The 72,089-nt window shown below is 34.4% G+C and overlaps 4 protein-coding genes across 4 annotated transcripts; 2 read left to right on the forward strand and 2 right to left on the reverse strand.

The window, feature by feature from the left end:
- Positions 1-6,379: 6,379 nt before the first annotated feature.
- Positions 6,380-7,267, reverse strand: LOC132057598 (uncharacterized). Its single transcript, XM_059450224.1, has 2 exons — positions 6,653-7,267; positions 6,380-6,568 (listed from the first exon to the last, which is right to left on the reverse strand). Exons 1-2 carry the CDS (start codon positions 7,265-7,267, stop codon positions 6,380-6,382), a joined length of 804 nt encoding a protein of 267 aa, XP_059306207.1.
- A 4,907-nt stretch (positions 7,268-12,174) lies between these two features.
- On the forward strand, positions 12,175-13,980 carry LOC132058247 (trans-resveratrol di-O-methyltransferase-like). Its single transcript, XM_059450799.1, has 2 exons — positions 12,175-13,044; positions 13,525-13,980. Exons 1-2 carry the CDS (start codon positions 12,262-12,264, stop codon positions 13,825-13,827), a joined length of 1,086 nt encoding a protein of 361 aa, XP_059306782.1. The 5' UTR covers positions 12,175-12,261; the 3' UTR covers positions 13,828-13,980.
- An 11,665-nt stretch (positions 13,981-25,645) lies between these two features.
- LOC132056207 (probable serine/threonine-protein kinase At1g54610) lies at positions 25,646-30,654 on the forward strand. The gene is made up of 7 exons (XM_059448299.1): positions 25,646-26,182; positions 27,094-27,378; positions 28,365-28,682; positions 28,817-29,044; positions 29,216-29,316; positions 29,382-29,505; positions 30,040-30,654. The coding sequence occupies exons 1-7, from the start codon at positions 25,901-25,903 to the stop codon at positions 30,397-30,399; spliced, it is 1,698 nt and encodes a 565-aa protein (XP_059304282.1). The 5' UTR covers positions 25,646-25,900; the 3' UTR covers positions 30,400-30,654.
- An 810-nt stretch (positions 30,655-31,464) lies between these two features.
- On the reverse strand, positions 31,465-39,276 carry LOC132056208 (pyruvate dehydrogenase E1 component subunit beta-1, mitochondrial). The gene is made up of 15 exons (XM_059448300.1): positions 39,174-39,276; positions 39,002-39,057; positions 38,843-38,911; positions 38,664-38,744; positions 38,551-38,577; positions 38,377-38,439; positions 38,190-38,276; positions 36,613-36,738; positions 33,605-33,738; positions 33,443-33,515; positions 33,255-33,320; positions 32,702-32,740; positions 32,450-32,574; positions 32,187-32,301; positions 31,465-31,931 (listed from the first exon to the last, which is right to left on the reverse strand). Exons 2-15 carry the CDS (start codon positions 39,044-39,046, stop codon positions 31,854-31,856), a joined length of 1,128 nt encoding a protein of 375 aa, XP_059304283.1. The 5' UTR covers positions 39,047-39,057; positions 39,174-39,276; the 3' UTR covers positions 31,465-31,853.
- Between the last annotated feature and the right edge of the window lie 32,813 nt (positions 39,277-72,089).

A 72,089-nucleotide genomic window follows, 5' to 3' on the forward strand; every position in this document is an offset into this window, starting at 1 on the left:
GTTATGAAATGGAGTGAATTCAACACTTAAATCTTACCTTAGTGATATCTATTATAGCAATGTTATATCGTACGTCCCATCTCTCAACCGAAGATCTTCCTTTAAAATTCTAATAAACCAAGTCCAATTGTGCTTGTTCTCAACCTCAACTACGCCGGAGCCGGTGGCATCATCGATTGTTTCCATCTTTACAAACGAGCAACAAGTAATTGCCCTTTGAGATTCCCTTTAAAAAAGCAACCATCCAAACCAATGCACTTATACCGCTTGACTAAGTATGACTTCTTCATTGCATCAAAACATATGTAGATAATCGTCTAAACATTTTCCACCTTCAAATGTCTCATCACTAAGCCTAACTACACATGTACTACCTGGATTTGATCTTAACAACTCATCCCTATAATCTAAAATCCTCCCCAAACTCCAAAACGTGTCACCCATCAACTCGGCTAAAACCTTGTTTCTTGCTCTTCTACACGATTCTACCAACATAAAGATCCAACTCGCTTCTAATGAAATTCTGCCCAAACTCAAAAAATCCTAATGTTTGGTTGTTCCTTTATTCTCTTATTATAGTGACTAGATAAGAATTTGGTATTGCAAAAGCTTGTTCCTATTATGGTAGGGTCACACTTGTGAATTGGATTATAGTTCTTTACCACAAAGTTGTTAGTCCTAGAGTCAAGACTAGCAAATAAAAGCCAAGGACAACCATCGACACACCTAACCCTTACCCTTGTAGGTTCATTAATACATTTTCAATGGGTAAAATGCTCGTGGTCGCATACTTGGTAACTGCAGTTCTAAATTCATTAACACTTTCAAATTGGGGCTTTGTTTCCCACACTATTTTCTTGGAGGTTTTATCAAACACAACTCTGTTTGTCACCTTCCTTCTTTTTGCTTTTACTCTATGTTCAACTACTCTTTCATCATCATTAGATATGTCATCAGATCGATCTCAAAAGTGGCGAAGCGACTTCGAGGGGTAATAAGGCTCATCACCAGCCAACTTACCTTCCATGGTGTCTCTATTAGCACCTCCAGATTCATCATACCCCACATCTGGCCCTTTTGGTCCTGAACCTAACTTAACATGTTCAGGGACAGGAGCTCTTTCACCCCTCTTCCTTCTTTTTCTTTTTCCAACTCTCTTTTCCTCCCTAAAACCCCTTAGCTCCTCTGTCACATCACTCTCACTATGTGCTTCTCTTTCATCAAACAATCCATCTAGGTATGAATCTAAATCACTACCGGTTTCGGAGAAAAATTAGGGATAGCCCTAGTTTGTGAAGATTCGACGGTAGTGAGGGCGAAAATAGATTCATTAGTAGTAGTAGGGGCGGGGATTTGATGCGGCGGTTGTAGTGCTAGGGGCGAGTTTGGTTCGATCGTGGTAGTATTAGGGGCAGGATTTGATGCAGCAACAGTAGTATTAGAAGCAAGATTTGATTCAGTATTATCAATAGTTGGAGGAGTACAAGGGATAGAACTTGGAGAGTTAAGTTGGAGAGGGGCAGTATTTTGAGTTGGTTCAAAAGGAAGTTTATTGAATGGCTCTAAATCAGCATCAAAGGCATCAAAAGATGGAACACCACTACCCCCAATGTCTTGACCCACTTTATCAAAAGAAACATCACTTTTCCCCCTCCACATGGTTACATATTCTAATAAGGGGGACCACTAGGGCCTCTTCAACCATGTGACACACAAAAGCCTCCAAAATATCCCCATCCCCCCAAACATACGCAAAGAACTCGGGTTGTATCCCTATCACATTTGATTTCTACCAATACCACACTATCGATAAATTTAACATAAATGGTGCATTTACCAGGTTCATACCCTAATTCTTTCACACAATCAAGCAATTCAAAGTAACAAAACCTATCTAAATCCATACATGTAAATTCAGTTACTTGTCCACCAACGTAGGGATTTTTGCCAGTCGTTAAATTCCCACCATGGTAAAATCGCAAAGTAATCAGTTCATAAGGCATATTTCGACACAAAAACGATAAAAATACTTCAATTTCATAGTGAATGAAATACACAACAACCAAATCAACATTTACATATTCAAGCATTTGCAGGTCATTTGTTTTGTAAATTTGCAGAAAAATTAAAGACGCAAAAAAACCCTAGTTCTAATTGCACAACACAAAAACAAAATGAGACAAGGGACTAACCTTTTAGTAACACAGCCGATGTTTGTCCTCCAAACGTCAACAAAAAAGCTAACTTCGAATCGTCCAAGTTCAAAAAATCACCAACACTTCGATTATAGGTTTAAGATGAAGAAAAACTAAAAAACTCTATGAAATCCGACAATATTAAGTAGGTAAAGTAAAAAAAATATATGATTTAGGACCAATATTGAACGATTTGTTGTTTGTGGTGTCGTTTGGTTTTCTTGAATTAGGATTTGGGCGTCTGATGTGGGTTTGGGTGATTTGAAACTAGGTTTGGGGTGTTAAAATGGGTATGGGGGTGTTAAAAATGGGTTTGGGTATTAAAATTGGTTTATTATGTTAAATATATTATAATGACGTGATTATAAAATAAATCAGTTCATTTAATACGTGGCTTCACCCAAGGGCGAGTGTCGCCCACGCCATTCACTAATTGGGGGTTTTGGTCTGTGGAGGGGTAATTTAATTCACTTTTAAGATGTTAAGGTATGTAATATGTTGACACCCAATTTTGTCCCTCCTTTATTTAATTTTATTTAATCGGGCTTCTAAATTTATTGATTAGCTAAAAACTTTATTTTCACTATTATTAACGTTCACTATTTCACTATCAACATTACTAGTATTACTTTATCACAAATTTTAAATAGTTCGTCATCGTTTCATTTTAGGATTTGTACTCGTTAAATTAGTTTTACTTTATTAAACCCTTTACTTTCTACGTACTAATTACTATATATATTATACTAGTTATTAAATTAGAAGCCCAAAATGGAGGAGGAAGACTATATTTTCAGCCAAACAATAGCCCAAATTTATCACCATACATAGCCCATTTTCCACCCGACCCGGCCAGCCCATTACTTTTTTTACCCTAATCTCTTTCTCTTTTCCCCTCTTCAGCCGCACTGCTACCTTCTCTCCTCTCTTCCTCTCTCGTCTCTCCTCCTCTCTCTCTCTAATCCCTCATCTTTCTTTCCTCTTCTAAGCCAAGAACCAAGCCCCTTTTAACCATGGCAGATGCCAACAGCACCATTTTCGTGCAATACACAGTGCCGCACAAGCTTTTCCTCTCACCTCTCCCCATTTTAGCAAAACCCTATTTCTCTTTAGTCATGGCAGTTCTTGTCTATCCATTTTCATGCCAAATTATCTTCACGCCTGCTCTGGCTGAGCTTTCTATCATTGACAGGAAGCATTCCTTTTCTTACTTCAAACGTACGTTCATCCTCAAAGACCGTAAATGGTCGAACCATTTATAGATAAAATCCGAATTCAGACTATTTTGAAATCTGTTTGAAGATACTTTCAATACTGAGATTCAAACGGATTCATTTCAATTCGTTTCGGGAAAACCCTAGTTCAACAGCCCGCCAATTTCAAAATCAAAAAAACCTATCTTGAGACTATAAATACAAGGCATGAGACCAGTTTGAGGGAGCTCTGGTCAGCCATTCAAATCATTCCTAATTATTTTTTACATTTTTACTCACTACACTTGGGAACACCCAGTTGAAAACTAAGTCGTATTACTCTTTCGACTTGTCACTTTAAGAACGAGAGTGGATTCGAGACTCCAGTCTCTGCTTCACTGCACCACAAACAGGTCGGTAAATATCTCTTCGTCATCTGTTTATTAGTAGTTTAAGTACTTTCCTGTTTGTTTCATATGTCGATGTGCTTCATTTGTGCGACAGTTAGCTGTTAGGTTGGTTGATATTTGTTAATATTAGTGGATGGTTGTACCGGTTACTTAGTTCGGTTTATCATTAATATAGTTTTAATTGAGGCATCCGTGTCTAGTGTAATATTTATGTCTGTTAGCTTGGCTTTCACGATCAGTTCGTTAGTTCGATTCTACTAATGTTGAATATGCGATTTGTCCGTAGAATAGTCGACTTTAACGGATGTTATGCGTTACGTATCGACCCAATCCTTTGATAAATGATTCAGTTTGAACATGATGCTTGACTCGAAATACTGTTTTAAGACTGCAACATAACCTTTTTAAACTTGTCTTCATCCAGCCTGATATAAAAACTGCCTGGGATTTGCCTAACACTGAGTAAAGAGATTCTTGTCCTTTAATGAATATTCCCTACTTTGTTTTCTTTGGGTAATCTGAAGTCTTAGGGTCTGTAGTGCATTCAGTGATGGTTTCGAAGTGTTTAGGTCGTTCTTATATGCTGATCAGAGTCACTCTTAGTCTATTAAGATAGTCCATAATTCATTTGGGAATAAGTATATTTCATCTATGATAGCAGCCAGTGGTCCTACTTAAAGTTTTCATTGCTGATATAACTCAATTCTATGGAAAGTCCAATAGACTTATTCAATCAAGTCGTAACTGCCTGAGAGTCTATTTTTGAATTGGGAAACTCTCCATTATATTGACTAAAATGATTTAAACAACGAGTAAGATTCTGGCATAAATGAAAATAGTCTCATTCTCATGCTATTTTGAAAAATTTGAGTGTGAAGATTTAGTGTAGAACCTTTCCTGACAAGCATCATCCCTTCCAGTTTGCTAATTGGTTTCTATGTTCGTCTAAAGATGCTTAGCATACTCCTGGTTTGCTTGATAGTAGTAGGCTGCCTGATATGTTTGACACCACTGTGTTATAAAATGAGGTTGATTGTGGAAACTTCTTATCATTCTTCATCAAGATTTCTCTTAGCCCGTCATGTACCTCGAAGAAGAGTCTGTCTGCCCATTTCTTCATGACATTACGTTGCAAATGTGTGGTAGTTTGATTATGTGTGTGTAAGCATGAATATATATAATGTGTATACAGGGGTCATTATCTAGAAAATTGAAATCGTCACGCTTGTTTGGGTCTACTTTCTTCACTTCCTTTTTGTTGTTTAAATACGCCATTGAGCTTGCATCTGTTTTCTTCCAACTTCTCCGTTGGGTATTGTTTGCCCGTTTATCTATTTTTATGTTATTAGTTTGGCTGCGAGTTTTAAGCTTTAATTTGGATGTTTATTCGCATATGAATATTAGTCTTCAAGTTTTCCATGTTTAATGATCATGCTCTAATTCTTTTCTTTTCCTTTCTTATGCATGACATCTCGCATACGAGTCCAAGCGACTCGTCGTCTTCCGCATTTGGTGTTGGGCCAAGGCCCAACGAGAACAAATTCTCCACTGCAGCTCTGTCCACTGCCCAAAAAATGTAAAACGATTCCGGGCCAAGCCCAATAAATAGCAAACAGCCGCAGCAGCAGTACAAAGGAATTTATTGGGCCTAAGCCCAATAAACGTGAACAGTTCAGCTGGGCCCTAATAAATGGGCCAAATCCATTTACCCTTTTTACTCTCTACTTTATTTTTATTGTTTTTATTTGCTTTGTATGATTAACATTTTATCTTTTTAGTAACTTAGATAAATTCTAGACATTAAGGGGGCTTTAGTTTAGTAATGGGTAGTTAAACCACTAATTAACTCTACAAGTTTTCTTTTTTTTTTTACATCAAAGTGATTTATAATACCTATAATATTTACTTCAAGAACAAATTGATTTTTAGCATGACTATATGTTTTAAAGCTAAAAGAATCAAGATTTACTCCTACTATCTTAGAATACTCGAAATACATATTTGTTAAAACATTAATATTAATCTTGCAATAACTTTACAAATACAATTTAATTCGCTAGTTGGTGTAATTCATATTCCAAATACCTATAAACATTACTCATTCCGTTTCTTTTGGTTTATTTACAACTAAACTCTTTTATGCAATCACTACTTTTTTTTTTACAAGTTTTATTTTAAACAAAATTTTACTTCTATCTATAACTTTAGCAATACTTTCAAGATATTTTCTTAAATATTTAAAATACTATATTCACACTTAGCCTAATTAAATTTAAGTCCGGTCGGATTAACCATTATTAACGGAACTTAGAGGATGCCTAATACCTTCCCTCTAGGTTAATTGAACCCTTACCTAGAATCTTAAGTTTCGCAGACCTTAAACAGAGTTAACTTTAGATAACTACTTTAATAAATTTTAGGTGTCCTAATTCACCGTAATTAATTAGGTGGCGACTCTTAACTTTAATTAACCCCGGAATTATCGGGATGTTATAAACTATTTTGACCCCGGTTAAAATAGGGTATGACATAATAGGTCGCTCGTATAGTTTAGGGGTGTTTTGATGTATTTTGCCTAACCCTAATAGCTGAACTTGGAATAGTGCAAGTCTATACAACCCTTCATATAATAGATGTGAACCCATTTAACCAAAAGGCAGTCCTTCTTTTCAAAGATTGTCCATAGCTGCTTAACAATGGCAGTTCTATTCCAGTTTTCCAGATTCATTACATTTTTTCCACCCACTGCTCTTGGTGAGCAATTCTTTTCCTAGGAAACCAGAGTTCTCTTAGAGATGATTGCATCCCCAGTCCACAAGAAGGATCTCTAGATGCTATTGATTAGTTTCATTACACTTTTAGGTAGAAGAAAAATTTGTGCCCAATAATTTTGAATGCCGAACACCACAGACTTAATCAATTGCAGTCTACCAGCATAAGAGAGTAATTTTGCTGACCAGCATTTGATTCTATCAGTAATTTTCTCCACAAGAGGCAAGCATTCAGCAATAGTTAATTTCTTTGAGGATAGGGGGACACCAAGATACTTGAAGGGCAGATGTCCCTCGCAGAACCCCAAGGTATTTAGAATTTCCAATTTAAGAGAATCATTTACCCCAAACATATAAATAGAACTTTTGTCAGTATTAGCTTGTAAACCAGAGGCAAGTGAGAACCTGTGAAAAGCTTCTTGGAGCAGCTTAATAGAATAAACGTCAGCTTTACATAATATTAACAGGTCATCAGCAAAGCATATGTGCATCACTCCTAGCTTTTTACATCTGGGATGGAATTTGAATTGTTTATCTATGGCTACTATATTGAGTTCTCTTTGCAAGTACTCTATTGCAATAACAAAGAAGTAGGGGGACATAGGGTCACCCAGCTTGATCTCTCTTCTACCCTGGAAAGGTTTAGTAAGACCCCGATTCAATACTAAAGAATAACAGACTGAGGTGATACACTCCATGACCCATTGGATGAATCTAAAAGGAAAACCAAGATCAACAAGCATACTTTTGAGAAAGCACCATTTAATGGAATCATAGGCCTTTCTCAAGTCTACTTTCATGACACACCTAAGGGATAAGCCTTTCCTTGTATACCATTTGAACAATACATGGCTAAACAGAATGTTGTCTATAATACTTCCACCCTCAATAAAGGCTGACTGGGATGGACTAACAATAGTGCTAATGACACTCTTAATTCTATTGGTAAGGACTTTGGTAATGATTTTATATATTGTGGTACAGCAAGCTATGGGTCTGTAGTCCTTTACCAAAGTAGGAGAAGGAGTTTTGGGGACCAGAGTGACAGCAGTGCAACTAACAGACCTAAGCAGCTTACCAGTTAGGAAAAATTCTTTAACTGCTTTGAGCATATCTTCTTTGACAGTTTCCCAATTTTTGAGTGAAAAATTCAATAGGGTACCTATCTACCCCTGGGGCCTTGTCATGTGGCATGTCCTTTTACGGCGTTGAGTATCTCTTTGGTGGGTGACGGTGCATTTCTGTTCATAGGATAGGCATGGACCCTTCTTAATAACTTCAGAGTTAGCACAAGGCATTTCTGCAGCTGCTGAGCCCATTAAGTTGGTGAAAAAAGAGATAAATTCCTATTCAACAAGCAAAGGGTTAGTAATTTTATTTTCAGCACAGTCATAGATAGAAGTAATGTTGTTCCTGCTAGCTCTGATTTTGCATTGAGCATGAAAATGTTTTGAGTTGGCATCTTCACATAAAATCCATCTTGCCTTTTATTTCTGCCTTAAAGCTTGTTCCTCAACACTACTCCACTTATGTATCTCTAGTATCAGTTTTTGTTCCTCCTCAATAAGAGCTTGATTTAGGGGCTAGTTTGATAGTTAGCCTTGAGTAATTTCCAGTTTTTGCCTAGCCTGTTGGAGCCTCTAAGTATAGGAAGCCATATAGGAGTGAAGGCTCCTTAGATTCTCCTTGAGGCATTTCAATTTCTGATTAAGCTGAAACATATAGGTGCCCCTATAAGCTTGCCTCCGTGAACATGTAAAGATATCTTTGAAATATGGATGGTTCATAACAGTCATGTACAACTTGAAAGGTTTTGGGTGTAAATTAGCTTGAGGTTTGTAATGGTTGAAGATAGGGGAGTGTTCTAATACACCTGATTTGAAAAATCAGCTTCAATATGCCCAATATGCTGAATCCAGTATGCATTCCCAAAAGCCCAATCAATTTTAGTATATACCCTATCATCATGTTGTTGTTTATTGCAAAAAGTGAAGTGCCAACCCTTAGACCTTAGAGGAGTGAGATGAAGATTATCAATGCAGTCTTTACATTCTTGAGTCTCAGCAGGTGTTACAGGGGTTCCAACTTTGTATTCACTAGATAGTAAATTGTTAAAATCACCAGCTAACAGCCAAGCACCTTGAATTTTATTTCCCAACTGCCTCAACTCACCCCATAGTATAGTTCTCTGTTGAATATCATTCTTTGCATACACAATTGTGAATTCAGTTTCAAATGAGGTAGTTGGATCAGCTAGATGACAATGAATAAACTACTCCTCAACCTTAATCACCTGTAATTGTAACTGAGCTTTTCAAAATAACCATATCCTCCCATTTTGTGCCATTGGATAGTTACAACAAGTAATTCACCCTTGTGCAATTTTCCTGAGTATCCCTTAGGATTTATGTTCCTGAACTCTAGTTTCTAGGCACCCAAATACATCTATTCTATGCTTTTTCAAAAAGAGGGTCACCTCTTTCTGCTTTAGGGGCTGCTTTAGCCCCCTAATGTTCAAGTAGAAATGATCATGGGGGGTTATGTGAGACCCAAGGGTCTCCAGTTTTTCCTATTTCAGCATTAATGGACTTGTCCTGGAGGGTAGCAAATCTATTTGCATTAGTACTAGTTGTATTGGATGGAGAGGCAGGCTGGTTCTTGTTACTAGGACCCTTGCTAGCAAGTTGTGTTTCCCATAACCATCCCTATTTGTTTGCATCCTAACATTATCTGCTACAGATTCACCAGGGTTCATACCAACATCTTCCCTTGCTACCCAATCTTGTCTAACCTGTCTTCTTCTTCTTCTTCTATTTCTCTTTTTTCTTTTTGGAGCCTCTTGTACCTCCTCTACACCACCAATCCAGCATTCTTCCACTGTGTGCCCAAACCTCATACAATTAGTACAAAACTTAGGTCTCCAATCATAGTTTATTGTTTGAGTGAAGACACCAAATGAAGTAGTGATTTCAATAGACTCAACCAAGGGTTGTGAGACATCAGTATCAACCAGAACCCTCACATAAGAAATTCGGTCCATATTAGTTGTATATTTATCAGTGTAAATTGGTCGACCCACTGTGCTGGCAATTTTACTTAGGGCTTCGATGGACCAATATCCAACTGGAAATCCAGGAAAATTTACCCAAAGGGGAATGGTTGTTAGACAATCCGGGTTGAATTCAAAATCAATTTCCCAATTCTGAACAATGAAAGGTTTGTTATGAAAAGAATAAGGTCCTCCCAACAACACTTGTTCAAAATCTTCAAGATTAGCAAAACGAAAAATAAAGGAGCCTGAGTCATGAGCAAGGACTTGTGGTTTTGTTATTCCAGGCCAAGCATGTAAGATATAAGCTTCCATTGTTTTCATCTATGGGGTATCTCCGACTACAAACCCTATCAATGCATTCTTCCAATACGCTATCTAAGATGTCGCATCCTCTTCCTCAATAGTAACACAGAGTTTCCCCTGTTTTGTAGATGGAGCAACATAGGATAGAGGTTTACCTATTGGAGCAAGTCTATTTTTGCGAAATCCTTCTTCTCCATCGGAGTAGGTTGTGTTGATGTCGCCGCTTTAGAGAATTGAAGTTTTCAAGCTACCGTATGGTCACCAGAGACACCAAAATCTTGTAGTCGAACTAACTTCTGCGATTCAGAATTGGATCCAAATCCCTCAACCTCCTCAGGAATAGATTGGGGAGGGAGAAAACTTCCAAACGTGAGTGACGGGAGTTTGTTAGTAGAATCATCTCCCAGAATCACTAGTTTCGCCGGAGAGTTTGAGTTGGAGCCGGTGCGGGTCGTAATTTCTAGCCCTAGGTGTACGTTAGTAGTCAGCGCTTAACGTACGCTGAGAGCATGAAAACATTCCCCTCCTCTCAGTGTAAGGTTCGCGAATCACCATCTGGGGAGTGTTTTCCTCAATTATATCCCTTAGGCTAAGATGTTTGTAAGTTAATTTAACCGAGACCTTTGATAATTTAAATAGAACAAGTGTGACCCATCCAAACATGCACTTGCGAAGACGGAGAAAAGGTCTAAAGAAGGGGAGCTAGTTCCTAGATCGAGATGGATACACTAGTAATTTCAGCGTTAATCTCTCTCCAAACTTGGGAACAAATATTATGTACTCTTTGAGATTGATTCAGGAAGCGAAAAACAAATTCAACATGCTTGATCAGGTGACCAGGGGAGGATCTACTAAGGCCCGAGGGGATGCCACGCCACCGGCAAGCTTCGGTGAAAACGCTATGTATATATGTATATATACATATGAAATCGTATAAATAGCTAGATTGCCACCCGGAGTAACAAGTGGCCTCATGGTGCCAGTGGCAAAGGGCGAAAGTTTTCCCCTGGTGACGAGGGTTCGAGCCTTGCTTACAGCATTTAATTGCATTTTTGGCTTGCTGCATTAATAGACAGCACAGCAACACACAATAAATTCTACAAATTGACTCCACAAATTTAGGAAACATTTATATCAGTTGTCTCTTTCCTTTTTGTTTTCCTTTTTGTTTTCCTTTTTGCATTTCCTTAATTCCTCTTTACTTGCTTTTAGTAATTAATATTAATTAACTCTTGACTTTTTCCCTCTCTTATTAGTTATTTGTTTAAATATAAAAAGTTAAATTATCATAAGTCTTACAGTCCAAAGGTCTACTCTTTGCGCCAAGTTGTTGTAATTATCATGTATTTTTGTTCTATCGTTTTGTCTAATATGAATGGAAAAGGCTAATAACCCGAACCGAAGCCCAACGTAATCCATCAAAAATTTATCTATTTGGATTAGAAAAAATGACATCCGGAGCCTCCAAATTCTGGATCCGCCTCTGCAGGTGACACCTAAAATATGCATCTAACTTATTTACTTTAATTTAGTATTAAATGTTTGAAGTCCATCCTCCATTTTTCAGCCACCTCTTTTTTTTTTTCTCAATTTGGATCCCTCCAAATATTTTGAAATGTGTTCGTGGGAGTTGGGGTGATATGTTGCACGTAAAGTTAAATTGTTTAGATGATTTAGGTAAAAATTCAGGAGCAACTTATGTATTTTTCCTTTTATTAATGATCTGGATGTAGCACGAATGCAAATTTGATACTCCCTCGGTCCCATATTAGTCGTCCTGTTTCGTTTTTCGAGAGTCGAGTTGATTAATTTTCGGAATTAAATTAGATTAGATCAATTCAATATTTTAAAATTATACTTTAGATATTCAAATACTATACGAAATAATAAGTTGCAATTCTTCTCATATTATTATGGTGAAAAAAATATACCTCAAAATGTTGGTCAAAATTTATATAGTTTGACTTTTAAAAAAGGAAAGTGGACAAGTAATATTGGACGGAGGGAGTAATTCTTAATCTTCTTTGTTCATGTAAAAGTAGGAAGATTAGATATAGTAATAAATGTTTTACAATTTTCGGACATAAATGTTTTGGTAAAATGTGAATGATATCAAGAAAAGTAATGTCTGATCCATTTCAAATTTGGAACAAAATCATTAAGTATAAATGATTTTCCAATAGATTCATCAGTATATATCTTAACAAGTCAAAGTTTACGGATGCTGAGAATCTCCTCATTCTTCTAAAGATGGTATCTCATTCATGACATGGCCTCTAAATTTTCTTATAAATTTAGCTTCACAACACTACACAGCTCAAAGAAAATCTCAGAAATATGGCATTGTCTCATAATATTGGAGACGAAACTAGTGAAGTCCTCGCTGCTCAGGCACACATAGCGAACCATGTATTCAATTACATCAACTCTATGTCACTCAAATGTGCAATTCAGCTTGGAATTCCAGATATCATCCATAGCCATGGCCGAGCCATGACCCTCTCCGATTTAGTGAATGCCCTCTCCATCAACAAATCCAAAGGTCAGGATTGTATTTACCGTCTCATGCGTATTCTAATCCACGCAGGTTTCTTTATACAAACCAAGAGTAACGAAGAACAAGATCAAGAAGAGGGCTATTTACTTACTCCGACTTCACGTCTCCTCCTTAAAAACGAGCCTTTGAGTCTAGTCCCATTTGTGCAAGCGCAACTGGATCCGATTTTAATGGACCCGTGGCACTCACTTGGCAAATGGTTCAAGAACGATGACTCTACCCCGTTTGCGACCGCACATGGGAAGCCGTTGTTTGAATATGCAGGGGATGAACCGAGGCTTAACCGTTTATTTAACGAGGCCATGGCTAGTGATGCCCGATTGATCATGAGTGTGCTGATTAAAAATGGTAAGGGAGTTTTTGAAGGGTTGACATCATTGGTGGACGTTGGAGGTGGCATTGGGACCGTGGCTAAAGCCATTTCCAATGCATTTCTAGAGTTAAAGTGCTTTGTTTTCGATCTCCCGCATGTGGTTGAAGGCTTGGAAGGGAGCAACAACTTGAGTTATGTCGGAGGAGATATGTTTAAGTCCATTCCTTCTGCTGACGCAATTTTGCTAAAGGTAAAAATAGTAACTTAACATACTTGTGTCTAGAGGTGAAAATGTGCGGGTAGGGTCAAAATAGGTCAAATCATTACATGTGTCTCGATTTAATTCGTCAGAAAATTGCTTAGGTTAAAATAGGTCTGATCAAGATGACTCAAATAACGTGTCATGACTCAACCCACCTTAGATGACCCAACATCCTATTCCTTTCTAACAAAAGCTATCAAAGCTAATCCCTCTGAAAATAGCTTGAGATTGGAACGCCATTTGACCCATCCGGTTATACTATTTGACGTGTTTGACCCTAAATTTTAATTGGTCATTTTAGGTTCAACCCATTGGGTTAAGTTAACAAACAGTGCAATAACACAAACTGTTTCAATTGGGAGTGGATTGAGTGCATTACTAAAAAATATGTTGATTTTACTACTTCTTCTTTTCCCTTTTCTTCAATTGTATAATAACAGAAATTATGCTTTGATGAATGACAAGCAGTGGATATTACATGATTGGAGCGATGATGATTGTGTTAAAATATTGAAGAAATGTAAAGAAGCAATTCCAAGCAAGGAGAATGGAGGAAAGGTGATCATCATTGATATTGTGGTTGATAACCAGAAAGGAGATAACAAATCATATGAAACTCAACTTTTCTCAGACGTGCTCATGATGGTTCATGTTTCTGGAAAAGAAAGAAATCGACAAGATTGGGCAAAACTCTTCTTTGATGCTGGTTTTAGCGACTACAAGATTAGTCCTATTTTGGGATTAAGGTCTGTTATTGAGGTTTACCCTTAATATAATCTTGTAATAAGAAGTCCAAATACACAAATAGAATGATGAGCTGAGTGAAGCATTTTGAACTTCTAGCATAAGGTAATATTAGAGAGCAAGAAATCTTGTGTGTTAACGGGTATTATGAATATTGTTTTTGTCTTATATGGTAACTAAGGAGCCTTTGTTATAGTTCATAAATTTGTTTTTCAGTGACATGAGAGAGAGATTTTATCATAATATCTTGCAAGCAAGTCCGGAACCATCAATATAATAGCAGGGTATAATTCATCATTCCAATATGTCTATAATATGATAAACTTTTCCATCTAACTTATGATTGCAACTTTTATGATTATTGATTATCGGTGCCCACCATTGGAACCAGACCACAACAACCTTGCAATTCAACTCTTCTTAATGGAGTTTGAAAATTTACAGAAATTTCTGTCAGGTTTTCCCTTTTTAGCATAGCTATTTAGTGAATAAACCTCTTTTTATTTTATTTTGCAATTTATGATCTTTTTGACTACGGTCTAAAGAATGTTTTTTTGAGCAAATTGAAAATTTTTTGAAAAAATGTTAGACTATGGTCTAAAATTGTAAGTTATTACGAACGTTAGACGACATTTTAATGTTTTATATGTAACATTGAGCAATATGTGAGTAAATATTGATTTGAGGCTAACATTGTCTGGAAAGAGAATTTTTAAGGACTATATTTGTACGATTTTTTAAACGGAAAAGGGTCAAAAATGCCCTTAAGCTATGTGCAATTGAATAAAAATGCCCTTAAGCTATGTGCAATTGAATAAAAATGCCCTCCATTCATAGTTTGGTCCAAAAATGCTCTTAAATTATACGAAATTGAACAAAAATGCCCCTATTGTTACTTAATTGGGTCAAAAATGTCATTTTCCTGATAAGCATATTGTTTCTTTTCTTTTTAAACGCATTATTTTTAAAGAAACATTTTCTTGTTTCTTTTCTTTTAAAATCCCTTTACCTAATAAAAAAAAGTGGGAGGTAATTTTTTTTTCTACTTAATCTCATTTTATCAATTAACATAAAATTACCACATGTACTTTTTTAACCGATAAGATATATCATATATATAAGATCGTAGTAACCCCATCATTAATTTTCAATTAGATAATGATAACCCCATCATTAATTTTCAATTAGATAATGATAAAATTCTTTTTCCTAATAAAAAAATTATTTTTTAATCTTTTCTATTGAAGTAGGATAATCGTTTGCGGATGTAATCCTTGGTTTTAAAGTTAAAATGATAAAGGGTCAACAATAACTCCATCGACGATATCTTAAAGATATTTTGTGATTTGAAGCAATGTAATAAATTTTCTTGTTTAATGGCATTATGATTGTTGTATCTGAACTTTAAAACCAAGGATTATATCATCAAATGTTTATCCTACTTCAATTCGGAAAAGATTAAGAAATAAAAATATTTTCTATTTTATTAGAAAAAAGAATTTTATCATTATCTAAATGAAAATCAATGATGGGTTACTATGATCTTATATATATAACCTATATTATCAGTTAAAATAGTATATGGGGTAATTTTATTTTAATTGATAAAACGAGATTAAGAAGAAAAGAAATTACTTCCCACTTTTTTATTAGTTAAAGGGATTTTTAAAAGAAATGAAGCAAGAAAAGGTTTCTTTAAAAATAATTATTTTATAAAAAAAAGTGTGTTTAAGAGAAAAGAAACAATATATTTATTAGGAAAAGGGCATTTTTGACCCAATTAAGTAACATTAAGGTCATTTTTGTTCAATTTAGCATAGTTTAAAGGCATTTTTTTAACCGAACTATGAACGGAGGCATTTTTGTTTATTTCGCATAGTTTAAGGCATTTTTTACCCTTTTTCCATTTTTTAAAATAGGAATAAAATCTAAATGGTGATAAGAAAACTAGGAAGGTACATAGATCAGCCAAAAATTTAGCAGATTCCAGTACTATAGAGTACATTTTTTTGCGCAGATTTCCCTTCAAAGGCATTGGTCTTTAATTTTTGGCCCTCAAATTGCTAGTCTTTAATTTTTGGCCTCCACCTTCGAACCCCGGCTCAGTAAAAAAAAAACGCACGGTAGAGTTTCGTAACAAAATTAGGCCTATTCGGGCAAGAATTAGGCCTTAAAGCAGACTTTTGCAAAATTCCCGCTGAGTTAAAAAAAAAAAAAATTGTCTTAAAGCAAACCTCTACCTTAATGCCTGAAGGCAAAACTCTGCCTTAAGTAGAGTTTGCAATCAAACTCTGCCTTGCGAATTTTTTTTAAAATTTTTGACTGAGCGAGGATACGAAGGCAAAAATTAAAGACCAAAGAATTTGAGGGACAAAAATTAAAGACCACCCCCGAATAAGGACAGCCGTGCAAATTGCCCTATAGAGTATAGACAAAGTCCAAGCGAGGCCCAAATCCAGTTGGCCATAAGGAAAATTCAAGCCTCGTGTTACGACTTTCCTCTACTTGGAAAATTGAAGCCAAGTTTGATTATAGTAATTATTGACTATTACTGAAAAAAAAAAAAGAATATCGACTATTACTCCTACTGGTCACTACTAGACAAAGATAAATCCACGAAATCCAATTATTCTTTCAGTACAAGAATTTTGTGGAAAGAACTTTTCTTTTGTAAGAGACTTCATGGTAGAATATTTCCAAACGCGAGTGTTCCCGTGACTCTTAATTTGAATTTTGACATTTAACTTTAACACTGTTTGCAGTTTCTCTAATTTCATAAAGAAGGATAATATACACAGATGTACTATTATGTATATTAGTTAGCGGATAGAAGTATTTTTGGCCGAGCGGCCAAACGTGTAAGTGCCCCCATCTTTAAATTCTACTCATTGCTATCATTTTTTATACATATTGGAATGATGATTGTAGTAAATCAATGAAAATACGCTTATATTTGGCATCGCTCATCAAGTTTTTTTTGAACTTTTGATTCATCAAACTGAGATCAGAAAAACCTACAGGATAAATCGTTTCTTTATTGTTCTAAAAGTATATTTCTGCACCCTTTTGTGCATTTTGACTAAAATATCTTTAATAGTAGGGAACGATAATATCTACTGAATTTACGATTTGAAGATGACATACAATCATTTCAAGTCCAAATCTGAATAGAAAATAATTTATTAATTTAGTCGCTATAACAACAAAATATCAAATTGGGAATTAACTCTGAACAATCTATCTTGTTTTTATTCATTTAATAAATCTTCTGAATTGACATGGTGATTGATGATGTGGAGATAGCCGTGTCACCTATTCGCAATCTCCTGCTCATTTAAATAAGTCTATTCTCTCTTCAACATTAATGCTTTCAATAAATTAACTTTTCTTAGCAACAAAAGAAGACTGATAATTATGCCTAGGTAAATATTTATTCGATCTTCATATTAAATTTATGCCAATTTAACATGGTTATTTGATTTAATAGGATGAAAATATACATCAAGTAATCATAATTAAGTGATAATAATATGTTAGCACGCATATGTTATGCATCTATTGAGATATTACAAACACCGGATCTTTATAAAATTTTACTCTTTTCTTCTCTTTCTCATTAACTCAATTATCATTAGTATTTGGGTGTTAGACGTACAATTCCAACCTAAGTTTTGCGAATTTGGTTGATGAGATAGCCTATAGGAATGACTAATTCTCACACGAAATTTCATATAAGATTATACAGTGTTAGTGGCCGTATAAGAAAGAATAATCATTACATAACAAAATGGAACGTTTTATTGATGGTATTAAATAATAAAAGCATCAAATTATGTGTGAATCTAACATTATTTTATACTGGAAGCAATGCTAGGATTTATAATATTTAAATACAAAATGGTTATTTTAAATTAAGTAATTTATATATAATAATCTCTTAATTTTTAAGTACCACATAACAATTCTTTCATTATAATCACCGTATAAATAATCCCAACTTTATAATACTCACAAAACTAACATGTGAACCAAACGGCCCCAATAATAATCTTACATTTTCTTTTACAATTTATAGGTCACATCATGCTTTTCCTTTTCAAATAATCCCAACTTATGACCATGATTGGAAGATTAGGCTATTAGTACAAGTAGTTCTTTGATAACCATTACTTTTTCTTTCATTCATCCCCACATACCCCCGATCTTTTAATTTTTCAGAGAAATTTCAAATAAATTATATTTACATTTTGAAAAACATACCACTTACTCTTCTGTTATGTTAGCATGTGCGTTGTACTTCTTAGGCAATTTCTATTCACAACAATCTATTTTCTCATTCTCCTTTCTTTTCTTTTTTTTTTCTTCCATAAGATTTAGAACTTGTAGGCAGTTTGGTTGCCAGTTTGACTTTGAAATATTGAGCAATGTGAGCTGAAGCAGAGCACTTGAATCTTTATGCCCAATTTAATCAACTGACGTGTGTCCTTTTATTGCTTAATATATACTCCATTAAAGTAGAGAACTGAAAAAGATGAAAGCAAATCAGAGAAAACAACCTGGATTTCAAAAGCGTCATGATTTTGCACCTTGTTTCTCTGTCCCTAACCTAAGGTTAATTATTAATCAATTGAACATCTTTCACTTTTCTGGTGACAATATTTGTTACCGAGCTATTAGTTGTTTAAAAAAGATTGTACTCCCTCCATTCATTTTTACTTGTCCTAGTGATTTGGCACATCCCTTAAGGAGTCATAAATAGAATGACAATTTTACTATATCACCCCTAATTATTATTAAGTCATCTAATGATTGAGATCAATCAAACATTCTCTAAAAGTTGTGCAGCCACTAAATTTTTTTTAAAGTTTCAACTCAATACTTATTAATAAGGGTAAAATAGGTATGAAATGGTAAAATATCTCGTAATTTTCCAAACTAGATAAGTAAAAGTGAACATCTATTGTTAATATACGGAACAAGTAAAAACGGTCAGTGGGAGTAAATAGTACTCTCAAAAGGAAGTGCTCAAATGGAAAAATGCCTCTGAATGATCATAATCGTCAAACAACCCAACCGTCGTCCACCATAGGCTCGGCAAGCTGTCCTCCTAGATTTCCTAAAGGTAATGCCAGGGCCTTTTCATGCTTGGTTAAAAAGCACTCGCTTTTTTCACTTCATAATGAGTTATTCTTTATTAAACTTGTAAAAAATTAGTAAAAGGGATTGGCTCGCGCTCCTGGAAAATTGATTGATAGGCAAAATTAGTGGATTTGCCTCTTTGGCCCTTGTGCGTGAGATTTCTGTGATTTTTCCAATAGCTACATGCCTACTTTCATCAAGTTGTAAAATATTTTGGTTTTTCTTTTGACATCCGATGTTTGAAACTCATTTGACCGATAAATTTGAAATCGTGCCGAGTAAACTTCTCTAAGAAGGTAAAACATTTATTTTTCACTTTTAAGGTTCAAACATGTAATCTCTAATTAAAAGTTGAAAAATTCCAGCCATCCCACGACATGTCTGAGTTGTTATTTTGATTTTAGTTAGAAACATATGTCTTCTTTCCTTCTAGTTTCTTTCACTTCCACCTATAAAACATTACCCCTGTACATAAACATACATTCATTGTCAGCATCTGTGTTCGCTTGTGATTCTGAACTCAATCAACAAGACTTTCATCCATTGGGAAGTTGATTTTCATAAATATTTACCCTTAATATAATATAAGTAACTCTGATTGTGTAACTAAAATTATCTTTTATGGTGTCGGTGCATATATAGAACTTCAACTCTATTTTTCTAAAATTTAAAATTAAATTGCTTATTCTTTCTACTGCATCACCAAAAATAAAGTTGACCACTTAATTATATTGTAGAGTAGTACACAGGGTCGGCCTAAGGGTAAGGCAAATGAAGCCTTTGCTTTAGGCCCCCAGATATTTAGGGCCCCAAAATTACTACAAATACTAGGTTTTATATTATTATATATAACACATATTTTGTGTATTATTATTAATATTAATAATTAAAAAAATTAAACTTTTATTTTAGTTTGATTGAAGTTGTACAAATGAGTGAGTAAATAACGGTAAAAAAAATCATTAAATTAAATAGTATATTAATATTCCTTGTTGATTCTAATTTTTTTTTCTCTATGTACACTCATTCTCTTTCACGTTTTTAATGATTTTATTTTCGATTTTTCTAAATTAGCTATTTCATTTTGTCATATTTGATCCATGCATCAAAAATTAAGTACATTTGTCATTTTTTAACTGAAAAATCACTAAAAGCAAGTGACACAAAGTTAGAAACTCGATGGATAATAGGCCTGTTTTTCTACCTTGCTACACTTAATTACCATGCTTTTGCCTGCAGTAAAGTTCGCAATTGTGATGTGCATGCTCTTACCGTCAGATCAAAAATTTGGGGATTCTTTTGTGTCTCATTATAAATTATATGAATTTTACTAAATAAATTTAGGGCCCTTTTGATATATTTTCGCTTTAGGCCACCAACATTATTGAGCCGCCTCTGGTAGTACGGAATATGTATTTTTGAAGCTCGTAGGACCTACAAGACACGTTTCTGCTGTTCCGTTAGCACTATTAATTAAGGAACTCTAACCTACCATAAGGAATTCTCGTTTTACACATTTTCTGGTTCAAAGTAGGAAAAAGATGTTTTTACCTGCAAAATGGCCTATGTTACTAGACCTTGTTAAAGCTGTTTAGGATATATTTATAAATCTTACACTAATAAATAGCCAAATAAAATAGCTGGGAAGCAAAAATAGTAATAAAATGAGAAGGTGAGATAAATTGGGTAATTTGAGAGGGTTTCACTTCTTTAATTGTAGTGACGACAGTGCATAGCTAGTTTACACAAGAAGTTAAATTGCCTATAACAAGACGTAACAATTCTAACAAGTTAGTACAATAGCATGGAAAACAGAGCAAATAATCAGCTATAGTAATGGGTTAAATTGTACTAGTAATACAATTTTAGAAGGGGGACATTGATATGGAACTTGAAAGAAACTATTCTTGCACTTAGAACCCAAGCTACGTATCTGACTTTTGCACCTGATTGAACATGTCATCTTTATTAAATTTCCTTAATGTTGTGGAAGTCTACAATTAGGCAGTATATGTGAGTTAAGATTTCATTGTTTAGCGGAAGGAGTAAAATGAGAATCAAGTTTGCTTGTTGAATAAAATGGTGCATGAATCAGGGTACATAACAAAATTGAAAAATATTACGTTTTTAGTTGTTAATCTTGATCTGTTTGCGGGAGCTCTAGAGGGGTTAAGTAGTACCTCAAGATGAGATCTTCAAGATTACTCACACGAGGAAGGAGAAGAACGCCGATGGTACAGACCGATGAGTTGAGCCAAGGGCTGAGCGAACTTAGGTAAGTCATTAGTTAACAATAATAACTACTTTTTTGTACTAAATTAGACCACTAACATTGTATCCTTCAACTTCAGAACGAATTTCAACAACACTTTGGGAAGTTTCAAGCCACTCAGCCAACTGGCAAGCTGATGATGTAGAGGGAATACAGCAACAGCGGATTGAGAAGGTTGCTCCCCCGACAAGGCGTGGGACAGTTTATGGGATGCACCCAACGTTGACCTTTTTGATTCGTGTACTTTTGGATTCTAATTCTGCTATGTCTAAATGGATGTGTATATGATGTTTAAGGGTTTGAATGTGTTTTAATTCGAATTAGAAGTACTTTTAAGTTTATGATGTTTAAGTGTTTGGATGTAGTTTTAATTTTAAGTACTTTGAGGTTGAATTTGATGTTTATAAGTGTTTGAATGAACAATGTTTAAGTGTTCCAAGTGTTTGAACATTGTTTATGGTTGTTATGTTGCATTGTTGATGAATTGGATGGTTGTTTTGGTTGATGAATTTGGTTGTTTGGAAATTGGCAAGTGGGCACTAAAAGCAGCCAAAGATATTTCTAACTTTCGACAACATGAGGTCAAAATTGTACCCAGAAAATACAATTTCGACCACATGTGGTCGAAATTTAGCAATATTGTTACCAGATTTCGACCACATGTAGTCGATATTCTTGGCAGAATTTAAAATTTCGACCACATGTGGTCGGAATCTGGCAACAATATTGCTAAACTGCGACCACACGTGGTCGAAATTGTGTAAATAAATTTCTTTTTATATTTAAATTTTTTTAGATTTCGACCACACGTGGTCGAAATATTTAAAGATAAATAATGTTTTCGACCACATCTCTTAATTTAGGTAGAAATTTGATTTCAACCACATGAAGTCGAAAAAAAAAATTCAACCTACGTATTAGCGATCTGTGCGTGTGGTCGAAATATTGACTTTTTCGACCACGTGTGATCGATATTTTTGGTCGAAAATCCCTGTTTTTTTTAGTAGTGAATAGCATCATACGTTTGAAGAATTAGCCAACGATTATTACTTGTAGAAGAGGATGCAGAATTAAGCTTGATTCTGTGAACTAGCACTGAGCTTCTTGTGTACTCAATTTATCAATCTACCAATTACATCATGCCACCCCCATCAAATGCCACATTGAATGTGGTGACTTTCATGATTCTCCCTCGTTACTTTTCTTAATATAATATACACTTACTTTAGAAGAATATAATCATGATTGAGATTTAAATCGCACTTGAGTGAACTTTGCCTATAGGATGAGAGTTCTATGATGAACCAACTCTTTTTTTCCCTTCCAAGATTATTTGTCTTTTCAACATTAGCTATGACATTTCATTGTGAAACACGTAATTTATTCTTTTTATTTTATTTTATTTAAAAGTATAATTTGATTGAGGTTCTTGTCAAATTTTCAACGAATCAAATTTGTATTCTCCTTTGAAATTATTATTATGATTCTGTTTCTTTATTTTCTAACTAAAAGTCGTAGTTAGACAATGAACTAGGACCGCCACACAATAAAATGGAAATCTACCTATACCTTGAGAAACTTTTTATTTATTCTTCTTGTGGTCCTCTATTCCCCCCCCCCCCCCCCTCAGTTAAACCTTCTTTTTCCTCATTTTTTATTTCTCAATTTTATGCTTTTCACCTATTGGTGTACTAAGTTCTGAAATTTCAGTCATTTTCAGTCGTTCCAGCGTCTTTCACATTTTATTCCTTTCAAACAACAAAGTTTCTCTTTTTTTCTTCAGATCAAACGACTTTTAGTTCATAATTTTGATCTAAATAGTCAACACAGCTTATTTTAAAGACCCTTCTACATTCATAAGAATAATTATTTTTTCCCTAGTATTACAGCATAGATATTAGGAAAGATTTGTATGAGAGAGAAAAATATTATATACACTGTAACTTTCTACACTAAACAATGAGCACTATATAATGCATGTCTTAAAATTGATTTCAGCATTATTTTGGGTCTGTGTTATAATTAAAATATATTTAGAATAAATTTGAAATTGAAGTGATTCCAGGTAAGGTATATACTTGTTGATACTTTCCATACAAATTTAGTAGTAAACCAATGAAAACTTATTCCCAGAATTTCAATTAATTTTTTCTATCCCAGAAAAATGAACCCCAAGTTTATTTCGACCTCACATTTTTGTGATAAAGAAAAATGAAAGTAATAATTGATAATTTAGAAAAAAGTCTGTGAAATATAAAAATGAGGGGGCCTATTTCAATGGGTAACCTCACCCAAAACACTGTTCGTAAATCGTAATAAATGCAAAAGATGCTATTTTTAAATACGTCCAGAGAGGTAGGTGGATTCCTGACCAATATATACACCATTTTCTCTTGCTGTGTTCATTCAATTTAATTACAAGAGTCCAGATTTTACTTTAGAAGCTGTGGCATATGGGATTTATTAATTTTTACTATATGTTCTACTATAATAAGTAATGTGGTATCAAGTACTATTTAATAAGCTTGACATTCTTAGTTCTTGTGATATTTGTCTTTGAAACTCTTCTCCTGACTAGTAAAGAATTTGTTTATTATATTGCTGTAAAAAATCCTAATTGTGGACAATTATTACACTAAGGAATCTTTTGATTAGAGCAAAGGATCAGTCTTGGACACGATACTTCATGTCAAATAACTTGTGCAGTTTCATTAACCCATTATGTGCGATGGGGAATGATGGAGTAGTAATTTTTTATTTATTTAACCGATTAAAACCAATGAGACATTAAAAATTGAAAATACTTTTAAATGTTAAAATTGATATTATTAGTAAGCAATTTTATATTTTGATAAAAATGTTAAAGCTTGATAATAAGTCATCCAACTTATAGCTTGTTTGGTCAAGCTTTTGGAAAGTCAAAAGAGTTTATTTTTTTAAAATAAAATGCTTATTTTAAAAAATTAAGGTGTTTGGCCAAGCTTTAAGGAAAAAGTAAGTAAGATCGTTTTACAGCTTCAAGCTGAAAAAAGTATAATTTTCCCAGGAACATTTTTGTAACCTTAGCAAAGCACAAATTGCTAGTCTAATTTTGACAAAAGTGTTAATTGATTAGTCAAATACAAAACAATACACTTTTAAAAATAAGCAGATTTTCAAAAAGTGCTTTGACAAACTACACTTTTAAAATAAACAGATTTTGAAATCTTGGTAAACAGGCTATTAATATTAATCTTTTGAACTAATTTAACAACTCTTTTTTTTTAAAGTAACTTTATAAATCTTTACACTTGTTCTTCTTCTTAACATGTAGCATAAAAGTCCCTAAACGAAATAATAAGTGTATTAGAAAGCATAAAGATGATATTACAAATAGATTACAATTTTTTTCCAACTACTACAAGTTGATTATAGCTAACGGTATGAGAAACTAATATCATGGTAATCTTAGAGTCAATATAAGCCATCTACATCATCAGTAGAATAACACTTAATCATTTACTTTTCTCATTTCGTTAAAAAGAAATTTAATTCCGTTATCTATCAGCATGTCATTAATTAGAGAAGAATGTTTGACAAATGATTTTTGAACTCGCCAAAAAAAAAAAAAAAAACATAAATAAACTGAAAGAAAGAGTCAAAAGTTCGCAAGTGAGTAGTAAAAGGTTGCATTTTTCTTTAGCATATCTTTCACAAACCAACCCACCGGTTTGACTTTTCAGTTCGTGACTACCAATGTTAACATCTTTATTTTTAATCAAACACCTTCCTAATTTTTGACGCAGACTAATCAGTAGTACTACACCACACTAAGAGCCCGTTTGGATTGGCTTATAAGTTGCTTATAAGTTTAACATAAGTTCGTTTTCACTAATTTTTTTTTGAGTGTTTGGGTACTAACTTAAAATCATTTTGTCTTAAAATAAATTTTCAAAAAAAATAATTAGTACGCATTTGACTTAAATTTTATTCAAAAGTTAAAATATGTGAAAATAGCTTATAAAAAAAAAATAAGTTAAAAAATAAGTTACCCCAACTTATTTTTTAAATTATAAATTCTGTAAAATGGTTTATAAGCGTAAGCCCATCCAAACAGGCTCTAAAGCATTACTCCCCCCATTTCAAATTATTTATGATTTTTTTGTTACATTAATTAGAAAGCACATTTAATTAACTTTATGCTTATTTATATTTAAGTTATAATCTCTTTCCATCGAATGTTTACTCTATTTACGTGTCACCTCCATTAATGACAAAATTCTATTAAGAATAATATAAAAAAAATAATTAATTATGTCTTTGAACTCCTAAAACATAAATAATTTGAGATATTGTTAATAGCTACTACAGATAATTTGAGACGGATGGAAGTAATACTAAAGCATTAGAAAAGGTAGAAAAACCCAAAGCCACCTCAACTGAAAAACTGACCCCCTTTTTCACTTCACAGTTCACAAAGCCCCAAGTGTTTTTCTCAAAAATCACATACAGTGGCATACCCACACCCCACTCCCATAAACCCAGCTATAATAGAGTACAGTGTGTTTGAAAATTCTCCATTTTGATCAAATCATAAATGCTGGCCAAAAAACCAATAGTTGTTTTCATCTGCCTGGTTTTGTCCACACCCCACTTAATTTAATGGCATTAAACTGAACCCCGCCTTCTTTTTTTCCCAGTTAACTGATTATGGGATGTGTTCTTGGAAAAATAGGTCGCCGGAATAGACACAATTCTAATGCTTCCAATGGTGTTGAGGTTTCCGAGAACACTCAATCACCACCGCCTGCGGCCGCAGCTGCAGCGGCGGGGGAGCGACGGAATACCACCGGAGAGTCAGTGTCGGAGTATTACGGTTTGAGGACACGTGGCAATCAACAAGGGTGGCCAGCGTGGCTTGTTGCTGTTGCTGGTGATGCTGTTAAAGATTGGACACCTCGTCGAGCGAATACTTTTGAGAAACTCGATAAGGCAATCATCTATATATGCTCTATTATTAATGTGGCTTTATTTCTTTTGTCTTGTATAGGTACAACTGCTTTAGCGCAATGTACTGCGTTTTCATGCATTGCTTTTGGGGTTCGGAGATTTTATTTACGTGTGTGTAGTAATGTTCCTTAATTGTATCGAAATAATGCATTCTTAGATACAAAAAGTACTCCTTCTGTGTCAATTTATGTAGCACACTTTCCTTTTTAATCTGTTTTAAAAAAAAAATGTCACATTTCTATATTTAGAAATAATTCAACTTTATGTTATGATTTACTGTCACATAAATATCTAAGAATTGTTTTGTACCACAAGTTTCAAAAGTCTTCTTTTCTTTCTTAAACTCTGTGCCTAGTCAAATGTGCCACATAAATTGGGACGGAGGAAGCACAAAGTAATAATGTAAAATGCAGTACTTTTGGGGTTCGGAGATGTTAATTAGTTACGTGTGTGTAGTAATGATGTTCCTTAACTGTATCGCAATAATGAATTTTTGGATTGGAAGTAATAGTGTTAGGGGAAGGTACAACTTCACATGCATGAGGTATAAAGGGTTGTTTGGTTCACGGACTAAATTATAGTCCGGGGATTATAAACCTTGGACTAATCTAGGTGGGATAAAATAATCCTCAAGTTAGATGGGATAAGGTGTATCCAGGATTAAATTTATACTGTGTTTGGGTGACGCCGTATAAATTTAATGCCAGGCTTAATCTTGGGATATCACACCTTATCCCGCATACCAAATGAATCCTAAAATCTTAAAGCTGCTCTTTTTTAGTGCATTCTTGTCCAATTTCTAGGGTCTAGGGGTGAGCTTGAAGGAATTGATACAATAGGCTTATGTAGTTGTACTTTTGTTGTTCAATTTGGGTGTTTGTGTGTGGATGCAGATTGGGCAAGGAACATATAGCAATGTATATAAAGCAAGGGATTTGATAACAGGGAAGATTGTTGCATTAAAGAAAGTTAGGTTTGATACATTGGAGCCAGAGAGTGTGAAGTTTATGGCAAGAGAAATACTTGTGTTGAAAAAACTGAACCATCCCAATGTCATTAAACTTGAAGGTTTAGTTACTTCAAGAATGTCTTCTAGTTTGTACCTTATTTTTGAGTACATGGAGCATGATCTTGCTGGCCTAGCTGCTGTTCAAAAGGTTAAATTCACTGAAGAACAGGTATTACTACTGTCTTTTTTCACCTTCAGAAAAGGTTGTTGGTTGATGTAGTTTTAACTTCATATATTCACTTGTGTGTTTGTATGCTATCTTGGTGTGTTCTTGGCTTTTGTCTAATGTGTTAGTCACACTTGATAGTTGGTTTCCTAAAAAACAGTGCAGTGATCAGCTCATATTATGTAGTGTCATTTGTCTTCTAGCTTTCATTCTTGTGTTTTCTGATGTTACTGCTGGTCTTTTCTTAGGCCATTAGGCCCGATCATGGTAGTTTGGGAATCCAATGCTGAGTTGGTTCCAGAGATTGTATTTTAGTACTGCCTTTGAGGCGAAATAATGGTGCCTTGGATGTATCGAAGATTTTCATCAACACACTCAGCAAAGGATATTATCTCACAATTTCTTTTTCATCTTCCTGTAAAAATTGCTTTCTAATTGTTGGTTCCGTTCAAGTAGAATTATATTCAGAAAACATATTAAGTTTGGGCAGTTTCATGCATTGAAAAGACATGAAAATTTCTTTTACATGCTCTTCTTGATCTCCTTAAAGTCATTTAAATGGGTATATTTTACTTGAACTATCTGCTATGCAAAATGGTGTGAGCTGAAAATCCTGTTTAGTCTCCAAATTTCTCAGGTATGTGGCCTTGAAACAGTAAAACATTGTTATTTAAGCTTTCTGGTTGAGGATGGATTCATCAATTTTTGCCCACTGGTTTGGGATTGAGACACAGTAGTTATATTATCTGATTAATGAGGTGCTTACACTAATTGTACTCCATGATTGATACCGCCAAACAAAGATACTATAATGCAGGAGAGTAGATCAATTGTAGAAAACCATGTAACGGTATTTATCCAACTACAAGAATAACATAATTGATAGCTAAGCAATTATCTGTGGTCATGAAAGAGACTGCCCTATTTCTTCAACCTTGTTGGCTGGTATTAGTGACTAGCTGAGTTGTCTAGCTTATATCTTATTGCAGGTAAAATGCTACATGAAACAGTTACTCTCTGGTCTAGAGCATTGTCACAATAACGGGGTCCTCCATCGTGATGTAAAAGGTTCCAATTTGCTGATTGATAATGAAGGGATTCTGAAAATAGCTGATTTTGGGTTAGCTGCATTTTATAATCCTGAAAACAAGCAGCCTATGACTAGTCGTGTTGTGACTCTCTGGTACCGTCCACCTGAACTTCTGCTTGGAGCTACTCATTATGGTGTTGGTGTTGACTTGTGGAGTGCCGGATGCATTTTGGCTGAGTTACTCGTGGGGAAGCCAATAATGCCAGGGCGAACGGAGGTACAACACAACAATTAGATTTGTTTTTTTTAATCTGAAGCAAAAATTAGGTTTATTTAGTTAATTGTTTCTTTTTTCCTTGAGGCATAGAGGTCAAGTAAAGTGACTGACTTGGACATTTTCTGTCTGCTCAGGTTGAGCAACTCCATAAAATATTTAAGTTGTGTGGCTCTCCATCCGAGGAATATTGGAAGAAATTCAAGTTACCCAATGCTACTCTTTTTAAACCACAGCAACCTTATAAACGCTGCATTACCGATACATTCAAGGATTTTCCACCCTATTCATATCCTCTGATTGAAACACTTCTTGCTATCGATCCCGACGAAAGAGGCACAGCAACTGCAGCTTTGAACAGCGATGTAAGTTATCCGATAAATTGAATATTTCTTAAAAATGAAATCAATGCTGTAACAGCTTAGAGGTTGCTTAGTTGATGTCTGATTCTCTACTCGTTAGCTGTTTTTTATTTCTTAAGTTGTCCAAGACCTTTGCTGTATTTTATTTCTGATATGAGCACATCTGATGTACAGTTCTTTACAACTGAACCATATCCGTGTGAGCCTTCAAGCTTGCCAAAGTATCCTCCTAGCAAGGAAATGGATGTAAAACTGAGAGATGAAGCAGTCAGGAGGTATGTTTTAATAACGTTGAAATTATTTTAACATGGCTTGCATTTACTGAGACCATCCTTTATAGGCAAAGAGATTTGCACGGAAAAGCTCACGCTGGTGATGGCACCAGGAAAGTGAGAATTCGTGAGAGAGTTAGTCGTGCAATTCCAGCTCCAGAGGCAAATGCAGAGCTCCAACCAAACTTAGATGTAAGTGAATTTTATTTTCTTTATTGTCCAGCTTTTCTCTTACTAAAATGCAGTGCTAACCAGTGACGGATCCAAGGGGTGCACAGGCAGAGATAGCCCCCCCTCCGATTTCCATATTTTGAAATCCTTTTAAAGTATACTCTTTAGCCCCATTTTTTTCCGTAAAATTATCGTTTTTCTCCTTATTCTGCACGTTGTTCCTTTCTATAAATACTGTCCTATCATGCCATTAGTGAATGGGACTGACAAAGACATTGAGCAAAAAAGTTATGTATCATCTGACATGTTTATTGCAATTTTAAGGAGATTGAGCAAAAACTCTGATATGGAGAGAGTTTGCTGTTGTTTGATGCTTTTACATAGTGTGAACATCACCTTTTTTCTTCCTAAATCTCTTGAATTAAGGATTGCTAGACCTAATATCAACTCATTTGCCTTCATCAAGGCTACCTTTTTTGCCTAGTACTCTTTTCTCTGTCAAATTCCTGCTCTTTTCTTTCAATCCTCATACTCATCCCACTTATTTTTCTCCAGAGGTGGAGAGTGATGACACAGGCTACTGCTAAGAGCAAGAGTGAAAAATTTCCTCCACCACATCAAGATGGAGCAGTCGGACACCCTCTTGATGCATCGCATAACGGGCCTGCATCATTCGGTGTAGCTGATGCTTCTTTTAATTCATCAAGTTTCGATCCAAAGTTGCAATCTTTGAGAAGCACCACATCAACTACAGCTGGGACATCGGGGCAGAGGAGAAACAAGAAAGAAGAGCCTCACATGGCTCCCTCCCGTAAGCTTATCCATGCATTCCTTCCATCTTCTGTTAGACTATCTATAGATCTGAGACTGAGGGGTAGAGCTTCTGTTTCAGAGACATTTAGTCACCATAGATAAAGAGAAAGATTCCCAAAGCAATAATTTTGTGGCTTCAAGAGGTTTTCTTTCCTGTTTTTGGTTTCTGGCTTCAAGGCTCCCTCCTTTTTGCTTGTTATTGTATTCCATTTTCAAGCTTGTAATTATTCAACAGTTTTGTGTATCCATATGGATTTGGGGTTATAATTTACACCCGACATCCATTGTACAGTTGCAAGTCATAATCTGATTGAAGCCTTTTAGGTATTTAGTATTTGGTTTCTCATTTTCTTTCAAGTCTTACTTTCATACATTTTTAAGCGTTGGGTTTTCTTATGCTTAGCTTTTCCATCGCCTGGTTGTTGCTTAAATTAAGCTCAACTTGTTTTTTTTCTAAATATAGAAGTTACAAACTTATTTCAATTATTGTGTGTAATAAGTAATGCTCAGTAGAGCTGCCCCCAGGGCTTTGGGTTAGTGGTAGGAGCAAATCACATGATGTACGGTCTAGTTATAAGGGCACAACACGTCGTGTAGGAAATTAATTACACGCACATAAGGGTTCGAACTCAGCAGCAGAGAAAAGGCTGGTATCTAAGTGGAGTAATGGATCCATTAGCCGTTGAGTTTCGAACTGTGCATCACTGGACCTCAAAAATTTCTCCATGAGATAAAAAACAGTAATGCTCAGTAGAGTTTAGATCGTTTAGTTTTTGCAACACTCATTCTGGGACTAGTGTAGACTTCTTTGCCCTCGGAGTTCAGATTATTCACACGTTATAATTGTGTTGTGCTATTAGAGTATCCTGCTCCTTCACAACGAAAAAAGAGGGAATTTATGTGAAGTTCCTGAAACTATCCAATGTACTCTATAGAAGAGTGAGAGCATTTCAAGTTAACTATGGATCTATTAAGTTAAACAAATTTTTCACACCAACCGTGTAAATCGTCTAATTTCATAGTAGAATAATCTTGGATTATTCAATACAGATTTACCAAATTGCACCAAGGACGGTATGTTATCGCAAGCCTAACTCTCTTTGAAAACTGGACGGGTGTCACTTGATATCAACTCGTCAGGACTTCCCTGATTTTGTGACTAGCCAATAATACAACGAGACTAGATGATATTACGCATATCGGCATAGAGTTTGTTCTCGTGAACCATTTAGTACGAACACAGTTCAAACTCAGCAAAGTAGCAAGGGGATGCTTTTCCACCAGTAAGCATATGTTTGTCTTACAAAACATTTGGCAACACATCAGCTAAAAGAGGGCAAAATACGACAAAATTTATTTTCTTCAAGTTTTATTTCGGATATCACTCACTATTTTAGTTTCACCATAGCTTCTTCTTTCTTTTTCATGGTCAAACTAAACTTCTCAGGGATGGTAAATAAAGAAGCATCCACCCACAGGTGGATAAAAAATCATTATCCACAAAAGAGGAAATAAAATGCCTAAAACCGGGTTGGTAGGCTGTGTTGCTACCAAGCTTAAGCAGCTGCAGCCATTGGAACTGATTTTTCTGCTCTGTAACATGCCCTTTTTGCTGCGCGAACAATATCTTCAACCTGTACAGGCAGATTCAATTTTTTCTCAGGCAAGACAACCAGTGATGTCAATTGTTATCAGCAATTCACACAGTTTAACAGCTTATCATGTCTTCTTTACGCCCTCCACACCCACACCCTTTTGGGTTGATAAAGCACCCTCATCCACCCAGTTAATGGTCATATTTACCAATTTTACTACAAAAGCCATAACCAAGATCAAATGAAAGCTGCTCCTATTTACCGGTAAGGGAGAAAAAGAAGTCAAGTACTAACCTGTGGAACAGCCATTCTTTCCAGATTTGCTGCATATGGCATAGGCACATCAGCCCCAGATATCCTCTCGACTGGTGCATCAAGATACTCAAAACTTTCCTCAACCACAGATGCACTGATGTAAAAGGAAAATATAGTCTAGTAAGCTTGGTCGACTTAAAACAGGTATGAAATAAAGCTCTTTTCTGCTTTCTTTCTTTGGGGTATAGGGGTGGTTGTTACACAAATGGCAATAGAATTAGGGGAGGAAGTCTGTGGCAAACCAGATCTCAGCTCCAACGCCGTGTTGTGGGAACCCTTCTTCAAGGGTTACAAGTCTGTTAGTTTTCCTCACAGAAGCATTAATGGTGGGTCTATCAAGTGGCCGGATAGAGCGTAAATTTATGACCTGTTGATCCGAATAAAATAGGAAGACAAAGGAAGAGAAGAGACATGAAGCTGGAAACTTTTCTGCACATTAACATTTTAAAATTTAAAGGCAAAAATGGACTATGAATTCCTGGAGTCTCACATACCTCAGCACTAATTCCTTCTTTTGCAAGAATTTCAGCGGCCTTCAAAAATTCAAATGTGATTTAGTTCATGCGGAAATGAATAATTATAGCTAGAAACAGTGTCATGCTTTATATTTTCTATGCAGTATCTAATATGGAATACTAAATCAAAGCCATATTTAGTTTCTGATGAAATTCAGCAAAAACAAGCGGATCGTGAGTTGCAGAACATGATTAATCTAAGCATTGAGGGCATGTTACATAGCAAAAATTTAAAACTTCATCTAAGATGAGAAATAAACACTATTTAACCTAGCACAATTCATGACAAGAGAAACAAATAGAAGCTGTTGCTGAAAACCCTTTGTCTTCGACCCAGTGTCAAGATTCCTTATAACAGTATAACACAAAATATTATATCCACATCTAAAAGAAGATGCAGTTAATAATCACCATCCACTAATTACGTAGTATCCAAAAAAGCATAAGATTCATCTGGTGGAGAAACCATTACGATTTCATGTTGAGGCCTCTGAAAAATTCAAACACTGATACAAAAGGAGTACAGACGAACCTGAAGAGCATAACCGACCATCTTTGAGAAAGCAGTAATTGTGACATCCTTTCCTTCACGTTCTATCTGCCAATGTTTGTGAAGTGAGGACAGCAGCAAAGTATAAAATATGCCAATGTTTGTGAAGGGAGGACAGCAGCAAAGTCTAAAATATACATGTAGAAACAATGACAGAAAGCAGAGCTTGCCTTAGCTTTTCCAATTGGAAGAGAGAAACTAGAATCAAGAGCTTCAGCCGAAACAGGAAAAGACTCACCATATCTGCATCATTCAAGTCACATGATGATGATGATAGATATTAGGAGAAAAATGTAACGCACTTGAATAATTAAATCGGCAACGCAACTCACAGCAGTTCATTTTCCAGAAAAACAACAGGATCTGGATCCCTGATAGCAGCTTTTAGCAGGCCGCGAGCATCTTCGGAAGAGTATGGAGCTAGCACCTTCAATCCAGGACATGCAGCAAACCATGCAGCATAGCACTGGAAAAATAACAAACGGAAGAAATGTTGAACTTATAGTATTTTCGATGCATATGAACACAAACATGCACACCTCGATGATGGGGTTTGTCAATTTAAGTAAATAACTCACATGCATGTCAACTTGCTTAAATAACACAATAAAACAGAAATGCAGCGGAATGATCATGCGAAGAAATTGAGAGTTCAGGACATGCGTCTACTGACACTATCTCATTTTTCCTGTTCCTTCAGCATCCTCTTTTGCTTCCAGTAACAGTAGAAAACAGTGTTTTTAAAAGCAAGAGGCTTAAAAAAGTGACAAGGTCCATGGGACTTGAAGCAAAAAGCAAGATGACAAGGTCCATGGGACTTGAAGCAAAAAGCAAGAAATGAATCGGACACTTCTTTGAAGTGAAGCACACAGTTTATGGAAAATTAAAATCTATCCAATGTATATGAGTTTAGTACTATGAAAGTGCAATTGAAAATCATGCTCTTAAAGCTAAATGTTTGCTTAATTTATTTAGTTGGCTAAATCAGGCCCTTGTATCTAGCTGTGAATTTTTTCTAGATTGTGTTTGCTCCTTAGTTGTTGAGTAAGTTTTTGTATATGAGCAGACACTTTCTTTTATTGTAATCTTTTGCTATGGTCTTCTTAATGCCTTTAAATTAAATTCTCTTACCTCATCAAAACAAAAAATTGCAACTAAAATACTTCATTCCGACATCTATGTACAATAATACCAATATTATTCCAACTCGCAGTTGAGAGTCAGAGAACCGATTGCTTCTCGTCGGGATCACTTTGCTCGTCATTGTTCGAAGCGCACACTTCTTTGAAGCGCATGGCTTCACCCATGTAGCGATAACCTCTCGCTTCCCATAGCTTCATCGCTTTAAGCGATGAAGATACGACTTTTGGTAACACTGGTAGAAAACACAAAATACCTCAATTGCCAAAGCTGCAGCTACTTCCCTTTTGATCAATGCTATGTCTCCACATCAGCAGAGAAATAATATGCCTAGGAACCAATGAAATGGATGCATAAGATGCAACTCCTTCATTTTAATAAATCATATTGCATTTCTCACCAAAGGTGGCAAACCTGCAGGATTATTTTTTTTGCCAGTCTTCAGTCAGAAATATACCACAACACTAGATGACCTCTTATATTTTGCTGATTCATCTTCAATGCATATATCTTCCGATAATTCAATTCACATCTTAAAAAATATACTCAGTAACTCCTTAGCATTACCAAAATTCATACATCTTCTATCTTCAAACCACTTCACCCGACATCTCATTACATTGCAAACTGAAGACCCTTTTAACTTTTTAATTCTTTCCAAGAAACAATTCCCTTGAGTCAAGCATTAGAATACTTTGAAGGAACACTTCCCGCATAAAGAATAATTGTGCAGGAAATAGTTGTTTGCTGATTGATGTCTTTTCAAGTTGCCAGAGAGATGCTAGACACCTAAGACTTTCCCATATACTAATATCTTTCATAAATGTAGTTGAGTACAAGGATTTTAAGAAGGCTGTGCAAGCACATGGTCGATACTGCACCCCGAGCACTGGCTTGACCATAACCAAGCTGTATGTTGATCTAGCATTAATGACAGAATGATTTAACCATTGAGAGAGATTGTTCTTGATGCAATAAGATGTTTGAAGGCTTCTCATACGTTGGCAAATATATTTTCCAAATTGGGGAAAATATTTTGAAGGTTCAAATGCATAGATTAAGGACTCATTATGCCATGTACACAGCACATATACCACATCAACTGAGAATGAACCATCTGCCCTGTCAAGACCTAGATATGTTGCTGACCAGTGGCATTCCTTGGACTTGTAGTTTTCCTGAGCTCCCTAATTAGAGGGTGTTTGGATTGGCTTATTTTAAGTGCTTATTGGCTTTTAAGCTCTTTTCTACTTTATTTTTTGGTGTTTGGGAAAGATAAAAAGTGCTTTTAAACACTTACCATTAGGCCAAAAAGTACAAAAATAAGCCAAAAGTTGGGTATTCCCAACTTATGGCTTTTAGCTTTTAGCTTATCTACTTTTAAAAAGCCAATCCAAACACCCTCTTAATCATCTGTACTGTGTGTCAAAGACCGCATATTCTTTTCTTTTCTTTGGGCTTTAACTTATCTTACCCATTGCATTTCCATCCAGCAAAACTCACACTCTGAATAACTACTTTGTAATTTCCTCACCTTTTCAAAATAACCCAAAGTCTTCTTATCAATTCGTCTCTAAAGATGTACTCTCACCCTTTCTAGTTCATGCGTATCAATAGGTTCGAGGCAAAGATCAGAAAAGATGGGACGTTCTTAGAGAAACAAATGTAACAATGTAAAAGTGACAATTTTAACATCCTATCACCCAGATGTTAATCTCAAAACAACTTCAACTTGAAGTAGGATTGTACTCAGATTAATGTATAACACTGTTTCACAAGTTGTTGGAATGTTGCCTACTTAAGCCTTCAAACCACGTAACATATAACTTGCAGTTCACCAGGCAGTTCTTAAACCATGTCACTGTCTACTCATTACTGGAATGAGTAGCACCAAATACCACATGTTATGTGTAGAAGATTTAACTGAAGGCAACAAGTTTTTACACATCCAATAGAAACCACGAAAACAGTATAAAACATCATTACATCAATATTAACATTGTCCTATAATTCATTCAATTTATCCGCCGATCCATTATTGACACACAATAACCTTCAGTCTCAAACAAGTACCAAATATTCACTGCAGCACCTTTTAACAGTATACTCGTGATGCTTAGCTTGGTTTAACCTAACTTAGAGGAACTCCAAGAGCAGCGTTAGGAAACACGACAACCTGCATTTCAGTTTACTAACATACCTGAGAATGTTGGGCACCAACTCCAGCTGCAGCGCCATTAGGACCCCTGAAGACGATGGGGACTGATATCTGACCAGCAGACATGTAATTTGATTTTGCAGCAGAATTGATAATATGGTCAATTGCCTGCATGAGTTCCAGAAAGATTATTCCTACAGTCAGCGTTCAAAGGGACAAAAATGATACCAAACTTCACTAAAATCCCTTAACTGAAATGCTAGTCACATGCCGGAACTAAAATGTCATGATCCGATATTCTATTGTTTATTCAAAAAGGAAGATCAAGATGCAGCAAGAAAATTTGGCAGGAGAAAGTAATAACAATACCCATTCCTCCTAATAGAACAGTTGGAGGAAGCTGTTCCTTCCAATTGGAAGGAAACAAGCCCCATAAAGTTATATACCATTTGGCCAACAATTACTTGATTGTATAACCTGTGTGCCACCCCAGCTACTCACGACTAAGCTACAGAAGCTTAGTGTCATGCATCTTAGAGCTATGAATTACCACAAGAGACTCAGACTCTTGTGTCCATAATGATTGAACAGAGTTCAATATAAACAAGGAACTTGTAGTAACTTCCTAGTTTTCAGTTCAACATAAACAAGGACCTAGTATTAACTTCCTAGTTTACATTGGGGACTGTTGACACTAATTCAGAAACAAAGCAATTGTGGTACCACCCTATGTTATATTCAGTTCAGACCGTAGTTCCTCTCCTTTTTTTTTTTTTTTTTTTTTTTTTTAATGACAAGGGAACCTGCAGCCGCTACCCTTCGGGTGCGCACAGGGTAAACCCCGCTCCTATGCAATAGCCCGCAAACCACACAGGAGAAATAACCCGCACTAGGCAAGCCCCATGCGACAATTCGACCCAGAAGGCAAATCCCCTGCTTTTGTAGGCAGGGGTTTTTGAACCTGAGACCTCCATAGTGGAAACCCCATGCTCAACCAATTGGGCCACCCTTGCGGGTCAGACCGTAGTTCCTCTTACAAACTTAACTTAATAATATTCTAATTCTGTCGGTAAGGTAATGCATTCTTGTTTGCAAGCTTTTAATAATTGAAGTAATGATGGGCATCCACTGCCCCTGAGGAAACACAAGCAGAAGTAGAGAAAGCAGAAGAAAAGTTCAATAATGCAGCCTAACTCCAAGGCTCAAAGTCAAAAGTACCAAAATCACCTTTTGTCCTCAAAGACTACAACCTAATTTCCCCTCCCCCTTTCACATTTTGTTTGCATTTCTTTTCACCAAACTTAATACGATCCGCACAAGACAGAAAATACAGAAACGACAGGCACTGCCATCTCAAACTATTAATCCAACTCCAAATTAATCATGCCATAATCCAACCTCTTGCAAGTTATGCTTGAAATCAAATATAACATGCAACATCTGAACAAGCTAAACGTCATTAACGACAGCAGATAACCGATACAGACAGCTACCACATGTGGGCCTCTGTCAATGATATTGGTGGATGGTTTTTACATATTGATGTTCGAGGTAATAACAAACAAATATTAATAAAAGAAATCAAAATAACATAGTATCCTAGAGAACAGAAGTCCAACCTGCATTGAAAAGTTGAAAGTCATGAATTCTATAACTGGCTTCAAACCATGGTAAGCAGCACCAACTCCAATCCCCGTGAATCCAGCCTAGAAAACAACATAAAATGTTAATAAATTGTAACTTATCATATAAATTCAACCACAAAAGCAGCTAATTAGTAATCGAACCCCAAGAATCAACATCAACCTCAGTAATCGGTGTATCAAGAACTCTATCCGGACCATATTTATCCAACAACCCTTTGGTAATCTGAAGACCAAAAAAAAAAAAAAAAAGTCAAGTACAAAGAAACTCATATAAAAAGAATAAATATGTAATGAATACAGGGTTACAGAGCATTAAAAGAAAAGAAAATCTAACCTTATAGGCTCCTTGGTATTCACCAACCTAAGTGACACAAAATTTTGAACAGTATTAATATTACATGTATTTGCCTTATAATAAATTGGAAAAAAAAAAACACATTTTTATACCTCTTCACCCATTACAAAAACCTTTGGATCAGCAGACATTTCTTCATCCAAAGCAGAATTTAAAGCATCACGTACAGTCATCTACACAGGTTTTAAATAATAATCACTTTTTTTATCAACATAACTAAACATATTAAAGTCCAAAATAAAAATTTTTTTTAAAAAAAAAAAAAAAACACCTCTTTAGCTGATGAAGAAAAAGTTCTTGATGCAAATACCCTGCTTCCCAACAGCAACTGATTCATATTCTAAAACCCAAAAATAAAAATAAAAAATCAACCCATTTTTCCATTATTCGAAAATCAATTAAAAAGAATGAAAACTTGTTGAGTTCTCACCAAAATGCCTTTGGTGGCCATTTTTCGACCTATAATTCCAGACATATTGAAATACCCTATAATGATAACAAAAAAAACAGATTATTCAAATCTAATGGATCTTACAAATATACTGAAACATTAATCAGACAACACAAGAAGAATATATGTTAAAGAATGATGTAATAAATACCGATAAAAAGAAATTGAAGGAAATCAAAGTTGGATCTGTTTGGTGGAGACGAACACAAGAGAGTTAGTAATGTTAGAGAGAGAGGAACGTTTAAGTGCGGCCTCTTCCTTTTTTTTTTTTTAATTATTATTATTTTATTGCCAGTAAAAATATTCTCCCATTGGCGGCCTGGCGTTGAAGGAAAAAAAAAAGCTTGATATAAATATTCTTGTTTTAAGTATGTTATTGAAATATGTATATATTATGCATTTATTGTTTTTGATGCATATAAATAAATATTTCCCTAGATTAAGTGTGTGTTGTCAATGATACTACTACTGTAGTATTTTCTTAAATAGGCACCTTATAGCCTACTTTACAGAATTACAGTTATAACATACTACTCCCTCCGTCCTAAAAAGATTGGCACTTTTTATTTTTCGAGAGTCAAACGAGTTATTTTTTCACCGTAATTTTTTCATACGTCTTTTAAATATTTTAAATTATTAATTATGGTGACTTATAGTACTTTTTTCTTAGTTTTCAAATATGTAAATTTTATTTTGAAAAAATAAAAAATTTTATGTTAAATCACACAGTCAAAATTAAAAAATTTGACTCTCAAAAAGTAAAATGTGTCAATTTTTTTGAGACAGAGGGAGCACTAATACTCAAATTTGGCCAAACATCATCATTAGTTTTGAAAAAGAAAATTTAGACATTTCCCTACCCACTTACTTATTATTTAGTTAATAATAATGATGTGCGGAGTCAGTATTTAAAATTTATAAATTTTGAATTTTAATTATTTAACTTATACATATTAAATAATTTTAAAATATATATAAATTTAAATGAAACTACTAAATTTTGCCCAACTCCACTCTACCCTCAAATTCCGCCACTGGTCTCATTGGCGGCCTGGGCTTAAAGTAGAGTAGGTGGAGGATTAGTGGAGATGACAAATATTGACAACCAAACTAGTACAGCATTTTTGACTCACCTCTCCTCTTTGAAAAAATGTATCACTATATATTATTGCACCATCTTTGAATTTTCAATCATATATGTAGGTGGATTAGTGTAGATCAGTGCTTTCTTTTCCCCGTGTTTTGTTGTTTCTTCTTTTGGGTCCAGTTCTATTTTTCTTTTTCTTTTTTAACTTTGCTCTTCTTTTATTTTGCTTCTATCCTTCTTGCTTCGCTACGAATTTTTAGCTTCCATTTGAAAAGTAATAAAAAAAATAGGAGTATATTTTAATGCAAAAAGAAAATTTGAAAAAAAAAAAAAGGAAGAATTAATAAAGGTATGAACCTAATAATCGTTTCTTGGTTTAAACTTCTAAAGGTTTAAACCCTCGTTCACTTGATTTGAAACTTGAGGAAATTTTTTAATTGATGAATGGTTTATGGGGTTCGAAACTTTATATCTCATAAATTGTCATTTTATAAAAAAAAAAAAAATCAAAATAGTCAAAGTGGTCTTGTAATCTCCAATATAGATTTTAATGAAAATAAAAAGCAATTGTCTCGAACTTTAAATGGAGGGCAAAATTATCTCATTTTGAATAATTCAAGGGCAAAGTTGGTCCATTTCCTCTTGTGTTAGAGCCGTAGTTAGTAGGAAGAGTATTTTTAGGCTATTTGGATAGTTGTAGGGCATTTTGAGCCAAAACATCACGGTGAGAATATTTTTAAGCCAAAAACGTAACGGAAGGTAAATTTAATGTATTTTGAATAGTTCGAGACTTCTAAGGATATCTATTTGGGAGATTGACATATATATACATAAGAATAGAGTATATTTACAAAATATAACGATACTTTCGCTCAATGCTTAAAATTTTCGCTCAAAATTTTGTGAATGAAATATGTATATCTCGCTCAAGGCTTAAAAGATTTGCTCAATATTTTGTGTATGAAATATGTATATCTCGCTCAAAGCTTAGAATTCTCGCATTTTTCGTGTATGAAAACTGTATAAAAATGGTATAAAATATGCATATAAATGTATTAAAGTTGTATAAAGTTCATATTAGATTTTTGAAAATTTAATACAATCACAACAATATTATATACAACTTTCATATAATATTCATACTAATTTAATACAAATACGACATAAAAAAATTAAGATACAATTTTTTTGTAACAAATCACAGTTCTACCATTATTCATACAATTCACTGCCTAATCTCCTAATTCTAACACCTAGAGATCTAAAATTCACGGGAGTTCGGGTTGGTCCTTTTTCTCTTTTTTCCTGTTTTCTCTTCGCCTCCCTCTTCCGATCCACAGTAGATCAAATTGCTCATTTTCACCATTTTTACCAAGTGAAATCGAGAAGGAAAACACCCTTGTTTCTCCAATATTAATAGATTTGAGATTGAAGAAAAACTCAAATCGAAGATATTATGGGAGGTAAAATAACGACGCCATAAAGAAGAGTTGCTACAAGATTCATTAGGTTCAAGGGTCGAAGGAGATTGAATTGCAAACAGATCTGGCGAATGAGCAGAAAATGGAGGAGTTGCTCCATAAACAGAGAACGGGGAGAAGGGGAAGGAAAAGGTAGGCCGGCTGATGAAACAGAGAATGGGAATAGGGGGAGGGAAGGGTGGGCTTTTAATTTCTACCAGATCGGGTATGTTTTGTAATTAAGTTGTTATATTTTATAAATAAGAAAAGATATCCTTGTAGCGGATCTAGAATTTAAAGGAGGTGGGTGCCACAATTTTCTTCAATGTATATCTTGTTAGGAATGTATATTTGGGTCGGATTCATCTCTTTTTAGTTTATTCGGGTCAACTTAATAGGCTTTTTTTTTATTTGCAAATATGAAAATTACATCTCAAAAGTCAAGAAACGAACATAATTAGCATCTTAAACAAGGAATCACACTCATTAACACCCATTAACAACAAAAGTAAAATCAACATTTTCACAAGGGGCTTGCATCTCTTATGCATATTAAAAAATGAATTTGCACAAGTAAAATAACATCTTCAATAAGGGAATTACACCAATCAAAATAAGAAAAATAATAGAAAAACTCTTCAATAGGTAAATACACCCCATAAATAAATGTAGAATTAGATAAACTACAAGTTCTCAAAAATAAATCATAAATTTCATGTTTTTTCTAAGCAGTGTTACGAAATTTCCATCACAATTTAAGTAGTAAAGTGATTTAAATTGAATTTAACAAGCATAAATTTTTATAATACACTCCCTTCTTCCATTTTTATTTGTCCGTTATACTAAAAATATATGTCTACTTTTACTTGTAAGTTATATAGTTTGAAAAATCAAGACATAATTTACCATTTTATACCTATTTTACCTTATTATTAAGTACTCCAATTCATTTCTCATTTTATTTATTATTTATTAAGAGTGTTCCAAGTCAAATAAAGACAAGTAAACATGGACGGAGGGAGTAATAAACAAAAGAAATTATAAAAAATAAAATAAAAAAACAAATTGAATTTTGATCTCAATCCAAAATTGCCATTGAGACCTAAGTTTTTCGATTTTAATACTCACAGATTTAAGATTAAGAGAAATGCTTAATTTAAGGGATTTTGAAGTTTCTATTTGTGTGTTCTCGCTCGAAATCACAGATAAAATAATAGAAAAGAGGAAAGGCAATATAAATAATAAAAAGATAAATAGAAAATTGGGAGGGCCGAAAAGAGAATTACTGGTACAAAGGAAGTAAAAAGCGCAAAGAAAAACGGGAGTCAAAAAATGTTCAAGATAGATTCAAACTTGTGTCTACCAGCCGTGGCATCTTTATCTAATCTAAGACTGGGGGTGTCAGGATCAAATATTTAACCCAATTTAAGCAAATTACAACATAAGTATATAAAAAATTTATTAATCGAGGGGGTGCCATGCCACCCCCACCCTAAAGGGTGGATCCGCCCCGATCCTTATATTTTGTAATATAATATTTTAAGTAGTATTATTAGGTTATTTTCCCTATTTTTGATCCTTTTCCTTAAAAATGACTATGTACCCGCTTCGTCCGTTACTTCTTCAATTGGGTTCTTGGGCTTCAGAAGGGCGATTAATCGACGTGACCACACGGTTTGGCCTTTAAATGTACTGATCTTTAATTCTTTCCCTTCAAATGGGTTGGTCTATAATTTTGGAAAAAGATCACGCATGCCTTCTCAAACTAAAATAATTATTTGACCATACCTCCATTACTTTTGTAACCTCAGAAAAAATAAAAAATATTTATTCGAGATGCCCCTCATTTATGATACCAAAATGGTATATAAATATACTGAGATGGTATAATGGAAGATGTTTCGATCCTTCTCTTAGTCCTCCATGATACCATCATGGTAAATAAATATATTGAGATGGTATCATGGAAGATGCTTCAGTCCTTCTCTTAGCCCTCCATGATCCATGATACCATCATGGTATATAAATATACTGAGATGATATTATGGATGATCATGTTCATTTATTCAAAAAGACACTTTTCTCGAAAAAAAATATCTATGATACCATCGTCTTATATACATATACCGTGATGGTATCATGAAGGACTGCTTCAGTCCTTCAACGAGATACTCTTCAGGACCATGGTACCATCATGGAGGACTATATCAGTCCTTCTCTTAGTCCTCTATGATACCATCGTGATATATAAATATACTGCGATAGTATCACGGAAGAAGAAGTTTGGCCGAGGGGTATGTCGGGTAAATATTTCTAGCCGATTGGGGTATGTGCGAAATTACTTTAGAAGGGGCATGGGGCGGATAAATAGTTTATATTTTAGGGGTATTCAGTGATGTTTTCCCTATAATTTTTATCCTTTAAAATTGAATTTATGCCTAGTGAGATACAAATTCTTTAAGGATTCTGGCATAACTTGTGGATTATAATGTGTAACTTATACCCCTCTAGGCATAAATTCGATTTTGAAGGACAAAAATTAAAGATCATCCCATTTGAAGGGTAAAAATTAAAGACCAACACAAAATAGGGATAAAAGTGCAAATGACCCCTTTATTTTTGGGAAAACTACATATATATACATGTTAAGGAGAAATATTTACAAAAGGTGACGATAGTTTTCCTTATTTACAAAACATAACGATATATTTCGCACATACATACACATTTCATAAATTTTATGTTTTTAAAATTTATTTATTTATTTTTTTGCTCAAAGGCTTAAAAAATTACCTCAATTTTTTTTGTATGAAAGCTGTATGAAAAACATATGAAATGTGTATGTATGAGCGAAATTTTTAAAATAATTTTCATACACAAAATTGTGAGCGAAAACTTTAAGCCTTGAATATTGTATGAAAGTTGTTATAATGTTGTTGTAGTTGTATTAATTTTCCAGAAACCTAATATGAACATTATATACAAAAAATGTGAATGAAATTTTAAGTTTTGAGCGAGATATACACATTTCATACCATTCTCATGCATAAAATTTTGAGCGTAATGTTTAAGCCTTGATCGAGATATACACACTTCATACATTCTTCATACATAAAATTTGAGCGAATTTTTTAAGCCTTGAGTGAGATATACACATTTCATACACAAAAATTTGAGCGATTATTTTAAGTCTTGAATATTGTATCAAAGTTGTATACAATGTTGTTGTAGTTGTATTAATTTTACAGAAATCTAACATGAACTTTATACACAAAAATGTGAGCGAAATTTTAAGACTTGAGTGAGATACAAATTTCATACTGTTTTCATACACACAATTTTGAGCGAATTTTTAAAGCCTTGAATGAGATATACACATTTTATATATTTTTCATACCATTTTCATACACTAAATTTTGAGTGAACTTTTTAAGCCTTGAGCTAGATATACACATTTCATACATAAAATTTTGAGCGAAAAAAATATAAAAAAATATAAAAATATTTTATAAAATAAAATAAAATAAAAAATATATATTTTTTAAAATAAAAAAATAATTTTTTATTTTTTTATTTTAAAAAAGCATGTTTTGTATAGGGTTTGTAATGTTATGTTTTGTAAATATAAAACTATCATCACGTTTCGTAAATATTTCTCTTTAAAATGTATATATATATAGTTGTCCCTTTATTTTTCTTATGTTTTCTTTAAGTACCGGGAAAATTTCTAGAGATATTTTACTCTCTGAGGCCCCAGCTATTGTTGGATGCGCTATCGCAGAAATCATACACTATAATTTTTAAGATTCTTTTATTTTTCTCTTCAAATTTGCTTATGAACATGGGAAAATCACTTAACTTGCCAATGCTTCTCGAGTTTGTTATATTGGGCTTCCCTAAAAGGCTGCACAACTTATCTCAAATTTAATGTCAAACCGATAAACCCAAGTGATTAGGGATACAGGTAAACGATAATGTCAACGATAATACAGGCCCCAGATTCAAAATGGATCAATCAATCCCCATATATTGTAGGCAAACTTACTCGAATGACTACCTTATTGTAATTTCCTACCATTTGTAGCTATCTTTTTAAATATTACCATTTGTAGCTACATTTTCAAAAATAACAGATGTTTTCGCGTGTATTTGTTGCCAACAAATACATGAGAACAAGGTAAAAAAAAAAAACATGATCCTTGATTTTAGCCTTTAATGGTGGAGCTATTAATATTTTTTTTTTGATGTATTTTAGTGATTTTTTTTTTATGTATTTCAGTGTTTTTTTTTTTTTTTTTGCCATAATGTATTTCCGTGTCTTTTTTTTTTTATGTATTTCAGTGATTTTTTTTTAATGTATTTTACTGATTTTTTTTTTTTGAAGTATTTCAGTGGCTTTTTTTGATGTATTTCAAATACATTATGTACATTCCAACTACTATGAAGACAAATATATTCAAATTTTCGTGAATTTGAATGGATTTTAACATATACATTCAACTACAAGACCAAAAAATTCAAATACATAACAAATGCATTCAAAAAAACAATGTGTTTGGCTATTAACAAAATACACTAAAAAATGCACTCAAAAAATACAAAGACAAATACATTAAAAAACAGTGTATTTGTGAGATGTAGATTTTTGAATGTATTTGTATTTGGCTTTTAACAAATACACATGGCCAGAACTGAGACACTACCACGACCAAAAAATCCTAATCTCTCCAACACTACCAAAATCCTAATCTGAGACACCACCATCACCAAAAACCCAAATCTGAGACACCACCACCACCAAAAAACCCTAATCTTTCCATCACCAACAAAACCCTAATCTCTCCACCTCTACGTCATCTTCTCCACCGCCATCTCAAAATCAGTCCATCACCGCCGCCACCAACAATGCACACGGCCAGATCTGCGCCATCGCCTCACCGGATAGAGTGAAAAGAGAGAGAGAGAGAGGGGTGAGCACAGAGGGAGACGGAGAAGAGAGAGAGGGGCGGCGGAGAGAGAGAGGGGTGAGCACAGAGGGAGAGGGAGAAGAGAGAAGGGGGCGGTGCGGCCATGGTGATGGTGGTTGAGAGAAGGGGAGAGAGATTTTTTAGGGTTTTGAGAAATGAAAAATCTGAAATGGGTAGTGAATGGGAAAAAAGAAAGATATATGTGTTTGGGTTTATATTTTTTGATATAGCTACCATTTGTAATTTAGAAAAGTTAATTAGCTACTAAATATAATTAAATAAAAAGGTAGTTAACATTAATAATTAGGTCTTAAAAGAAGCTAGAATGAGTAAAAATTCCTATATTGTACTGGCACATAAGTTGGAAATTTCACCCATAAGATTATGAACAAAATTGTTGAGAGATTGCGCTTCGAGCTAGAATATGACTCCTTTCGTTCACTTTTACTTGTCCATTTTTTACTTTGCACGCCTGTTAAGAATTAATAAACAAAGTATGTATGTTACCATAATCCCATATTAATTGGTATATCGTCTCAAAATAGACTTGTAAAAGGATTTGAAAATGAGTAATTAATATTAAGGGTAAAACAAGCAAAAAAAAAAAAGTTTGTCTTTCTCTTGATATGCTAAAGTGAACAACTAAAAGTGAAAATTTATTTTTAGTATAGTGAACAAGTAAAAGTGGACGGAGAGAGTAATTACACCCTGTAATTTACAGGGTTACTTTTTATTTTTTTTTAATTTTTTTTATTTCTATTATTTTAATTTATTTTTTATTTTTACATTTTAAATTATTATTATTTTTCAAAATATTTTATTTATTTATCTTTCATTTTTTTTTCTTCTCATTTCTCAACCTTTACTTCTTGTGATTCTATGTAATTGCTCATATTTTTTTTAATTTTTTTTCTTATTTTCTTCATTTAGCGTAATTATGTTATTATTCTAGTTTTTAAAATTACACTTCCTTATATTAGAAAGGAGTAGTCTTAGTGTACGCGCTTTGCGCGTACCTAATTTGACAAGAAACACTACAGAAAAAAATTGAGGAACGAATCATCGCTAAATTGCTTGTAACTAAGAAATTCTTTTGATAATTCGTAGTTAAAAAGGATTAGCGACGAATTTTAATATTTAGCTTTTCGTCGATAATTCAGGTTTATTATGTAGTGAAATAACTTAATATATAAAAGAATATTGAGAGTTTTCATTTGTTAGTTAAAATAAGTGTAACAAAAAATAAAATGACGATTCATTTAGAATATATATTATTTTCTACTATTTCATCCTTATTACTTTAAATTTGTATTTTGTCAATTTAACATTATATTATAACTGCTTGATTTCTAGTTTCTTTCGCCATTAATATTTTTCTTATTTAACAAATTTATATACTTAAGAGCTTTGTCAATTTGAAAAATAAATTTACTAATGTGAGGAATTTGAGAAAGAATAAAATTGGATTCATTGCTAATAGTTAATTCACAGTTTTAATTATTTGTATGCCACATCAAAGGAAATAATTTATAATATATTTTTATAAAACTCAGTTAAATATTTTCTGTTGTTTAATCGTGCAACAAAATCATACTGCATGTCCTAATTCAAGAATAACATTCTAGTGTACCTTTTTTGAGGGAAAATATAGATGAAGAAGATAATCTCAACTTCTTCTAATTCCTATCAAAGTGCATTTTATGTTTTGTAACTAAGAGCAAGTTAATTATTAGTAGTTTTTTTTAATTATTATTATTATTATTATTATTATTATTTTTAAGTGCATTTTATGATGTATAAACTTGCTAGGACATGACTTTAGCAAAGTGCATAAATTCTATAGTGGAAAGGAATTGAAGAATCAAAGTCCAAAATATTAAGAAAATATTTATATGATTATTCCAGAATATTAGGAAAATAATTAAATGACTATTCCTAAATGTTAGAAAAATAATTGCATTACTATTTTGTCCAATGTGACCACTATTTAAAAAAGGCAAAAAAAACATTTCGCTAAGGGGTATACCCCCGTCAGTTGTTATAAAACATAAACCAGGATAGTACATTTGTAATTGCATGTAGTGAGCTGGTACTTAGATACAAAATAATTAGCTCTTGTTTGAACCTTCAAATTAAAGACGTTTAGTTAAATTATATAAGTTAGGCTATTGTTGTTTTTGCTCTTAACTTTCAAAATAATTTTTTAATTGTGTGATCTTACACCGCAAAACACAGTTTCTTTTTGATCTCTATCAATATTTAATTTTTGAGATGGTTTAAAAGTATAATGAATGAAAGAGCAGTCAGATCAGTGTAGGCCAACAAATCTTTTTTTGTTTTTTGCTTGTTTGACTAATTTTATTGAATTTGCTTAATAAATTAATCAAAAAATGAAAATGTTGATATACTTCTTTCCCTATTGTTCTCAGTGATATAGTAATTGTTAGAATTTTAAGTCTTATTAATTGTCTTCTAAGGTACAAAGTTATAAAAGAAACCACGATCCCTAACTATTGAGTTATAGGCTTGTTTATGCATTAGCTGTTTTGAGTTTTACACTTTTATTTTTTATGTTCACCTAAATAATTGATTGTAATGATTTCTTGTAGCATGATGATAAGGACAACTATCTATTAAGATAGTAATATTATCTTATGTCAATTTTTTACTTCTCTCACAAGACAAAATTAAGCAACTATTTGTGATTATGGTGCCAACATTTAGTTTCACAATAAACCATTCACTTAATACCATGTCAAATGAATAACTCATCATCCTATTCAGGATATAGTCTAATATTAACTTCACAATAATTACGTCAATCTCCTACTTCTCCCACAATTACACATTATTATTATTTTTGAAATTAGAAGTTCTAACTTTCTCAAAGGCTCCAATGAGTCTAAGGTATTACATTTGTTCAAGTACTTCAAATAAAATAAAAGATTCTAACACAAATTCTATCTTCTCCCAATTAGGACGTGAATCAAACGATTTAGGAGTTCATTGCTTAAACAATTACGGAATTATTAGAAATAGGAGAATAAAGTCACTTTTTTTTTTTTGTGTGTGTATGTCACTTATAAAATATGTACAACCATATATCAATATCATAACACGCTCCAATTCGATCCTTTTTGTCCCCCACCGCGTCATTTTTAACCATGTATATTCATCCATCAACTCTAAACCGACTTCTTTCGTCAAAAGATACAGCTCGGCTATTCATGATTGACTCTGCCTTCTCAACAGTCACACACATAACTTACCCTTTGCCACCACAAGATTACCACCCGGTATATTCACTTCTACACCACCTCACAACTACCATATTGTCGTTACAAATAGGCTAAATACATAAATAATCACCTATACTTATAAAAAAATTATTTAAACAACTTATCTTTTAGACCTATTAAACACCTAATATTAGTTAAAAATGTACGTACTAAATACAAGTTGTGGATATGGTAATACTTGTGTGAGGCACTTCTTTACTTACAAATGGACAATTGGGTCCCACTGTCAAATACTTCTTCTCTCCTATGCCAGACTCCCCTAATACCTTCTTTTCTCTTCTTCCAGTAAAGATCCATTCATTCTAACTCCTATTCCACCCCTCCTCCCTCTTTTTTTTTTTTTGTTTTTTTTTAAAATCTTCGTCCTGGCTACATTCAACCATTAATTTCGTTTTTTTTTCCTCTTTCAGATTATTTTCTTTCTCTATTTTGTTCAATTTATTCATCCATATTGAAGGAAATACCCTTTAGTTGTTTTTTCTTTTTCTAGTGAATTAGGGCACTGATGGAGGATCTTTTTATTGGGGGATCTGGGTGTTGAAAGGAGAGGAGGATGAAACTTTGGGTTGAAGGTAGTCCTTAAATTGGTATTTCAGATAGTAGTATGTATGAACTACAAAATGTTGTGGAAGAGAAATGAGAACATACTAATGGAGGAATGGGAGGAAAAGGATAAAAGGGGAAGTTTGGTAGAGGAGAGAGGAAGTCTTTGAAAGTAGGACCTAAATTTGTCCATTTGTCAAGTAAAGAAGTGCCTATGAGTTGGCATGTGAGACACATAGTAAAATTTTTGGTTAGTGTGCATTAACATCTCTTGAAAGAGTGGAAAATGGACTTATAGCCCGTAGAAATCACCGCCTTACTCCACTACCGTCGTCTTTTAACCATACGAATGCGCATTGATTCAACAATTTTATATTACATTCTGTTTACCCCGAAATCGGATAAGTCAATTGAATTTGTAAGCGGGTATAGGATATGTGCTTGGGTCTTGATATATACGGAATAAAGAAAATGTATATGCGAGGGTTCTTCGATGAAGTGGCTAGTGATGGCGATTCGTTTGAGAATATGAGTGTTTATGAGCAATGTAGAACAATTGGTAGATAGAATGCAATATAAACTTGAAATGACGGCCTTGGCGAATCGTACTTTAAGAGAAAGATTGTATATATAAGCTATTCTATTACAGTGTTCTTAGAAAGCATGAAGGAGCCAACCCCCCGCGAAAGGAGGGATGCCCCATATTTATAGTGTTGCCTCCGTACGGGCTTCGTACAACGTGAACTAATAAAATAATAATAAGACAAAAACTGACTACGGACGGGTTTGGTGGGATTAGGCCCCGACGGCGCCGTCCGACACACGCACGGTTGGTGGTTGACCATGGCGGACGCCATCGACGCGTGGCTCACGTGCAATTCGGCTATTCGGACCAACGGTCGCTCGGGACAATGTTTATACGGACAACGGCCACGGACGTTCGAGCGAAACGACTTGTCGTTTCGATAACGGAGAAGAGAGGCTCGTTTTACTCCGATACGTACCCTTCCCGAAAGGACCGGTAACATCCGTATATCCCTACTCCTTCTCTATCTCCGGTTTGGACCATATCCGGTTTTTAACCGTATGCGATAGCCCCTCACTTTCGTCATGCCGATCCATCGGAATAACGGGGAGTGAATAACTTTTGAAACCGGTGATTCGGCCAAATTTCTCGTTCTTATTTCCGCATTTTGGCGGGAACCAATACGTAACGCCTCCCTTTATTGGCCACGTGTCTTTCCTCGAATGGTCGCTCCGTCAACCGCCTGCCGCCGTTTCGAGTCGCTCTCATTAATAACGGGCACGTGGCGAAATCTCGATTGGTCGTCCTCGTGAATCGTTCCTCTTCCATGCCTATATAAGGCCCTTTACCCGTTCATTCTACCACTTTTACACTTCGTTCTTCTTCAACTCCTCCTTATTTCTGCGTTCTTTCGTCTTCCCCATAAACAATCGTCTTCTCATTTGACTTGCTGTTCAATCCACCGCTTCATATTTTGTAAAAAAAAGAATCGATTTTGCCATCATTTTCTCAAGCGTTTTGGTTCGAGCGTCGCTGTTTCGCCGTCCCTGACTCGCCACCTTTCTTTCCTCAAGTTCTATTTTCGAATCCCCTTTCTTTCATACTTCCAAGATGTCCGAATCTACTTCCCACGATGCTCCACCGACGTCACCGGCTCCGGACCGTTTCCCCGCTAGAATCGAGCTCACGGCTTCGGATATTATACCGCCAAGTTCGGTTTTTAACAAGGATCTCGAGGTCGACAAGCCGTCCTCTCGTTTCGGACGGGGATACGATGTGAGGCGATACCCTTCATCGATTACCGAGGAGAAACTCGATGTAGTCCGGCCAACCGCGACGGGATACCCGCCGTGTGCGGTTTTTGCACCGGCTCGGACGAATGTCATCACCGATCACCGAGAAGCGGTTCTTGTTCGTATATACCTACCCTTTTACCCTCAAAACCGATCCCCCGATTGATCCTGGTCATTCTTGATATGTGCTTGGACCTATGGTGTGACTTTGGCACGATCGGCCGATCGTTTGAGGGTCGTTGCGTGTCTCCGATTATTAGCCAACAACGCCGAGAAGGAATTTACGCTGGGCCACTTGATACGCCTGTACTCCCCGAGGGTCTTCCGGGGCGGCGTAATAAAACTTGTCAAGCGCAGCCGGAACCCTTTCTTCTCGAAGATGGACGAAGACCGGGACAGGGGTCGGTTAGAGCGATATGTCCGAGTGAAAAACCGAGGACATCATCCCCGCCGACTACATGCCTTCCCGGAGAAATGGAACGATAAGCGTAAGTTCGAATCTTTGGGCAATCGTTTTTACGCATTTAGTCATTCTTTTGCCCTTCTTCGATCTCGTTGCCTCATTGCTTTCTCTTTGCTTTTATTTAGCCAACGGATACGTTCCTCCCGTTATTCGCGATCGACCGACCGGGTCATCGCGCTCCTCTCGCCAAAGACCCCTACGAGAATCGAACACGGGCTCACCCCGTCTCGGCCGCTGGGTGGCGGCGCAAAACCATGGTAATATTTTTATTCCCTTTCATGCTTTGCTGTGTTTTCCACTGCCCGTGGCCTTTTGAATTCACAACCTTCGCTACTGCTTTTGTCTTTCAGGTTTGCCCAAGGGCTCGGTGGCCTCGAGGCCTGTACTCCCCACGGTGGGCGCCAAACTGTTTACCCCGAAATTGAATAAGTCAATTGAATTTATAAGCGGGTATAGGATATGTGCTTGGGTCTTGATATATACGGAATAAAGAAAATGTATATGCGAGGGTTCTTCGATGAAGTGGCTAGTGATGGCGATTCGTTTGAGAATATGAGTGTTTATGAGCAATGTAGAACAATTGGTAGATAGAATGCAATATAAACTTGAAGATGACGGCCTTGGCCGAATCGAATTTAAGAGAAAGATTGTATATATAAGCTATTCTATTACAAGTGTTCTTAGAAAGCATGAAGGAGCCAACCCCCCCAGGAGGGGGATGCCCCATATTTATAGTGTTGCCTCCACGGGCTTCGTACAATGTGAACTAATAAAATAATAATAAGATGGCTCTCAACGGGTTTGGTGGGATTAGACGACGGCGCGCGTCGACACACGCATGGTTGGTGGTTGACCACGGGGGACGCCACCGACGCGTGGCTCACGTGCAACGGCTATTCGGACCAACGGTCGCTCGGACAATGCCTATACGGACAACGGCCACGGACGTTCGGAGCGACGGACTTGGTCAAGCTTCGATAACACCAGAAGAGAGAGCTCGTTTTACTCCGACTGAGCACCCTTCCCCGAAAGGACGGTAACATCCGTATATCCCTACCCTTCTCTATCTCCCGGTTTGGACCATATCCGTTTAACCGCATACGGATAGCCCTCACTTCTCGTCATGCCGATCCGTCGAATAACGGGGAGTGAATAACTTCAAACCTGATTCACCACTCGTTCTTATTTCGCATTTTGGCGGGAACCAATACGTAACGCCTCCCTTTTATTGGCCACGTGTCTTTCCTCGAATGGTCGGCTCCCCGTCAACCGCCTTTGCCGTCGTTTCGAGTCGCTTCTCAATAACGGGGCACGTGGCGAAATCGATTGGTCGTCCTCAGAATCGTTCCTCTTCCATGCCTATATAAGGCCCTTTACCCGCTCATTCTACCACTTTTACACTTCGTTCTTCTTCAACTCCTCCTTATTTCTCGCGTTCTTTCGTCTTCCCCATAAACAATCGTCTTCTCATTTGACTTGTTGTTCAATCCACCGCTTCATATTTTGTAAAAAAAAGAATCGATTTTGCCATCATTTTCTCAAGCGTTTTGGTTCGAGCGTCGCTGTTTCGCCGTCCCTGACTCGCCAGTTTCTTCACTTTCCTCAAGTTCTATTTTCGAATCCCCTTTCTTTCATACTTCCAAGATGTCTGAATCTACTTCCCATGATGCTCCACCGACGTCCACGGCTCCGGACCTTTCCTGCTAGAATCGAGCTCACGGCCGGATATTATACGCCAAGTTCGGTTTAACAAGGATCTCGAGGTCGACAAGCCGTCCTCTCGTTTCGGACAGGGGATACGATGTGAGGCGATACCTTCATCGATTACCGAGGAGAAACTCGATGTAGTCCGGACATTGCGGATGGGATACCCGCCGTGTAAGGGTTTTTGCACCGGGCTCGGATGAATCTATCACTGATCACCGAGAAGGGTTCTTGTTCGTATATACCTACCCTTTTTACCCTCAAACCGATCCCCCGATTGATCCTGGTCATTCTTGATATGTGCTCGGACCTATGGTGTGACTTTGGCGCGGAATCGCCCGATCGTTTGGAGGGTCGTTGCGTGTCTCCTTATTAGCCAACAACGCCGAGAAGGAATTTACGCCCGGCCACTTGATACGCCGTACTCCCCGAGGGTCTTCCGGCGGCGTAATAAAACTTGTCAAGCGCGTGGAACCCTTTCTTCTCGAAGATGGACGAAGACCCGGACGAGGGCTGGTTAGAGCGATATGTCCGAGAAAACCGAGACATCATCCCCGCCGACTACATGCCCTTCCCGCAGAAATGGAATGATAAGCGTAAGTTCGAATCTTTGGGCAATCGTTTTTACGCATTTAGTCATTCTTTGCCCTTCTTCGATCTCGTTGCCTCATTGCTTTCTCTTTCTTTTTATTCGGCCAATACGGATACGTTCCTCCCGTTATTCGCGATACGACCGAATGGGTCCCACGCGCTCCCTCTGCAAAGACCCCTATGAGAATCGAACATGGGCTCACCCGTCTCGTGGCCGGTGGGTGGCGCAAAACCATGGTAATATTTTTATTCCTTTCATGCTTTGTCGTGTTTTCCACGCCCGTGGCCTTTTGAATTCACAACCTTCGCTCTCGCTTTTGTCTTTCGTGTTTGCCCCGAGGCTCGGTGGCCTCGAGGCTCGTACTCCCACGGTGGGCGCTAATCGTTTACTCCGAAATTGAATAAGTCAATTGAATTTATAAGCGGGTATAGGATATGTGCTTGGGTCTTGATATATACGGAATAAAGAAAATGTATATGCGAGGGTTCTTCGATGAAGTGGCTAGTGATGGCGATTCGTTTGAGAATATGAGTGTTTATGAGCAATGTAGAACAATTGGTAGATAGAATGCAATATAAACTTGAGCAGACGGCCTTGGCCGAATCGTAATTTAAGAGAAAGATTGTATATATAAGCTATTCTATTACAAGTGTTCTTAGAAAGCATGAAGGAGCCAACCCCCACAAAGGAGGGGGATGCCCCATATTTATAGTGTTGCCTCCATGGGCTTCGTACAATGTGAACTAATAAAATAATAATAAGACAGCTCTGAACGGGTTTGGTGGGATTAGACTGACGGCGCCGTCTGACACACGCATGGTTGGTGGTTGACCATGGCAGGACGCTACTGACGCGTGGCTCACGTGCAACGGCTATTCGGACCAACGGTCGCTCGGGACAACAGATATACGGGACAACGGCCACGGACGCTCGGAGCGTGGACTTGGCGCTTCGATAACGGAGAAGAGAGCTCGTTTTACTCCGATACGGACCCTTCCGGAAAGGACGAGGTAACATCCAGGTATATCCCTACTCCTTCTCTATCTCCGGTTTGGACCATATCCGGTTTTAACCGTATACACATTCAAGTGCATAACTTCACAAAATCTATTGCCAAATCAACCTCAATTTTTGCGATTGAATATCTCAACTAATCCCTCCCGTAAATATATAAAATGATGAATTCAAACGTCCAAATTGGTTATTTAGAATCTGCCAACCCATTGATGCCTTTAGCACTGCATCTTCAGTTTAATCCTTTTTAACCGATTAATGCATAACAATGACTCGTTTGTTCATCAAATGAACGTTAAAAACAATTACATTTTCATGACATCTTTCCTCCAACATATATGGACACCATATATGTCACAAACTTTACATATGATAACATGTGCTTAAAATTAATTAATATGAGGATCATTATAATATGTAAAAAAACGTAGTGTCACTCTAGGACATATTCGGCCAGAGATAATGCGCCATTTAGTTGTTTGTTAGGATGTAAACCATGACTAAACACAGTACAAGTTTCGTCATGCCAAACGGATTAAAATAGGGAAGAATTACTTGAAAAATAGAAGTAACATAAAGTCATAAAATCAAACTAAAGATATTCATACCAAGCACAATAATTTGGAACATAAGTATTCATTAATGTCTAATTCATAAATATGTCCCTAAACCAAAGCGATCCTCAATTTCCGGAAAGAAAAAGGAAACAACTGAGAACTAATAATGAATTCATGCAACCAATTTTAATCCCATACAGATTAAAATTCTAATGGTCTTACATGATATGTCCAGGGCGATTTGCTTGTCGGCAGACGCTTAGATATAGCAACTTTGTAGGAGTTTGCATATTTGACTCATATTACGATCTATATCTATATCTATATATTCAATATATATTATTAAACACAGGATAGTTTTAGGACAAAAAATGATTACATTAGTTATTAAAGTAGTTAATTTAGTTAGTGTTTTGAATTTTAATTTAAAAATTATTGGGAAGCTACCAAGTGGTAAAGTTAATAAATGCAAAAGAGAAAAGACATCATTTCCCCCTGGAACTTGATAAAAAACTCACTTTAAATTAACTAAACTTAACTCCAGTAATTATTTACCCCTAAACAACTTAACGATAATTATTTACCCCCCATAGCATGGCTTTACCCGCCTGAGTGTATTACACTCGCGCCACGTCATTGCCACATCATTGCTGTGTCATTGCCACGTCAAAATTACCAACTCTTCATTTTTTATTTTTCTTTTATTATTTTTTCTCTTTCTTCTACTTTCTCCTCATTCTCACCAACACCGCCGCCCGCCACCAACACCGCCGCCCCCCACCTTCTTCCGCCCTCCACCCCCCACCCCACCAAATGCATTGTGATTTCTTCATTGAAGAACACCACCACCACCATATTGGAAGTCGAAGTCCACCGTATTACATCACAGAACTTCACCGCTTAAGGTGTCAAACGAACAGAAATTGATTAGGTTGAAGCCTTCATATACACACAATTTCATTAGGATATCGAGGCAAGTACATTAATCGTCTTCTTTAGCAATGCCATAAACAAATTGAAAGAAAATACAACTATCCTTGTGGTGAAAGCACGTTTCATTGTACGTACTTTCCATTACATTTGTTCTTTAGGAAGTATGAGGAGTGAGTAGATTCATTTCTCCTCCACCAATGAGCTAATCTAATAAATAATTAACTTTCAGTAGAAGGAGCCCAAACAATAAGCATTCAAGGATATCGGCTAACTCGCATTTTCATATTTTTTTTGTTATTTCCTCTATCGGTGATGCTTTCCTTTCCAAAATACTCGAACTCTTTGAACTCAAAATCACCACTACGTATCAATGTATTAAGTTTTCCTAATACTAATAACCGTACAATACAACAATATAAGAAACGATATGAGAACGATAGGCATAACTAAACATAACTAAAAGTCCCTCCGCGTAATCTTTTAGTTAAACACAACTAAAAGTCTCATTTAACCGCATAACTAAACATAACTAAAAAAGTCCGCCCTCCCATAGACTTTTAGTTAAAACACAACTAAAAGTATGCGGATGCTAAAAGATAACTAAATATAACTAAAAGTCTCGCTCTCCAAAGATATTCAACTTTGCATTTCTAAGAAAGTATGCCTCGGATCGAGCTTGCATTTTAATCTTCTTATGCGATAATGTTCCAACTCACATGCTTAATCTCGGTTTACAAATTAACAACAATTAACATAAGTATGAATTCACTCGAGACAAGCAACCCAAGCATAAGCATTCAAGGATATCTCAAGCTTAACTCTATTTTCATATTTTCTTTTGTTATTTCTCTATCGGTGATGCTTTCCTTTCCAAAATACTCAACCTCTTCAACCCGAAAATCACCACACGGATCAATGTATTAAGTTTTCCTAATACTAATAACCGACAATACAAGAATATAAGAAACGATATGAGAACGTACGGGCATAACTAAACATAACTAAAAGTCGCCTCCTCCCACACTTTTAGTTAAACACAACTAAAAGTTCATTACCGGATAACTAAACATAACTAAAAGTCTTTCTCCGACTTTTAGTTAAACACAACTAAAAGTATGCTTGACAAGATAACTAAATATAACTAAAAGTCTGCCCCTCCAAGATATTCGGCTTGCATTTCTAAGAAAGTATGCCTCGGATCGAGCTTGCATTTAATCTTCTACGCAGTATAATGTTCCAACTCACATGCTTAATCTCGCTTTACAAATTAACAACAATTAACATAAGTATGAATTCGGCAGACAATGCAACCCATAATTCCAAATCCACCGCTTGAATAACAATAACAATTGTCATTGTTATTGTTAACACAAATAACAATAGTAGCGGCCCGCCCCCTCTTCTTCGCACAAATATGGGTGCATTCAATTGATAACAATAATATTTTCTTTGAAGACAAGAATTGTAATTTCGACAGCCAAGATTGTTCCTTGAATATGTAATAAGAAATTAAAGTAACTAGAGCTTAATAACAAAACCTTTAACAACACTAGAGAGAGAAACCAACACAAAGAACAAAGCAAAATGTCAATTTTATGCAAATGTCAACTTTATGCATTTGAATAGATTTTTCACTGATGTCAATTTGAAATTTGAGTTGTTAACTCAACAAATTTAATCTCTTTATTTGTGTCAATCAAACCCATAAATTAAATCTATATACAAAGAAACAAAGAAGAAGAAAAAAATAGTAGAATCACAGTAGAACGCAGAAAGAGAAGGAAAAGAATAAGAAAGAAAAGGAAAAAAGTTAATTTAAAATAGAAAATAAAATATTAAGAAATCTTAATATATCATCCAATTAGAAGATGACATCTTTACGATCACTTTTAGTGTTTATTTTTTTTTTTTACGCGCTTAAGAGATCGAGTACGGCACTTTTCTTGCCACGCATCCGTTGGCGGGGTAAATAATTATCAGTTAAGTTGTTTAGGGGGTAAATAATTACACAGAGTTAAGTTTAGTTCTTCAAGTGAGTTTCTTTACGCAAGCCTCCAGGTGAAATGATGTCTTTTCTCAATGCAAAAAGAGAAATAAATTAGAAACGCAGAGTCAATTTGGTTCCAAATGTCCGAAATTTCGAAGCAGTTACTTAGAACAGTTCGTGTTTAAGAGCGGTTTTGAAGACCACGTTTTTCTGCATATCCATCAAACTTTGCTTTTTTTTTTTTTTTTTTTTTTGGTTTTGTTTTTTAAATAATAAATTTGAATTGAATGGGTTTGAATTACAACTAAAATCCTAACCGGTTGCAACACGTAATATAACTTCATTCCCGTGCGTCTTTACCCCACAATCTTGAACCACGATCTCAACTTCTCTTCACCGTTTCATAACTTGAGGCAGTTTAAAATTGAACTGCTTTATTACCATTATCCTGGCACCAGAAAGGCTGCACCCATGGAGAATGCATTGTTATATAGTTCCCGGGATTAAAGGGGCCAAGAAAAAGATGAAGATTTCTAGGACTGTTCTAGATGCTTCGGAGTATGTTTAATTTGTCTTTGTTTATTTTCCGATTTTTCTTGCCTGGTCGATTATAATTGTACTGCTACTGTTTGTTGATGAAATTGGCTATTGCAAGATTGGTGGTTTTAGTTTGCTTTCGTTTTACACCTGGAAGCACATGAATGTGCGGCTTTGATTTCGACTTTTTGTCTCTCTGTAAGCACCTGGATATCTACAAGTGGTTTTTTCTTTTTTTACGGTAACTATTTTTTTGTGATTAATCGCAGAATTTTAATGATTTGAACTCTTCCTGCCGCCGTTTGAAGTACATAATATTTTGTGTGTGTTAATAAGCTTATAAGTCCTGAAAATTAGGAGGTTTTGTGATGAAAGAGCCTGGAAAGGTTCATGATAAGACCAATATTATTGTATATGGCTGTGTCTTACGTTTATCACGCGATTACATATCATCAGCTTGAAGATGCCTTTAGCCGATTTGGTAAAATTATCCATCTGTGTGTATTCTTCTTTTATATCTTCTTTATGTATTACTTTTGAAGAACCAAGTGGAGGACTTGGCTAAGACCAGAGGCGGATCCAAAAGGGTGTGCACTCCCACCCTTCAGAAAAAATTATGTAAATATATGTGTATATACCTTGATAAATTAGTATATATTTAATTGTACACTCTAACAAATGAAATTGTCTTTGGGGCACGTTAGTTGCAACTGTTGCTTCCTTTACATGTCACCCCGGATCGAACCCGAATATCACTTTTAATTATTTTTTTGAGCCTATTTTTAGGAAAACAATAAGCGTTAAATGAGCTCACCCAGATTTGAACCTGCACTGTCACCACATGTTGTACAGCCTTAGCCACTGAGCTATCTCTTTCATTTGTCTCACTGTATTAAATTTTATTTATTACACATATTTGACCTATATACTTGTATTTTTGCCACTGCTACGCTATTAATGACCGGCCCGATACAGTATTATCCCTCAGTCGTCATTAAATTTTCTGTTGGAGTTTATGTCAAGATAATGGTGCCCCCGCCGTCTTAAAATTCTGGATCCGCTTCTGGCTAAGACACCCTAAGCCTGAGTAATAGCCGTGCAGTGAAGCTTTTGTTATATTTCGTCCTTGAATTTCTATTCAATTTGTTGCTAAGGCCAGTGAAGTTTGTTTATTTTAGTTGTCTTGGAATGGAAGTTTTAAACTTTCTTCTATTGCTTTTTTCGTCCTCAATCACGAAATTTGTGCTGAGTGTCTTATTTGACTGATATGTTTAGGCTTCATTGTATTTGCCTTTTACTCTCTTAATAGTTTGGCGCTCTATTTGGCATTAAATTTTTTGTTTGCTTTTTCGAGTTCTTTATAACTTTAAGTCAACGCCTCGATATAATATGGTTCCTCATCCCTCGATATGAGAAGTTTAGAGCCCGTTTGGATTGACTTATAAGCTGTTTTCAGCTTTTTTGAGTGTTTGGCTGGCCAGCTTAAAGTCATTTTGTGCTTAAAATAAGACCAAAAAATTAATTGGGCCCGTTTGGCTTAGCTTATCTAAAGCGAACATAAGTTCTAAAACAAGCATAAGCCAAAAAGAATAAGTTGGCCTACCCCAACTTATTTTTTTTGGCTTACAGCTGCTTTTTTTAAGCCCATCCAAACAGGCTCTTAGAAGGCATTTTTCTTTCTGATTACCATTTGATGCCCACCGTTTGGAATGCCTTACTCAATGTTCCACCCTCAGGGAATTCTTTATGCTCATCATGCTGTCCCTTTTCTAAGTATCCTTTCTATTATTATATTTGTTTATGAATTTGGTAATTTTTTCTTTCCCTTTTGGTCCTCATTTGTTAGTGGATGTAGTCTATATCTTAGGATTTTAATTCATTAGCAAGAACAAGTATATACATATGAGGATAGCTCATGTTTAAAGTCTATTGTGAAGCCATTCAATTTTTTATTATATACAGACTGCAGTCTGCACGGCTGAATTGTCACTGGCTTTTGATGGGTAATTTTTAAAGTAAAGTATGAAATTTATTCCCTGTGCATATTGTGAGATTCTCCGTTCAGCTATTTCACAGACCATAATAGGAGACTTACAGATTTTTTTTTTAAGAAGCTAATGTGTGGAAATGGATTTTCAAATATTAATTCAGCTTTGAATTTATGATTGTATGCCTAAATTAACTACTCAGAAGGGGAAGAGGATGCAATAACAAACTAATATTCCCAGAAAGCTACAGATTAGTTTTAGTGAGTTTTGAACCTAATTGCTAAATAGTAAGTCATTTGTGATTTCACATATCAAGTCATTCTCATTTCCTAAAATAGGAGTTCACGGTGTCTTTTGGTTTGCTTGATTTACTGTCGTTTTGACTCATGATTGTCGTCTTAAGTAGAAATTCTGGACAATAAGCTTGACTTTGTCTGCTATGATATTGGTCTGATCTCAGGGAAAAAACTAAAGAGCAAACTTGAAGAGTATGTGTGTAAGGTATAAATGACTTGGCCCAGTAATATATTTTGTATAATTTTGCCTATGTAAGTACGAATATTCTATGCTTAGTTGTTGTTTTTGTTTTGTGGTATATGCTAATAAGATTGTACTTACGCACTGTTATCCATTTCAATAATGTCAAACATATTATTTAGCAAGAATACAAAGTTTACGAGTAATAGACTCTTTCTTTTTTACTTGACATTGATATCTTAGCAGATGTTTTGGGTGAACTGAACATAGTTTTTCTTTTTACCACATTCCTTTTACCATTTTTTCCTTTTATCTCGCCCTCATTCCTTTAGAAAAAATAATATAGCCTGTATTTGAATTAAAAGACGGAGATTCGTTCAAATTTCAGTTTATGAATACACATCAATAGCTCTATTTATATACTATATTAGATACATTTCGGGTCGCAATAGAGTTAATAGTTAATGAATTGGAAATTAAAGGTATGTATTGTCAGGCTTTGGAAAATTCGGATCGCGACAGAGTTAATAGTCTTTTTTTCTTTCAGATGATTCTACGGGAGGAAAGAGTTGGTAACATGCTAATGTTGAAAATATTAAGGTGTTGCATGAGTATGAAGTTCTTCGCAGTAGACTTGAGGAATGCATTGTCAGTTATCTCATCGAGGAAGAAAATAAGCTGGTCCTGGATGCTTCTAGCCCTTCTGATGTCATTAATATACTGTCAAAGTCGGATAATCCAATAGGTCTACTTCTTGCAGAGGTGTGTCTTTTTTACTTTGTGTGCTTACATTTGGGCTGTTCTTGGCTGCTTTTCCTAAATCGTTTGAATTGCATATAATTTTCTCTAACAGAAACTCTACATACAATTTATGTTCTACTCAAAAGCTTGAGATCCACGTCTTTTCTTAAGGTCAAGTTTCCAGTGTTTGTACAACACGCAGAAGGAAATAAATAGATATAAGAAACATCTTAGCGAAAGGGGGAAAATGGGAAGAATTTGAAGAAATCAATATCCTGTCCTAAAGGGTATCGGTTTAACAATTGGAGTAGGTTATAAACATTTCTTTTGCAACTTGTGTGGACTCTGATTATCAGTACAGATTGCTTTGATTGTATTGAGGTATTATTGTCGCATTCTGTTCGTAGTGTTTGGGAGTTATGAACTGAAGTAGATAAAAGGTTGAAAAGAAAATAGAGAGCAGTACTATGTATTCTGGGAACCAAGAAGTAAAGTAGTAAAAGGTTGTAAATAAGGAAGAGTGCTACCACCAGTTCTGGCTTGCCAATTTACTTCATGTACTCTTCTCCAATTATCACATGTTCCTAAGCAGATAAAGCAACGACAAGCAACCGAGCTTTTCATAACTGGAGTGCAACCGTGAAACAATATAACTACTGATCACTGGTGTCAATAAAGGGTAACGGTAGAAGATGTCTTTTGTGTATGCTCATTTTCCTATCAATGCTTCCATCAGTGACGGGAATAAGTCCATTGACACCAGAACTAGGAAACATGGAGCCTATCTTATTACATGTATATTTTTTGCTAATCTTTTTGAGTTCTTATGTTCAGAGCATCCATTGGAATTACTATATTTTTTTGTCATAGTTCAAATATTGGAGAAGCCCCTAAAATATCTATTATTTGAAGTTATTAAATAGAAACATAAAGGAGCATTCAAGAATTTCTTTTAATTATTAGAGAATCCTGTAATATAGCATGTAAAAATGACTATTAAATTCTAACAGTAAAAAACAAAAGAGAAGCGTTATGGAGTTTCTTTTCTGAAACAAATTTACATCGGAACCATCTAAAACCGACATCAGTATGTGACAATTAATGAGTTTCAACCCTTTGTCAAATACAGGTAAGAATCTTTATTTGTAGTAAGCACTACTACATTTCAAAGCACTCGGCGCTAGAGCTTGAAAAAGTTTGGCCTGACTCAAATGTTAGATGGGTTAAAGAAAAGCATGTATCGTCACTCCTTCTGTGCAATTGTGTATTTCACATGGTAATAGTAGATGGGCTTAACAGGCTGCAAAGAAGAAGTCAGCTATTTAATATTGCCATAGCTGTGAAGAAATATCACTAACAACACAGAGTAATTTATTATTTTGAAACATGTAATATATATACATGATTTTGATAATCTGAATTGATGCTTTATTCATTTAAATAAATCGATGTAAGAAATAAGAAATATTGGAAGCTTAGGACCTTATATAATCCCTACCCAAGAAAAATGAGCTTATGTAATCAGTTTTTTTATAACGTAGACTGGGGCAATGCTTCACATTTACTTCTTTGAAGTGACTGACCCCTTTTTACCATTTTTGAACATCTTTTATATTTCAATATTCCTGTTTAAGTACATTATTGAAGGTAGTTGGAGATAACTTAAGGTAAAAGTGGAAGCTTTTACTAATTGGAACAGATAGTTAAAGAATGACACATAAAGATAACATAAGAAGTTTAGTTTAAATTGCTAGACCCTAAAAAAAAAAAAATTATTCCCCTGTCCTATTTATTTGAGTGACAGTTCTACTATCTTTTACTATGAGTCTTTCAAATAGTTCCTAAATATTTTTAAATTCAAAAGATTATAATTTGTAATAATTTAACTTGCAGCTAGAAGATGGGGATATTATCTGCTTTCAGAAATTCCTTCGAAAGCGAGGCAATGAACAATATCGCTTTACATGGTCAATAATGAAGCAAAGAGCAGCTACATATACCGTAGAAAATGTTAGTCTGTAATAAGTCCAAAAAAAAAAAAAAAAAAAAAAAAAAGAACATAAAATCTACAATCTATCACACATGGTCATATACATTTGTTTTTATTATCTTTCACAACTCCTTTTTACTTTGAAACGATCCGCGCATCGCGCAGGTACGTATACTAGTATTATTAAAAACAGGATAGTTTTAGGACAAAAAGTAGTTACATTAGTTATTAATTAGTTAATTTAGTTAGTGTTTTTTAATTGAAAAATAATTAAATAAATATTTATATTTTTTAAAGAAACTGGTCTTGATTAAAATGGAAAGAAAACTGACAGTTGGTTTTTAAGTAGTGGTCTTGAAGGCCACGTTTGTGCATTTCCTTCAAACTTTGAATTTCCATTTTTTTTTTTTTTTTTTTTTTTTTTTTTTTTTTTTTTTTGTAAAAATTAAACTAACAGTTTGGAATATTTTAAAAAATCTTATCCAAATTAATATTTACTTTTAACTTTTAAATTTTTTAAAATAAATTCTATATCTAGGAAGTGATAAACCTTCTAATCATCCTTTGTTGTAGGTGCAATTTGTTTCAAAGGTAAAGATTAAAGTTTGAACATAAATCAGTCCTACGTATTTTGAGGGATGACTACATTTTTTATAGTTCTAAATTGGAACTATAAAAGGATAAAGTGTATTTTGAGATAAAGATTATTAAAATTAGTTTACACCCCTTAGAGATAAAGATGAAGTTTGCTAAAACTTAGTTACTTCGAAACATATTTTATAGTTCTAAACTGAAACTATAAAAGGATAAATTTTATTTTTAAAGACAAAACTTATTAAAGTTAGTTTTTTCGAAGAAAAAGTTTGCTGAAAATTAGGTAGTTGAATTAGTTTTAAATTTTGAATTTTCAATTAACATTGGAAGTTATAGATTCTTCTAAAATTTGAATGGAAAACTAGCCCTATATACTACATATATAAAGCCGAATATAAAAGAAAATACCAAATAACCCCACCAACCCACGTCACTCCCCCATTCCCCATTTTCCTCCTACGTCTCACACACCAAGCACACACAGTGCTCTTTTCCCCCATGATCTGCACAGTTTAACAATTAAATTTATTACTTACAGTTTTAGAGATGGTTACATATAGATATTGCTTGGGTTGAAGTGTTTAAAGTTTTTCAAGTAACATATAGAAATCACATTATCCATCCCCTACTAATCTTCTCTAATCTTTTCTCTTTGATTTTTAATCTTTTCTAATCTTTTCTCTTTGATTTTTGTATTCTCAATAACGGTGACTGGGAATGCCTTGATGTAGTTTAGCTAATCTTTGTTTTGCAGTTTTTACGCAAGGAATTGGCTTGGCGAAAGGTTCATTAGATTAAGCATGATGCTGTTGAATTTGGGGCTGAAGTGGTATGTGATTTCCTTTCATGTGCATTAATTTGCAATTTGGCATGAATGCATTACTAATAGGTCACTACATAAAGTTTGTCGTTGATATCGCCTCCTGATACGGAATCACGTTTCATTATATGTTTGAGATGGATGTAATTTATCATTCTCCTTGAACTAACAAATTTAGTAATCCTTTCTTCAGGTTGTATTTACATACGATGAGTAGTATCACGTTGAAAATCTTTTTAACTAGCTGAAATTTATTTTCACTTCAGTAAGTGTCAATGGATACAAATTTAGTTTCAATTCTATTTTGCAACAATTAGGCATTTTATTTTCAACAAATAGTCAAATCATATTGTTGTTGCTTTGGTATTCTCTTATTTTTTCCAAAAGTTCAATTTAGTCAGTGACCCTGGAAAACAGTTAGTGAAAAGTCATTGTTAATTTGTAAGTAATTTCATCGGATTTGTAGTTGTGACCCAACTATAATTTTAGTTATGATTTAATAATTTCACCAATCATCTTCCTCAGAGTCAATGTTGCTTGAGAATTCTCCTTCATGTAATACCGAAGTGCACACAATACTTATATGTCTAATGTTCTCTATTTATCTCATGGTCCTTTAGTCCCACAATAATATATGTAATTGCAAGAATTGTTTTTAAGGGGAACTAGAAACCTTGCACATCTAATGAAGCCTTATAGTGATTAATTTTCCAAACTTTTTATAGTATGATCCGATTGACATATGCAACTTGATTCGCTATCAACATGTTAAAAGAACCTGCATCCTCATTTCAGGTTATGGTGCTTTACATGGAACTTGTGATTAATCACATGTTAACCCATGACCTAACCAACCTAATCTATACACAATATTGACAAATGTATATCTTTCGTAACCAATGTTATTTGTATTATTGGTGTTCTTTATGGTTGTACTCACAATTGTATGTTGTTGCACATTTTATTCCTTATAATCTCTAACCTTTATCAAATTAACAATCCCTGATACTCTTAATCATCCACCAATCCTTACAAAATGCTTTAAGCATAATCATTACATTGAAAGAATCTCAAGACATGTTCTGGCGTATGTGGTAAGTTTTGGATGTTTGTTTTGAAAGGTGAATTCCCTCTATTTTATGCTAGGCGTCTTTTTTGTTTTAATTTTGACGTATCAACATTTTTTGATTTTGCATTTTACTTTTTTCTATTTTTTCTTTTGTCGCCTTTAGATGATATATGTTGCACTTGCATAGTTGCATTGCTTAAGGATTTGAAGAATATCAGCAATTATCACAATGATATTTCTTTATCATCACTATATTTTAAATAAAATCGATTAACCTCATATCCAAAAATTCAAACAAATATTTGTATATGGAAACAAAAAGGAAATAAATAGTAAATCGAGGTACCTCTTCTATGAAAAAATTGAACCCTTCCATCTATTATTGTGCCGTAGCTTTATTATCAATCAATTTTTATGTACGATAAGTTTTTTAACTTACTTCTTTGTTTTAACTTGACATATAGTTATTTGAAAACCAGTTATCAAGGATGTCAAGTACTTATTAAATAGCAAGAGATAAATCATATAACTTAGACCATTTTCTAGATTATTTTGTAAATAAATGAATACAAACGTTCTATGTAGGAAAACATTTTTTTTGGCAAAACACATTTTTACTGTGCTTTAATGGGCACAATAGCATTTTAAATATAAGTAAACATTTCTTATAATAAGATAAATCGTTAAATGATAAAAGCACTTCTCTGTTTATACTTTGGATGAACTTTAAATCACAATTGAAAACTAAATATAAGTCATTCGATATCATTATTTGAATTATGGGTAAAACACTAAATAAGAAAACAATGAAAAATATTATAGTAAACAAATGCATAAAAGAGGATAATACGGATTGTGTGAGATATTTATGATTTTGGTTAATTTGTAAAATAAATAAAGTAAATAATTAAATAATGCTAAAAGTTATTATTAACAAATTTAAACAATAAACTAAGCTTATAAATTAGTTTGTTTTTCACAAGTATTAACTATTATAACCTGTCGAAGTGCTAAATATGCTAACATTCCCTCATGTAAGCTTTATAGTATTACTTTACAACAAGGTGCATCTTCAAATTGTTCAATAAATCTGTATATTCATGATTACGTTTATCAACTCACCGCGCATCGCGCGGGTACGTATACTAGTGTATATTAGTTAGAACTAAAATAACTTTGTGGCAGCTTAAGAATTCCTACGGCAGTTTTTGCCAAAAGAAAAACAATATGGCAGATTAAAATCCTAAGAATCCTAATCCTAAACCTAATGAAAGAAAAACCTAGAGTCGTAAACCTAAAAGAAAATTCCCTTATATAGACGGCAGTTTTTGTTTATGTATTATATATATTATTTATAAATATAATTAAACAATAATTTGAGGAGTATAATAAATGACTATTTTGTTTAATTGTAGAGTCTTTTAATGAAGGGCAAAAAGTTCAATCAACATTTCTAAGGTCCTCTCTGCTTTTACTATAGTATAGATAAGTCGTCAACAAACTTGACATATAACGGGTGATGTTATTAAAGTAAAATTCTGCTGTTGAATGAGGTTATAGACTTATAAATGTTTTCACGTTCTTTTGAATTATATTTACTTAAAGTTATGTTGGAACTTATTTTATGTTAGTATGTTGGAAATTGACATAAAAGTATCATGTTAAACTTTTCTTTTTGGATTTTGAATTTAAGTTATATTTTTTATTTCAATTTATTTGCTTTAGTTCTATTCACTTGTACGTTTACATTACATGTTGTTCATTTTCCACTTACAATTGATAATTTTTTTTTTATCAAACATCTGAATGATATTATGACATTATATGTACAAATATTAATCTTTTTGTGAAACATCCAACCAATGATGTTCTTACAAAATGTGTGCTTTTAATTTTTATAATTAATAATTAATTAAATAAAAAATTATTAATTTGAAAAATATATACAATTACTTTTACAATATTATTTATAAATATGTGATTATTAATTAATATATTTTCAAGAAACAATATGTATCTTAAATACTTAATTTAATATATCATTTAAAAATGCACATATTTTTCAAGTATTAATTTTTATTTTTAAATTAATCTAACTGTGTAATTACACATGTGCAACCAAACTATATGCTTGTAATTATACTATAATTATGTTATGACAAACAAACAGATCTTTATAATTACGATACTGTGTAATTACTTCCCAGTAATTTCCAGGTGGCTTTCCAAACAGACCCTTAAATTAAAAAAGAAGTTAGAAACTTAGAATAATGGTTCAAGGGAAGGTATCTTATTACAATTAAGATGGAAATTTTTTAGGGAAAATGACCTAATAATACTACTTAAGATTCTATATTACAAAACATATCAGATTTGGGCATAATGGAATACCCACGATTTTGGGCTTTTATTTAGAAATAGAATCTGATTTTTAATTATGAGCTTAATTTTAGGATATTTACCAATCAGATTATTCTTCTTTTCAAAACTCTCTCTCTCTGTCTCTCTCTCTCTCTCTCTCTCTCTCTCTTCTTCTTCTTCCTCTACAAATATTGATAGATTATGTATACATTAATAATAGAAAGCTTTTGATTACTGACCTGCGTCTTAAATATATATAAAAATAGGTCTGTATCATTTTGAGATATAAATGATCACCGTGCGTATGAAATCTGTATGAATTATATATATTGTAGTTTTTAAAATGTTAGAAACTAATATATGTATGAAATTTGTATTAAAATGATATATATCATTTTTGAGATATATGTGGTCACAATGTATATGAAATGTGAATAAATTTGATATAAATTAGTCTTAAACTGTGTATGAAATGCGTATGAAATCTGGTTGAATCCGTTGCGTTTTGCACCCCTAACGTCTACCTTCTTTTGTGATTTGTGCCCTATCCTTTTTTTTTTAATAATTTACACTCTAACCTCTTTATTTCCTTGCAAAACAATAAAACCACTCTTTTATAAAATTTTCAGGAGGGTAAATTAGGAAAAATACAAATAAAAAACCAAAAGAAATTGCATAAAATTAAAAAAAAAAAAACTCAAAAAAAGTTTTTTTTTTTTTTTTTGGGTAAAAACTCGTCTCTTTCCAAAGAAAAATTACCTTATGTTACCGTGTACTCAATATCAGTGGTCTATTAGTTTGTTTGTTGGGAGGAAATTAGGGAAGATTTGTTTCAAGAACAGGAGCAATTACAGTATATTCTATTAATTACATTCTTGCTTACCCAAGAAATAGAAATGGATCCATTGACAGCCACTGCATTAACTACGAGGTGACTGCAACACTTAACCTTACCTTTTAGTAAGTCATAATATAATTGGTAGTTGATTGCAGGTCCAGAGAAATTGTTTGTAGGTTTGCTTGGAGAAGTTAATCGCCTAAAGTTGTATTTGGTCGATAGAACTTGACGTACAATATATAAAGCTGAGGATGTTGACAAATTCTTGGTTCAGGCCAAGTTGAACCGGAAGAGCCATGTGTTTAAAAGCCAAACTATTTACGAACTGTTCAGTACTCCAATTGAAACGCTCAGATGATGCAAAACATAATCTATCAGGCGATTCATTAGATTCGTTGATACTCTCATTAACATAGAAATCCTTCAATCCGAAGCCAAATTCTATTTAAGATTCCACCATATGCATGAAGCAAGTTATCAATCTGACCTTAATATTCCAACGAATTAGGATTCAATTAATCGTGCTGTTTATCTGCTATTGGCAAGTGAATTTGGAACAAACAAAGATTTCAGTTTAATTTAATTACCACCAACAGTAAAAAATAATTTTAAGAAATAAAAGATATTATTATTTGTATTTTTCTGTTTTACCCTCCTGAATTTTCTTATAAAAGAGTAATATTATTATTTTGCAAGGAAATAGGGAGGTTAGGGTGCAAGTCATTAAAACGAATAGGATAGGGTGCAAATTATAAAAGAAGGCATAACGTAGGGGTGCAAAATGCAATGGTCTCAATCTGGTTTGTATCAATTACAAAATTTGTTTTATATATATATATATATATATATGTTGAGTTGTATGAAAATTGTATCTTAAAGTTATATATTATATAATTAGTTCTATGTAATTTGTTTTTAAGATGTATATTGTTGTAGATATTTGAAGAATACAATTTTAATATAATTTTTATACAAATTTTATACAACTAGAATTACAAATTAGAATGGACTTTTTGAGCAAAAGGTGGAGAAAATCAGGGAACAATATCTGTTAATTTGAATGGGGACAGAAAAGTGGATAAAATAAGGAAAGATCAAGTTGGAGAAAATTAGGGAACGATAACTTTTAATTTTGAATGGGGAGAGAAAAATGAATAAAATAAGGGAAGATCAGTTTCCTTATGTTATTTCCATGATTGACGCCTAATTTATTTACTGTGTTTTATTC

The sequence above is a fragment of the Lycium ferocissimum genome, chromosome 5, assembly GCF_029784015.1.
Source record: "Lycium ferocissimum isolate CSIRO_LF1 chromosome 5, AGI_CSIRO_Lferr_CH_V1, whole genome shotgun sequence".
NCBI classification, from domain to species: Eukaryota; Viridiplantae; Streptophyta; class Magnoliopsida; order Solanales; family Solanaceae; genus Lycium; species Lycium ferocissimum.

Bases quoted from the DNA above. Each gene is read 5' to 3' on its own strand.
- LOC132057598 (XM_059450224.1), bottom strand. From the start codon at position 7,267: ATGGAGTGTATCACCTCAGTCTGTTATTCTTTAGTATTGAATCGGGGT. The intron at 6,569-6,652 runs GTAATGAAACTA...CTGGTTTCCTAG, and splicing joins TTTTTCTTCTACCTAAAAGT to GAAAAGAATTGCTCACCAAG.
- LOC132058247 (XM_059450799.1), top strand. From the start codon at position 12,262: ATGGCATTGTCTCATAATATTGGAGACGAAACTAGTGAAGTCCTCGCT. The intron at 13,045-13,524 runs GTAAAAATAGTA...AATGACAAGCAG, and splicing joins CTGACGCAATTTTGCTAAAG to TGGATATTACATGATTGGAG.
- LOC132056207 (XM_059448299.1), top strand. From the start codon at position 25,901: ATGGGATGTGTTCTTGGAAAAATAGGTCGCCGGAATAGACACAATTCT. The intron at 29,045-29,215 runs GTAAGTTATCCG...TCTGATGTACAG, and splicing joins CTGCAGCTTTGAACAGCGAT to TTCTTTACAACTGAACCATA. The intron at 29,317-29,381 runs GTATGTTTTAAT...CATCCTTTATAG, and splicing joins AGAGATGAAGCAGTCAGGAG to GCAAAGAGATTTGCACGGAA.
- LOC132056208 (XM_059448300.1), bottom strand. From the start codon at position 39,046: ATGTCTGGAATTATAGGTCGAAAAATGGCCACCAAAGGCATTTTG. The intron at 38,277-38,376 runs GTTGATGTTGAT...GTTGTTTTCTAG, and splicing joins TTGATACACCGATTACTGAG to GCTGGATTCACGGGGATTGG. The intron at 32,302-32,449 runs GTTTGCCACAGA...CTTTTACATCAG, and splicing joins GGCGTTGGAGCTGAGATCTG to TGCATCTGTGGTTGAGGAAA.